Source organism: Haemaphysalis longicornis, unplaced genomic scaffold (assembly GCF_048455015.1).
Source record: "Haemaphysalis longicornis isolate Haplotype H1 unplaced genomic scaffold, Haemaphysalis longicornis Haplotype H1 scaffold_1, whole genome shotgun sequence".
Taxonomy (NCBI): domain Eukaryota; kingdom Metazoa; phylum Arthropoda; class Arachnida; order Ixodida; family Ixodidae; genus Haemaphysalis; species Haemaphysalis longicornis.
This window is the reverse complement of record NW_027526203.1, coordinates 176,008,561-176,080,649: the sequence shown is the minus strand read 5'-3', so window position 1 is coordinate 176,080,649 and position 72,089 is coordinate 176,008,561. Positions and strand designations below refer to the sequence as shown.

Here is a 72,089-nt window from a genome sequence, read left to right as displayed (position 1 = left end):
GACTGCGGGCGCCGCCGCCGCCGCCGGCGGTCGAAGGTTTGGGGTCGCTTATAAAGTGCATTCGCACTTAAAAGGGCAGCGCGGTTCCCCTGGCGTCAATTTATCGGAGTGTGAGTCAATCGCGAAGAAGCGAGCGATAGCGAGCGGCATGGGTGCTGTACTCAGTGTACTACTAGGCCGCGCCGGCGCTGTGCGCGGTCTCGACAGCAGACGCCGCGTAACCAGAAGGCGCAGCGATTAGTTTTGGCCACCGCTCCCGTGGTCCGTTTACTTCAGCTTACGGCTGTACTTTGGTCCCGAAAACAGTCTCTCCAACGGACCTCCGACTTATAAAGACGATGCTTATGCCAGAGAACACGATCTTGTTTACGCAGAAGCTGAGCGAACTGGTGATCCTTCAATAGTACGTCAAGCAGACCTCCAATTTATAAGCCGCACGTTTGAAGAAGGCAAAAGAAATTCACACGCCTGGTCAGGAACCATTGGAATAGGAGGAAAATATTTATTTGAAACTGTATTTGGTGTTCAATATCCATGATCAAAATGATTGCTTAGTGAAAACAGTAGACCTAGAAAACGAATAAGGGAAGTACGTAAATTACGTAGTTCAAATATGAAAAATAGGAGACTAAAATTATCGCTACTACCTCCTAGTAAAGAACTGTTTAATAAGAAGGAAATAGTCATGGCTCATAAAATGGAATGGAAGTGGATAGGGAACCAAGTAACGAAGCTGGTTATAGTAATACAGGAGCTATGATAGCTAATCAAATTATTTGCAACCCAACATTACAATCGCAACATTATAAATTTAAAATGAATTTCAAGTTTATACTGGATGTTATCGGTTTGAATTAGAAACTATTCGAACTATTATGAGTTGTTTGAATATCACAGACACCTCACAAAATTATTTTCTAAAAACACCCTTAGCTCCATTGAAGCCGAATTATTTACCCAACTATATGAGTCAAGCACAATGGTTAGGTTTACCAGAACGGGCATTTGCTAAATCCTGCAACTTCAAAGTTACCCCGCTTGGATACAGATTACCTTTTGCTACTAGTCAAACCAATACTGAATACGCAAACAGTCAAGTGCTTGTATAAATAGCACCCGCTGTAGGCCTGGACACTATTTCTATTACCTTTGAAATTCCGTACAAATGGGTTTCCACAGATGAAACAAAACCCCAAATAGAAGATGCTGATTTTATAAATTTAAGATTGGAAAAAATGATTAGGGGTAACAAAAGTAGCGAGGAACCGACTAATATTCCTTGTGATAATTATAGGTATTCCAAGACATTATAATAATTATACGTTAATTGTTGCACCAAAAGATGATAGTATTATTTTGAATAAGCATCTGGACATAATGGGCATGAACGTAGAGAAGGGTGAACCTATAGTAAATTACCATCATGATTTTGAATTTGCTCCTTTGAAGGCATACAAAAATGCCAAGACGTATGATACTTTATGATCTCCAGTAAACTTTCAAACTACAGATTATGGCTATATTAAAAATGCTATATTAGAATGCTGATTAGAATGCTGGTGGACGAAAAGCAGAGAGGAGAATACTGCCTTGGATAGTTACCACCTGTAACAGAAAAAAAAGTATTTTGTGCCTAATAAGCTCTTTGCGCCTGCCCTAAGCAGCGCTAGTATTAAACCAAGAGTATAAAACATAGCTATATTAGTCCTTTTTGGTAAGATGACATGCCATCACCCCGCTACAAAGGGGAAACCAATAGCAATCAATCAATCGGTGCCGTTCTTAAGTTGTAACCGAGTATAGTTCAGCAATGCCCCGAGAGATGGCACCACCGCTCGGTGCACTTCCACGCTAGCTGGGATCCGCGAACGTGCGCGCGAGAGGTGACTGCGGCAACTGCGGTGGGATGACAGGTTAAGGGAAAGATCGGTGGAAGACGTCGGGTTGTACGCACGCGCCGCATCTCAGGCATCTCAGGTGGGCGGTCTTTGTCGCAATGGCGAGTCGTATCCGCCCCCGTTCCGATCCAGACCGGATGGCGCGAATAGTTAACGTCGTCTTCTCATGCTCTGGAAGATCCTAAATAAACGGCTGTTCTTCAGCCCTACTGTCTACTATGTTCTCGTACTGGTGAACCGAACTGGGCCGCCGATGATACGGCGAACCGCGCGATTAACGCGCCGGGAGCTAGCGTGATGGGCTACGCCGGAGAGCCGCCTCGGTCGCCCCTAGAAACCCACTTTTATTCCACAACTTCAGCTGTAATACGGAAGTTTTGCTGCAGTCACTCCCGACAGCGCGTCCAATGCGGACATTTCTTGGAGCCCGTGGTGGCGCTGCCAGACTCAGTGGAGGTGCGCACCGGCGAGGGCGGCGAGGAACAGCGGTTCTGCAACGGGGTCAAGGTGCCCCTGTTGAATAGCCGCAGTGAGCAGTGGCAGGAGCTGACCACGGGCGGTAACAATGCCCTCATGTACAAGGCGCGATCCTGTGAGCACATACCCTGTCGCGTGTGCAACTGCTGTGATGTAAGCTGATGTTGGGATTTGCGGCTTCACCTCTTTTTTTACAAGTACATTACAACGACGCCCCTAAAATTCCTACCTTTAATCAACCGACCTCTTCCACCCTTTCTGTCGGTAACGTAGTGATTTTGGCAAGTTGCTGTATATTCATCTTATATTAGAGCAGGAACACTCGTGGACAGAAGAATCGAAATTGCCCAGAAGCACCCTCTGTCAGATTTTTTGTGACTTCGCCATTATTGCCACTACGGGCCTTGGACTAATTCGGGATTGCAGCTCTGGTATGTTCGGATTTTACATCTTTGCATTACTTCAAGTTACGCTTTTCAGGCAGGGAACCAATCTTGTCTGGCTGGTGGACTGGCTATTTGGTAACTTGGTAACTTCAAGCTTGCAGAGCAGACACAACCACGGGAATATTGAAAAGTAGTTTGAAAAGTAGCCTGATTAGACCATATCCATACTGGGCTTTGGTTGCTTATTCCTACATTGAGTCCTTGGCTTACTTTTATTGTGTTTACGGTTTATTGCCGGAGCAGAGGGGTGATATGGGGAGGGGAAAACGGGGGAATTTAGGAAGGAAAGGGAGGACTTAACTAGCAATCCATAAACGTGGCTGGAGACGTGGCAGAGGCTTTCGTCCTGCAGTGGGCACAACCAGGCTGATAATGATGATGATGGCTCAGTTTTAATTCACCTCGTTTCTTCTCGCAATCAATGCCTTCCTTGATTTCTGAAAGAATGGGGTTAATCTTTTGCCCCTGTTTTAGTTGGGTAACGCAGTGCTGGTGCCGGCATCACTATAGTGACACACGCCCGGGTGGCTTAGTGGTTTACGCATGGCGCTACTGAACCCAAGGACGCGGGTTCGATTCCCGCCCGCGGAGGCCGGTTTCCTGACGGACACACAACTGAAACGCCCGTGTGTCGAGCTTTCGTCGCACGTTAAAGATCTCCAGGTAGTGTAATGTATTCTTGAGCTTTCCACTGCGCTGTGACTCGTAGCCCAGGTGTAGCTTCGGCACGTGAATTTCCGGAAATTTGTATTTCTTATCTTCTGGTGGAAAGACACTTTGATGTGATAGAGTCAGTCAGGGTCACGGCTGGCGAACTTGGCTGTACGGTATACTATCACCCGCTGGGTGGTGGACGGAATTCACTGCGCAGGCGCGGCACCGGTAGAAAAGGCATGTCCTTTCTTCTCCGCCGTAGTACCATTGTGATCCTTTACACGATAGAGTTCCCCCTGCGCCATATCACAGATTCAGGCCACCCATCGAATCTTGCTGCCTCAATCGTAGCTTCGGGTGGCAGCGGTGACGTACTTCCGTGTACGCTTGATGAGCACGGATTATATCGGACGGCTAGCAGCAACGGGGAAATCGGAAAACGAGCCTAAGAACGCTATCAGGTTAAAAAATTCCCCCGCATTTCCCCGAGGGGGAGAATGTGAAAGTGCGAATGCACGGTTGTCGGCCCGCTTGGGCGCTTGCGCTCGGCCCCCGCAGCCCACCGCCTCGCGGCCTTCTCTTCCATCTTTTCCATCGGGTTTGTAGTATCACGTGTACACCACGCAGTTATCAAGCCGCTATAACGCCGCTGAGTCGCCAACGCACGCCGCTGACGACGTAGTTTGAATGCGTTAAAGATATAAGGCGCGTCACTAACACTGATATCACCGTCGCGTCCGTGGCTTGGTCGGTAGAGCGTCGCGCTGCGGCCGGAAAGTCCTCGGATCGAAACCTGGCGCCGGATGCTGTTTCTTTTTTAAATATAGAGGAGCACTGCGGACGCCGCCGCCGCCGCCGGCGGTGGATGGTTTGGGGTCGCTTATTAAGTGCATTCGCACTTAAAAGAACAGTGGCGTCTACTCAGCTCCTTCCTGACGAAGTCTCTGTGACGTCACCGAATTTTGTTTGTGCGATTGGCGGCGGCCGATGAAAACCACTACCCAGAAACAGGAGTCGGGTGGGCGTAGTGGGACCTATATCACCGTTTGATCGCATCGCTTCAATGCTAACGTGTAGTTAACACATTTATTGCTTGCTTGCTTGCTTGCTTGCAGTGTTTAACGCGCCGACGCAACGCAGGCGATGAGGCGCGCCGTGGTGGAGGGCTCCGGTTTAATTTTGACCACCTGGAGATCTTTAAAGTGCGCCGGAATCTCGTACACACGGGCGTTTATGCTCTTCGCCTTCATCAAAATACCGGCCGCAGCGGCCGGCAATCGAACCGCGTCCTTCTGTTCAGCAGCACAACGCCTTTTCCACTGAGCCACGCGGCGGGTAGTTCACACACTGATAACTATGCTTTTAGTGCTGCCCTCTACTGTGTGACACCTGTTCATATTCCGTCAGAGCAGCACAAAATATGAACGTTATCAATATTTCTTGCGTTTTTTTCCTTTAAAACCTTCTATTGTGGCTGGAATTAGCTGAGTGAGTTACGAAGCGGCAGTATTTTAAAACTTAACAAAGTTGTATTTTGTCTTCATGGACCATTTGAGATCGATAACGCGTGGAAATTGGAAAGCATTACATTTTACTTCCAGCTATCTGATTCTCTAGATATAATGGTAGGTCTGTCACGATTATTCCATCTTCTGTTGCTACAATGTATTTGTCATCTGAAGGACACACGCCCGGCGTGGGATCTACGCCTCGTCACGCTTGTTGTGGTGTCGGCAAGTGGTGATTCTAGCGGCAGCGAGCGCCTGCGCCTTCGCTCGCCGTGCGGCCCTTTTCTGTTCCCTTGCGTCTCCTCCCGATGCGTAGTTCCCTTGGCGGCCATGAACCTCAGCTGCCGCTGAAGTGGACGCTGCAGAGTTCATCGCAGTAGAAACAGCACCGACAGCAGAAACATGACCAGTGGTGCGATCTTACCCTTCTCCTTACAATCGTCGTTACACTTTTCCCATTGCACCATTTTCTTCTCTCTGTTACTATGGCTGGGAGGCGCGCCAATTGGCTTTGTTATTCCTGAATATATGTTATTAGTGTAAACGTGCTTTGCTATTTCAGTAATTAGTATGCTCAAATTACTCTATTCAGTGGTGCGATTGTGTCCCCTGCTTACTATCACCACAACCTTTCATCTGCTAGTACCATATTCTAGTTCAATCTAATCTGTGACTAATAAAAACAAGAGAACAGCATGAGCCAAGTTGGGTGGCTAGCGAATCTGTTTAGTGCACTACATGAAGGTGACACAGACTTCAGGTGAGAGATAAGAGAAAAGTTTATTTATCTTGAGCTTTGACGGAAAAGACACTCACAGCTACAGCCGTTTTCTGCTGAGCATTCGTTAATAAGTTTGCTTTGTTGCGAGGTATTTTTGCACACGCAGAACGAAAATGCATGGAACTTCACCATCCTATAGGTTAAGGAGAATCAATCAACTAAATGCGAAAGCGGACTTCATGAACTGAGGAAGCCACCCACCCATTTTTCTTTTTTTAAAATGCATAGCATTTTAGTAACTCACAATGTCACGCGGCGTTGGCGTGCCTTGTCGTAGTCCGCATGCGCGTCTTGTAGTCCGCAGGCGCGCCTTGTCGTAGTCCGCAGCCAGGAAGAAATAACAGTTTCCGGCGCCCGGTTTCGAACCCATGACGCCGCGGGCGGAACGCAAGGTGCCCGGCGCACTACCGACCGAGCCACGAAACCGACACAGATTTCGATGCACCGAAAGCTATATCCTTCACTCATTTCTCGTTTGTTTCGAAAGCGCCACAAGTTGTCCCGCGCCTCCAAAAGATGGCGACACGGGTCCCGCGATCGAGAGATACGACTTGCCGGCGCACCCCCTCGGAAATGCTGTGCATTTGATCGTGCCCCTCGCGAGGGGGATGTCTTCTTCTTTGGCGCTTTGTAAAATAATTACCGATTTGTCAACCGGATAAACGATGAAAAGTGGGCTAATTTGAGCCAGTCTACGCAGTGCAAGCAAAAACGGGAGCTTGACAAATTCACTTCAGTGTCCCTTTAAGGCCGAGGCTTGTCCGGCGTCCGGCGTCCGTGCTCACGGCACAGCAGCGCGTAAATCGGAACATCTGCGAACAAAATGTTCACAAAAGGCTAGCAAGAAGAAAATAAAAGGTTCACAAAAGATTTGAGAAAGAGGGAGAGAAAGAGACGCACACACCGTGTAAATCGAAACGTGTGTGAACAAAAGGTTAACAAGGGCAAAATAAAAGGTTCACACCCATACAAAAATATTGTATGGTCGGCTATAGAATTATGGTGGGAGGGGGGCCCAATAAGGCGTTTCACGTCTCCTCGTTTTCGACGTGTGCGGGGCCTGTGCCGCTCTCCAGCACAAGTCAGGAGCTCCTTTTGTGTGGAAGACAAACATCCCGATGTGTTCTCTAACTGTGCGGTAATCACCGAAATAATGGGCCGTTTAAAATATGACGGGGGGGAGAGAGAGAGAGAGAGAGAGAGAGAGAGAGAGAGAGAGAGAGAGAGAGAGAGAGAGAGAGAGAGAGAGAGATCAACTTTTACTGAGCCCTTTAAAACGGCTCGCGCTTCCCAAATACGTGCAGCTTCGGGAGTTTTTATTTATTTATTTTTTTTGCAGACGCGAAATATGCGTGAACACTACCTACATAAACTTCGCGTAAATGCAACCAGTATAGATATTGCGCTTCAGTGTTCATTGGATCTATCGGCGCCACCGCCCCAATTAAGGCTAATTAAAAATGGGAGTTTCTGTGCCGTCCCTGCGTACACAAAGGCAAATGTTTGCTTGGATCCATTCATATACCATACGAAAAAACATGCCGATTCATCGCCAATGCGCATAAAATGACTTGGACATGAATTTCTGGCCGCAGAATTACGCCTTACTAGGTCTTATTTTCTTTCAATTGCCCATTTGAAAACGTTCCACCAAAGCCCGAACATACCGCTGAAAAAGGGGAATAAAGCTAAATGTTACACAAGAGAAGGGAATGTGAGTGTTTGAAAAAAAAAGACAAAAAGAAGGTTCCAGTGAAACCTTGGACCGGCATTGCGACAGGCAGATAGTGTGGTAGGGTGAACGGCTGAACGGGAAGTTAATTCAAGTGCTACCGACACACTAAGGAAGACAGCGTAAATGAAATAATAAAACAAACAGTAATATGAAAAGTATGGAATATATACGGAGAACGGCGCACATAACACAAAGCAAAAGAAAGGACAGGAGCAGGAGCACGCATCCTGGACAACAAATGGGACGGTTTGAACATCGCTCGAGTCGTGCAAGGGTTGCTGCCGACACCAAGACACGCTTGGCTTTTCATAAAGTGAGATGCAAGAGTTATCACGAATGGGAACGGGTCCCTCAGTCGGTGTTGGGGGACAGGAACTTTTCAGAGAATCAAAGCTTGACGCTGGTGTTCTGGCGATGACACACCTAAATTATAGGCTCAACCACCATGGCACTCAAGGAGGTCACGAGAGCTTCTCCTGTGGGGAGGCCGAAAGCATCCTACCAGAGTTACACACATTCGAGCGTAAGCTCGGGGATGTCCTGGCGCAGTGCCAAGATGCAGTGCACCGTGGTGCTGTACAGCAGGCAACTCAACAACATCATTACGAGTGAAAAAACAGCGCTAAAAAGACAGGACAAGAAAGGACACAGGGCCACGGCGCTGTCGTCCTGTGTCCTTTCTTGTCCTGTCTTTTTAGCGCTGTTTTTTCACTCGTAATCAGGAACCAACCAGCCCAAATGAGTACCTTATTGCAGTTGAACAACATCGCATGGGTGCAGAAGTTTGAGTCCACTGGTGACGTTGTCAGGTTATGGCCATCAGGGCAGCTCGTGACGGCCAGGGACGCCGCTGGAGACGCCATGGCGGTGGTGCACATGCATGGTGTTGTGCCAGAGCGCCTGGCCCAAAGGCGTTGCACGAGGCGACGCGCCGACAGCGAGGCTGAGGGGCTGAGTCACGCCTCTCCCTTTCGTCGCTGCGGCGCGGCCGAATCCCGCATCTCGAAACGCTGCGGCGCGGCCGACTCCTGCATCTCGAAACGCTGCGGCGCGGCCGAATCCCTCAGCGGAGAACGACCCAAACAAGGGCATGTCGCTACGCCCGGAGGCGAGGTCACGGAGACGGCGGCGGCATCGCTCTCCCTTTCCCCATTGGCGGCGCAGCTGACTCACCGCTTCGCTACCATTCGTCGGAATTCAAACTTCAGGCAGCGAGAGCCCTGATTGGAGCTTTTCGAACTTCTCGGGGCCACAACGAACTTCCCGGGCTATAAAAGAAGCGCGGAGGCTCTCATCGTCGGCATTCCTGATTGATTGATTGATTGATTGTGGGGTTTAACGCGCCGACGCAACGCAGGCGATGAGGCGCGCCGTAGTGGAGGGCTCCGGATTAATTTTGACCACCTGGGGATCTTTATCGTGCGCCGAAATCTCATACACACGGGCGTTTTTGCTTTTCGCCTCCATCAGAAAAGCGGCCGCCGCGGCCGGGAATCAAACCCGCGACCTCGTGCTCAGCAGCGCAACGCCTTAGCCACTGAGCCACCGCGGCGGGTCGTCGGCATTCCTCGGCGGCTTCTCTCCGGCACCAGTCTCTTCGGAAGCACCGAGTGAAAGGGGTGCTGTCGCCTTTGTGCGAGTTATGTAACGTTTGCTTACCCTGTACATACTGTATATAAATGTTACTTCAAGTTTTCTTCGGCTCGAGAACTTCTTCGCTCGGCTCGGCGCCGCGTCGATAGCGGACGGAGCAAGGCAACATCGCTACACCGGTGACTGCGCTCGGGTGGCCAGTCGCAACAGCGGAGACAGCGTCGGGATGGCTGATTCCCAACCTCGGTGACGAGCAGGAAGGCGAGTCACAACCTTGGCGACTGCCCTGGGATCGTCTTTCCCAACAATGGTGGTCGCTTCGGGATGCAGCGCCGTCCCACCAGGTTCACCGGACTGGCCGCTGGACTCCGAGGGCCATGCATCCGTTCCGCCGACCAGGAGCGTCTCTAAGGGCACAGAACCGATGTTCTTATGCCTTCGATGGAGCACTGCAACACCTCGATGTAACGTGGCCCCGTTCTCCCCTTGATTTAGCTGCCATGATGATGCAGGGAGTCCGCGAATGCCGAGTCCTCGGCATCCATTTGAACGAACGCCTGCCCAGAGGGCCAGCCGTCGGCAGGGAAAATGCTGCGCACACCCGCGCGCACTACGTCGAACGCATGCCCACCCAAGAATTAGACGATCGTCAAAACCTCTGGTGGCAGCCAGCGGAGGCGAACGCAGTCCCTGCAAGAAGGGAGCGTTCCTTCCAGCTTCGGCGGGTGCAGGACTGGCTGCGTTGAGACAATAAGTGATGCATCGAACGTTTTGTTTTCTATGGTGTGGTAAATTCACTTGTCTATGCTAATTATTCGGCTCTGGACTGCCGCTTGGATTGCAGACACGCCGGTGCACTGCTGCTGCGTTTAAAAAGACCCCCACTCGGCGTTCTGTGTATGCTTCCGCTTTCTTGGCCGGCCACGGGTTATCAGTGCGAGCATGAGTCACGTAATTGTGCGCTCTAGTGGAGGTGCGCGCAATCGCCCTCTCGATCCGTGTTTGTCGGAGAGGGCGCGCCAAACGGAATTAAAAGAAATGAGAACAAGTTAAAGTAAAAAAAAATAAAGTACAAGTACGAATTTGTTACGAGTTGTGCGATACAAAAAATAACGTGGAAACGAACGCCGCTGAGTGCTGATTGATCTTGGCGATGCGTGTAATGTTTTACAGTCTTTGCTGAAAGGTATGTTATCGAGTTGTTCGTTTGCATTGGTGCGGATTACTTTTCGAGGTCATAAATTATCATGGTGGTTGCATACCGTAATTATTTGGCCGTTTTCTTTGGGATTTTATTTTGAAGCAATCTCAGGGTGGATTTCGCCGCTTGCGTTCTTCCGCTGCCTCTAGTGCTTCGGCGGTGTAGCTGCCTGGACGGCCATGTGCACGCTTCGCCACTGTTGAGGTTGCGGCCGCCGCTGACGATGTTGATTGTTTGCCGCGCCGATAGGCCTGGCCCACCGGAGACTTGCCTAGAAGAGCTCGATACAGCCAAGGCGCACCCCCAGGCGTCGCGTAGCAGCGCGCACTCGTTTGTCTGTGGACACCAACGGCAGTGGTAAATCACGGCCAATCCACTGGAGTGCGTATGTTGTCATGAATATGTTCAGACTTGGCATATGGTTACCTTTACATCGAATCTAATAGCGTACCAAGCAACGTCAAGCTCATTTCACATCGAACTGCGCGCACAAGATGTCGATGTTGTCTGAGTCGAAGGCCGCAACACACTCGCTATTAAGTAATGTAACGCCAAGAAGCCAATGTTGCATCGGGGATGCGCACTAGACTCACATTCCGAGGAGAACCTGGGTTTGATTCTCACTCAGTCCATAACGTTCTTTTTGACTGAATCGCATTAAGTTCATTGTATGTGCCCTGTGACCCATTTTAGGAGCCGTTTCACTGCTACACACGCTGACTCCGGACGGCGGCCTACCGGATCAATGAGTGTGACAGCTTTTGTGCTACCACGGAGGCGATAAAAGCGTCTTTCACGCATTTCGAAAGACCAGTAGACTGTCGTCAACAAGCGGCATTTGTTTTTATTAAGGACCTAAAAAGTATGTCACTCTCTTGCTCAGGTGCCGTGCGGGCATTCACCGGCAGGCGGTCCCTGCAACTCGAGGGGCTTCAGGAGTTCCGTGATCTTGTCGACAACGCTCGCCGTCTCGGCGCTTTTCGTCTCGCGGCCACGGCACAGATTTTCAATGCAACGGAGTGCCGAGAGGTACTTATCGCGCTCCTTGACAAGCTCTTCAATCTTCTCCCCTTCGTCCTGGGGCTCGGTACTATGGCGTCGCACCACGGCTAGTGGAGCTGGTGCTACCGGCCCGGGCACAGGTGGTGCGGAGCCGAGCAGTGTGCACCCTGTTGCTTGCGTCACGCGGCGGTAATCAGCTGCGGCCTGCCCATGCTCGGTAGCCTCGTCTTCCCGGGCCCCGCAGGCTGCGTCAGCGCCCCTATCGGCGAGCGTCTCGTCAAAAGACCGCTTGGACCACTTGAGCACCTTGTAGTGGTCCCGGAAGCGGCCAGCCATCAGGCCTTCGATGCGGAATTCTCTGCGCAGGCACGCCTTATCAAGAGCATGCTGCAGGAGTTTGAAATTGTGCACACAGTTGAGCTCGCGCTTGGCGCCACGCCTCACGCTCCTCAGTGGCAGGCTTTCCGGGCGCAACATGCACAGCAGCCAGCAGTAGGCCTCTCCCGAGCCTAGTTCATCGAAGCCCGTAAAAATTGACCCAAGGCGTGCGTGGATCCAGGCGATCAGCTGATCCCCTCTGACGCGGTCGCCTCCTGTGCATACGCTGAACCTGCGCAGCGATGGACGAGCCTTCCTATGACCAGCAGATTTACGAGGGTACTCGTTCGGAACTCGAAAGGCACGAGCTCCCGCGCCATTGTCTCGCAATGATGATAGTGACCGTCATGGCGATGATGATGCTTATGTACTAGACAAAGACGCCACGTACCAGGTGGCCCATTGGAAGGAGGGGTTGGCTAAAGTATACGCAGGTTACTTGCCCCACCCGACAAAGTATACACGTTGAAAGACTGTATAAACACTTCCCTATAAATGTGTGAGGTACGCCGCGAACCGATCAATCAAGTGCACATGTTATGACTATGCTATGCGTTAAAGTAGCCAGTAGCAATATCCGCAGGGACTGGCTGCCTGAACCGGCCACGCTACAGCAGCAGCTATCGATTACAGGCTTTGTCAGGAAAACCATAGGCAGAACCAGAAAGTTCCCCAGAAAGTCTAGACAGAAACCAGCCTGTCTAGACGGGCCGGAAAACCCACCAATGAGGAGACCCAGTGGCACTCTGGAATGAGGAGGTTTTAGCAAAAAGAACATATAAATTTTTCTCTCTCCGAGTGGAACTGCATGATAATTACAATATAAATTACATTTTCTCCAAGGCAGAGAACTGTCCGTGTCTCACCGCGCAATTAGAGGCTGCTTTAAGTGGGTACTACATTTGTGAAATGCCGGTGTGTATGGCAGGATACACAATGTAGGGGTGCATGTGCTTCCTTGGTAGACATGAACCGTATGGGGCACACGAATGGCCGTTGTACACGTCGCACCAGGCCACAGCACATCCTGTCACGTGACGGCAAGGTAAGACGGTGCGCTGCATTGTGCGCGTGTGCAAGTGGCCGTTTGTGGGGGGTAGAAGCATGTATGGAGCTATTCTCAAAGAGGGGTCCCTCAGTCTAAAGATCCAGGAACGATGGGGCACTCTTAGCTCTGGACGCTAAAAGAAGCCGGGCTTCCAGTGAACCGCTGGTCGTCAGGTTTTCTTAAACCTCAGAGAGAGGGAGAGGAGAAGGGAAGGTTTGGGTTTTGTGGACACCCTAGGATTATGTGAGACAGGGTGCCTGGTTGGTAAAAATACTGGTATTCTGCTGAGTATCGGTTAGGGTTCATAGAATGGAGCCTGGTTCGGTGAAGGAAAGTGTTGGTTTAAAGCAGGCGGATGGTTGTTTCGTCTTTGGGAAGTGTGTGATGTGGGGCAGGGTAATCTTGCCGAGAAACGTTATATTTGTCACTTGTCAAGTATTTACACATTACAGGAGTTCCAACATTTTATTAAGCAAATTATGAAATGCAATGAGGTGGCAGGTTTAGGGTGTGGGCCCTCGCAGTTGGGAACTGCAGTCATCTTGCGGCCTGGTTGCTCTTGCACAGTCGCACCCAGGGAAAGGCAAAGTAGACGTTCCATATCGCCCTAAGGATGCCGTCTTGCTCAGCCTTGCACACTCTATGCACGGCCAACAGCAAAATCCGCCGCATCATTTTGGCGAACACCTTCCCCCACATTGCGCGCACGTATAGACCATTGATACTGTTGTTATGCTCTTAAAGAGAAAAGGGCGTGAAAGGTTACAAATTTGGCCTTAGTGAAATGGAAAATTCCCGAATAATATCGACCGCACATTATCGACAAAAAGTCGTCGAACCGTTTCGTCGTGAACCCCTAAACGCTATTTACGTTTTCCGCGCAGTTCGGGTTCGGGTTCAGCGGGCTCAAACATTAAGGGTTGAGGTTCGCGTTCAGTTCCGGCAAAAATACCGGTTCGCTTCCACTTTTGGATTCCGTTCTGTTCCCCTTCGACACCCTACATAAAACAATTTAGCCACATTGCATATCGATAGCTATTGGGCTAAAGCCGATGTTGAGAAAAATAAAAACTCCCGAAGCTGCACGTATTTGGGAAGCGCGAGCCGTTTTAAAGGGCTCAGTAAAAGTTGATTCTCTCTCTCTCTCTCTCTCTCTCTCTCTCTCTCTCTCTCTCTCTCTCTCTCTCTCTCTCTCTCTCTCTCTCTCTCTCTCTCTCTCTCTCTCTCTCTCTCCCCCCCCCGTCATATTTTAAACGGCCCATTATTTCGGTGATTACCGCACAGTTAGAGAACACATCGGGATGTTTGTCTTCCACACAAAAGGAGCTCCTGACTTGTGCTGGAGAGCGGCACAGGCCCCGCACACGTCGAAAACGAGGAGACGTGAAACGCCTTATTGGGCCCCCCTCCCACCATAATTCTATAGCCGACCATACAATATTTTTGTATGGGTGTGAACCTTTTATTTTGCCCTTGTTAACCTTTTGTTCACACACGTTTCGATTTACACGGTGTGTGCGTCTCTTTCTCTCCCTCTTTCTCAAATCTTTTGTGAACCTTTTATTTTCTTCTTGCTAGCCTTTTGTGAACATTTTGTTCGCAGATGTTCCGATTTACGCGCTGCTGTGCCGTGAGCACGGACGCCGGACGCCGGACAAGCCTCGGCCTTAAAGGGACACTGAAGTGAATTTGTCAAGCTCCCGTATTTGCTTGCACTGCGTAGACTGGCTCAAATTAGCCCACTTTTCATCGTTTATCCGGTTGACAAATCGGTAATTATTTTACAAAGCGCCAAAGAAGAAGACATCCCCCTCGCGAGGGGCACGATCAAATGCACAGCATTTCCGAGGGGGTGCGCCGGCAAGTCGTATCTCTCGATCGCGGGACCCGTGTCGCCATCTTTTGGAGGCGCGGGACAACTTGTGGCGCTTTCGAAACAAACGAGAAATGAGTGAAGGATATAAGGCGCTTTCGGTGCATCGAAATCTGTGTCGGTTTCGTGGCTCGGTCGGTAGTGCGCCGGGCACCTTGCGTTCCGCCCGCGGCGTCATGGGTTCGAAACCGGGCGCCGGAAACTGTTATTTCTTCCTGGCTGCGGACTACGACAAGGCGCGCCTGCGGACTACGACAAGACGCGCATGCGGACTACGACAAGGCACGCCAACGCCGCGTGACATTGTGAGTTACTAAAATGCTATGCATTTAAAATTGGCTGCCTATTACGATGCTCCCTAATGCGATGTTTGGGCGCAGCAGCAGTGCGCTTAGGGGCACTTCTTCGTGGGTTCTCTCGACGGGAGCGATGATGAGCCTCTGCGTCAGCGGCTCAAATTGCATCTCAGGAAGGGACGGCGACCCGTGTCTTAGGCCAGGAACCCGCACCATCTTCACGCGTACGCCACCTTCGCGTTTTCGCCGGTGTCGCGCAGACGAGCGTCTCGTATGGTCATGAGCGTCTAGTGCCCGTACGAGACGCTCATGTGGGCGCGAGACGCCCCCTTCCCCACAGCACACTTTCGGAGGGCGCTGGCGTCACCAGCGCAAACCACCCTCCCCTCACAATTTCGCGACACTGGCCCCTTTGCTTTCTTTCACTATTCGGTCTTGCCATCGCTCACTCGGTTACGACGGCGACTCGGCTTAGCTCAGAAAGGGCCGCCAGAGAGCTGCGCATTAAAAGGACGAAGGCGGCGTGTCAAGGGGGTTATGATCATCACCATGAACTAGTGAAAGGAGAGGGAATAAAGTGCGTCCTAAACGGAGCCATGGCCTTGGGTCCTGTTCCTCAACATTCTGGTACCGTGAAACCCGGGAGGAACGGCCCAGTGGACTCCTGATGACAGCGCAGAGCGACTTCGAGACACGCGAAGCCCGAAACACGCCTTGACCTCCTTAACTTCTACGCCTTGCCCTTGAACTGCGCTAGTCATGGCTGGCTGCTCGGCGCATCGCACCACACACCTGGAACACGGAGATGTCCAGCGGCAGCACCGTGGCCAGAACACCCTCCCTGTCGACATTGAGCCTACGAAAGAAAGCGATGTCGTGGGTCAATTAAAAGAGCCAAGGGACACTCTCCGGGAAGAGGTTTCCGAGCTCGTCAAAATGACAGAAAACTTTCTTAGCTCACCAGTTTCGATAATAGGTATGCTTGAAACCCTTCGGGAATCTCTCATCCAAAAGCTGGACGAGCTAACAAATGTCGATGGACAGATCCGTGATCTGTTAGACTACGAGGAAAGTGATTATGAAGAGTCAGACAATTACTAATACATGTTTTTTTGCACGAAGTGGCTGCTGAGGGAAAAGATATCTAAAATACGATTGACACGTACAGAGGCTATCACGCAGCAAGTCACGAAGGATAATCTTTCATCGAGACCTGCAACCGCCCATCAAGTCGCACCCGTCAAACCATCGTGGAGCCCCACTACTACTTCTCCAGCTGCTGGTGATAAGCCATCCGATTACCCCGACGGATCACGAGTAACGAAGACGACACCAGCAAAAAGCACCCCATTTTCAGCTGACAACTGTAGCCTTGTAATTTGCGCAACGCCGCCGTCTCAAAGGGAATGTGTACAGCCGCAAAAGGGAGAGCATGAAGAACCTTCTATACAGCTTCTTCAGTGAGTAACCGATCACCAGAAGCCAGTTGTTGAAGCACCTCTGCTCTTAAACAGTTACTTCAGGAAAACCGGCTTGAACCGGTGCAAGAGACACAGACTTCGGCACCAGCAGAGTAAATATAGTGAGACTTCCAGAATCAGCCCTGGGATTAGAACTACTGGACCTTTCCGTAAACAACGAACTCATTCTGTCTGGCCAAAGGGAATTATGGGCTCAACTTTTAGAAGGCAAGGTCACTAAAGAAAGGTTCAGCCGCACACAGAATTCCTATCAAGACGACATGAGAGACTACCTAAACGTTTTACTGTCCGCTATGTCTTGCGTGAAGCGCAACAGATTGTTGTTATACCTTCATCGCCGATCGTAAAGAAGACCATCGTTAGGAAGCAGCATCGAACTTCAAAGTACTGTTGGAGAAGAAAACAGCTGACGATCTGCGACTGACCGACATAACGACATTCAAGACTGCGGAAAGAATCGTCATTTTATTTCTCTAGTTCTTCCGCAGTCATATTGCACGTATGTGCGTCGGCATCATACGAGAGTTTAAGCACTCCGTATGCTTTGTATTGTACATGTGTATACCGTGTTGACCGGGACCCGTCTCCGAACTTGTGCATTCGTCACGGTAGGGGGGGGATTAGTTCCGATGCCCGCCTGGCCATGCCCGCGCATTTGCTACGGTGGGGGCGACCTCCTCGCCCTTTACGCGAGCGCAGGCGCAGTCTGGTCCCAGTCAACACGGTAACTACTGAACTGACGGCTTATACGGAGTGCTAAAACTCTGCATTGTCGTGGGCGGGAGTATGTTCAGGGGGTACGATCATCAAGAGGGTACGATCAGGAGGATACGATCATTGTCGCAGGCGGGAGTATGTAAGGAGGGTACGATCATCATCATGAACTTGTGAAAGGAGAGGGGATAAAAGCGCGTCTTCAGCAGAGCCATGGCCTTGGGTCCTGTTCCTCAACATTGCTTTTTTTAACGGCTGGGTCTTTCCATTCTTTATTCTCCTCTGTACTCGCTTCCTACCCGCACCAGTTTATTTACAGCACCCTGGACAGGAGCGCTCGCATTCGACGGGACAGTACGTAGTCCGCATTTGTGGACGCCAAGTTCACACCACCGTATCTAGAAAATCACTTTCCAATCTCACGCGCAAACGCTGCTCCCTCAATCTCTACATGTTGTGCCAAGAACCTGTGATGGCATTTGTTGCACCTACTTGAAAATGAAATCATAAACAGAAGTCAAAATGGACGCCGTCCACTTTTAATAACGGGACATGTAAGTGGCTCTCATTTTTTAATCTTTTACGTCGTACCTATCAAGTGGGAACAAAGTTTTGCATTTTTTAGTAATAGCTACGATATCTAGCACGCTATTGAACAAGAGTTTGGCAGTAGGCAACTATTTAGAATGACTGAAAGGCACCGCCAAATTTTGCGTCCATGATCGTGGACTTTGCGCCTCAGTGCCTCCCTTTTTTTAAATGCTGAGGCGTTGTGCTGCTGAGCCCGAGGTCGCGGTTTTGATAACCAGCCCCGGCGGCCGCTTTTCAGATGGAGGCGAAAAGCAAAGACACCCATGTGTACGAGATTTAGGCGCACGTTAAAGATCCCCGGGTGGTTAAAATTATTCCGGAGCCCTGCACTACGGCACGCCTCACCGCCTGCTTTGCGTCGGCGCGTTAAACAACCACAATCAATCAATCCTTTTTTGAAATGCTGCTTTTTCGCTGTTTCTCAGTTCCGCCTGGAGTAAATGATGTTTACGCCGAAAAGTTTTGTTTCCAGGACTTCGAGATCATGCATCCAAACGTCACAAATTCCACTATGCAACAGCAGAAGTATTCTTGATGAAAATAGCCAATGGAGATGTTTCAGATGTTTCAGAGGACCACTGGCCACAGCAAATGGACATACCCAACGCGTAACGCTGCAGGAAATAGGGATGCTCGTCCAAGAGCCACGTCGGCTGCAGGAAGTGCGACATTTTTCTTTGTTTGAGGTCTCAGAGAGACAGATTCTACCTATTTCATTCGAAATAGACTTTTTTTTTGAAGAACTTGTGCCAAATGGACTACGTAAGTACTTTTCCTGCAATGATCATTTGCGAGTTTCAGATATGGAAGTGCGTTTTTTTTTTCTTTGCCTTTCATTCGTGTTACTGCTTTGAGCCGCAATCTTCACAAATATGGACTCTAAGAAAACATTTAAGCAATGAACATTTTTTGCACTTCTTGATTCGTTATTTCAAGTTCCTTTAATATTCCAAATATAAACGAAACGTATTTTCACCATGCCAGATTTATTTCGCGCTAAAGGTGTTATATGACAGGAACAAAAATAACGAAACGGAGTCGCGTAGCACCGGGCGTGTCGTCTTGCAATGACGATGAAAGCAGCGGGTGCCACGCAAGCAATGCCCGGGCGGCCATGGCGTACTAGTGAATTCACAGTTCACCTTCAACCGTGGTTCGCGTCATTTGACTTTGTGGTTAAGAAAAGGGGCAGCGGGAGATTGCACTGACCACGACATCGCCGGAAAGCCAGCCCTCCATTCCTTGAAACCGGAGTCCAGCACCAAGTGCAGGCACAGCTGGGCGAGGCAGCTGGTAGAACCGTTCCTCAGCGAACTTGCCAGGATCTTGTAGAGGACACCGATCATGTCGCTGCCCACCAGCGTATAAATCTGCAACCAGTTGCAAAAGAATAGAGTCTGGAAATGGATGAGAAGCCTCTGCCTCTCACGCTCCTCCAAAGGGGGCTCATTTTCCGGAGGATCGCTGGCAGACTTCCTCTGGCGCACGAAAACCCTCTTGACGCCACCCGCCTTGAAAACGGCTTGCCGACCATTGAGCAGGCGGCACATTTGCGTCAAGCACATGGTGCTCGTCATTACCGTCTCGTAGTCGGGGCAGGTGAGGTGGGTGACCAGCACATCGATGGCTCCACGAGTTGTCATCGTGGAAACCATTAAGCGGTGAAAATCCGCTTCATAGGCGTTCTACCGGGTGAGAACCTGCAATGCAGTCACGCTTTCTCTGAGGAGTCTCAGGAAATGGGCCGGCTTCCCATCCTGGAGTACCGCGAGGAAGACCGCCGATGGTTGGACCTCGCGATCGGTAAGCAGGTAGACCAGTTTGCTCCAGCGCTCTTTAGGAAGCTGCCTCGATCCACGCACCACACCATGGTCACTTCAGTGAATTCCAGGACCAGCACACTTTCCAGTCGTTCCTCGGACGTCCCCAGGCTCGCTGTTTCACCGACACTGGGGGCGTTCTCTCGACGGCCTTTCTGAGGGGACCTGGGCACCTCCGCCGGAAGCCTGCCATCCACGTTCGCCCGCACCTGGGTGCCGTTTATTATCCACAGGTGTTGATCGTCCAGACAGCCCGAAACGTTCAAGGACAAATAGAAGGACCCCGCGTAGATAGCCGCGGGTGAGGCTACACGTTCACCTGACGAGGCAAGCTCGACACAAGCATCGCTTCCACGCCCTGTGGGGGGTCGGACGCGGACCGAGTACGTGACCCACTTCATTTTCATCGCCGCCTCGTCCAAGAAGCGTTCCCAGAGCTTGTCGATCGGGGGACCCTTCACTAGGGTCGAGACACTGCCGCCGTCGCAGTAGCCGCGCTTTTCCACGAACAACTTGATGTCCGGCCCCAGGACACCGCAGATGTTTGGCGGGACCGGCGAGTCGAGGCGGCACAGCTTGACCAGAACCCCCATGAAGCCGATGTTGCCCAGCACGAATGCGCGCATCGACGGGTTTTTCCTCCCGATCTCCTGGATCGTGAGGAGAGCGGTCTCGACATTCCGGCAGACGACGCAAACTAGCTGGCCGCCCAGGCACTCTTGCTCTACGTGCAGCTTCCTGAAGTGGGATACCTGCTGCCGCATCATCTGGTAGATCGGTTCCAGCGCACTTGGGTGCGGCGGTGGCTGGTGCTGCTCGAGGCGTAACTTAGCGACCTGCCATGGCAAGCTGGGAACGTCGAGAGTGTCGATTCTGATTTCTTCCTCTTCCTTATTACTCTCGTCCAAATCGCGGTGAGCGTGCCTGATGGTGCTCTCCTTGTGCACACTGCCTGCAATCCACAGAGGTAATTGTGGCGCGCTTTTAGGCACGTTAGCGGTTCCGGCGGCATCCAGGCTTTCAGTGGCACTGCTGGTCGTGCACGGCGGAGGCTCTGAAGAGCCTTCAGGAGCATATTTGGTCCTGGCGGTGTCCGGACGTTCAGCTTCATTACAGGCAGAATACAACGTGGGTTCTGACGGTCCTTGAACCACTGCGGTCAAAGCACCCAGGCTTTGAGTGGCGTCACTGCCTGAGGACGGCGTGGGACTGCCCGAATGCGGCGGGGCGTCCGAGGAACCTTCTTCTTCCATGCCAAGTGGGGCTCTTGTTCGCAAGCGCAGCCGAAGGTACTCATGTTGAAGCGATGCGGAGGGCTGGTGCGATAAGAATCTTCTAAGCGTCAGTGCTGTGGCTTGGCTTCCCGAAACTCCACAGCTTGTCGGATGCAACGATTTACGAAGCATGACGTTAAGACGGCAAATTAAAGCACAAGGCGATGTGAACGTAATAGCCCCACACCGACACTGACCACGCAGCGAACGCGCCGAGCGTTCCACCGGGCATGAGGGTGCACGTGGATCGCGTGTTGTTGTTCCTTTGTTTGTGGCGCATACCCACTGGGGGATTGCCCAGGATCGGTAGCTTTTTCGAGGCTTCTGGGCCCGATTTAGGAAACTGAGATGTAAACACACAATAGACGGTATTCGTTGAAAAGTTTAGCGGTCAATTTCTTCGCTTGACAATGCTGGAAACGGCCACAGATATGGCCGATGCGCCACGGACACGGCGCGGCTTGGGCCACTGCGGCCGCACGCCGAAGAAAAAAAAAAACATCGGCGTGCGTCATCTGCTCCGTTCCAACCCGATTCTAAAAGGCGGCGTCAACAGAGATGTTATTAATCGCACTCACATTGAACTCGAGGCAGTACTTTGCGTTCGGAAGAGTTTGTAACGTGAAACACAGTCATGTGTTTCACAATCGTGCTTAGCATGGACAAGTACCGCCACCCCGCGGAGCCCGACGTAACGAGTGACGGCGGACTCGCACGGTTGCATGGAGAAGTGGGGTATCTGATCTGCGGGCCGTGCGCACAACATCGCCTAGCAACAGACGCTTGGCCACAGATATCGCGGCGCACACGTATGGTTGCCTGCATGCATTCCACGAATGCATGCAGGCATTCCACCACGATGCATGCATGCATTCCACCACCACCACGATCAGGCGGAATGAAGAAAAAAATCCGCTTCGGTGCGGTTACTTTTTGCACTGGATTGGATTGGATTCCTTGGCGGCCACGAAATCCCAACAGTACTGGCAGCTTCTTCGCGTTACCGGAAGCCAGAAGTGTCGGAACAGGGGTGCAGGGGGAGTGATGGCTCCCCCTAATGTACAAATAGGGGACCACGGGCTCCCCCAGTCAAGAGGCACCTGAATACTTCTGCTGAGCCCCAGACGGCTACAGCAAAGTTAGGTTTATCTGAATTAGACAAAATTGCTCAGGATCAGACGATATTCAGTCGAAATCGCTGGTCAGTAGTTAGACGATATTTTTTGCCTCATGAATAACCTCAAATATGAAAATATAGCGATTTCGACATTGCCCCTGTTCAGCAGATATACCGTGGAAAAGCTTTCGTATGAAAAGCGTTTGGAAAGCTAACCTCCCCGTTCAAATATTCGATGCTTCCGGTATCAATCAAAGGATCGATGGTATATTGGCTTTGCTTTTTGTATCCTGGTCGTACTATCGTGATGCTAGCCCGCTACACTGTGCAGTATGACCAATAACTCTTTACGCTAACCAGTTCAGATTTCTTAGGGAACCATGGTTCCTTAAGCGGCTTGCACCAATCGCATAATTGCTCACGCTTCAACAAGTTGTCATTAGACATATCGGCAGTGCGGCTGTATATTACGAAATATGAAGCTTCCGTATCATACTAGTGCAATTTTACTAATATATCGGTGTACGAGACAGCAGGAATAACCGAAACAAAATTAAAACAAATCATCCGTTGTGCATGCACGTACTCTAATAATAAATTATTATTGTTACACACATGGGTAAATCTATATGCACATGTTAACGTATACCATAACTTCTTTCTTCAACTGGCTTTTTTATTTAAATCACCTGTTTTGCCAATTTTCGTCGTTTAAGTATGCTCGCGATTAGGAGGCATGTATAACCACAACCCCCCCTTTGCTTTCCGAGGTTTTCTTGACTGATAACCCTTATTTTCTGTCTATATATATATCTATGCTTTAAGTATAAGTTTCTTTTCTAATTTTTTTTAAATTTTATTCATTTTGATGTGCACTGCGCTTTTGCATTGATAAATGAAAACGGTTTAAAATCGTGATCGTTACCGTTGCCTCGTGTAGAAAGCACAGTCGTCATGAAGTCACTAACTGACCTTTTTACTGTGCTCTCCAGCATCTGTGATGCACAGCGAATATTTGGCTGGGTTTCACTTGGTTTTACGTTGCTGGGTCAATCGTGATTATTTGTGCATACCTGTAATCGTAGCAGCACCCTACAGACGCTGCCGAAGTATTCAAATAAAATAAATTACGATGTGTTTCAAAAACAACCATAAAAACAATATAACTGATTATGATGATGATAATGCTGCTGCTGATGATGATGGTTATGTTTGCGGTAGCATAAATGTGGCTCCCCCAGGAAAGAAATAGTTCCGCACGGCATTGCATGCAGCTTGTGAGTCAGTGATTATGGTCGATAAGTGGAAGTGGATAACGGGCAGAGTGGCGGCTAGTTTTTCAGCTACCGACCCACATGCGTGCAAATGTTCATTTCTACCTGAACAGATCCGAACTCGCTTGATATGAAACGCATGAAGCGGAACTTTCTATTTTGGATGGCTTCAAAGCAAGGCTCTGTGAGATATGGGAAAAGCCAGTTGACCACCAGCTTGCAGCGAAAACGTAGCCCGCGACTCGTGCTTAGACATCGACGGAGCCGTACGTGGCGTATATACAAAATGTTCGGCCGCTTGGCATCGCGCAGACGAAAAAATGAACTTCGAAAGAAAGGTCGTTCGCGTACTGAAAGGGATCGCTTATTATGGGTTCACTCTGCTGGTTTGCAAAGAGTGCACCATGGCCGAAGCCACAAGCAAGGAATTTGGGCCCTTTGGACAAGCCAAAATTCGTCGCATCACGCCCCAATTCGCACGGTTTCCCAATATCGCGGTGAATTCTACCTGCGGAGCAGCGTTTTTGTCGTCGCCGCACGTTTCGCCGAAAGCTCGGCCATGACGGGGAGAAAATATTGGACGGCTATAGGAGGGAGGTCGCGAGTTGAAAGGCCCGTACGGCTCTTCGGGCGATGCTTATACAGCCGGAAACAGCGAACGTTCGCGGTTCTCGCTGTCACTGTCGGAGACCACCTCTTGGAGGGGAAAACATTCGACGGACGCGGCCGTATTTCCCCGTCTCTTCAGTGCTTTCTTCGATGTGCGCGTTATGCCACTCTCACGCTAATTTGAAGTCTCCGTTTATATGTGCTTCATTTTCTGAAGCCATTTTCGTCAGTACTGCACGTTAGGTGTAATGGTACTTTTGCGACTTTTCTTTTTTTCCGCGTGCCTTTCCCGCCTACATTGTTATCAAGCCGAACGGTCGCACCTTAAAGAGACAGCGACACTGCAGTTATGTGTTCCTATGCTAAGAACCCAGTCCGTTTCCTTGAGCCAGCTCACAAATTATGGTGCAAACAAACGCTGCTTTTTCTGGAAAGCAAGTTTCATGGCAAGTGCGGATTATCGATATGTATTTTTTGCTATAACCCACGCTTCGTTTTTAGAACTCTTCTAGAGCTTGAACAGATATAACAGGGACAATTACAACCCAGGTCATTGGCTGTTACAATCGCTATTTTTAGCACAATTTCTCATGACGGAAACGAAACTAATTGAGAACAAGGACAACTCCCGTTAATTCCCCTGTAAAAACGAATTCTGCTCGAGCACTGAACCCAAGGCAAATTTCCGTCGTTCGTTGTTACAGTCCTTGCCGAGGTTGATTGGCGGCCGTTGCCATCAGTATGCATCCCCTGCGCTGTGTGTCGCTGCAGAGCTATGAACATCGACAAATGTGGTGATCTGTTGAGACGAACAACGTTAACAGTATTTTCTGTGCAGGTGCATGACTAGCGAAGCTGTTTAGCACCCCACACAGTCGTGACACAGAATTTTGGGAAAAGGTGCGAACTCATTTATGGTGAATAAACTATTGTAAAAATAAAACATCGGCATAATGATAGAGTCTGTTTAGCGGCAAATTTCTCTTTAACTTTTGTCATGAAGATTTCTATAAGACAAGAGTTACAGCCTTTTCTTCCGAGTTGATTAGGCCGCATGCCGTATTTTTCTCGCCCGCAATGAAAGTGCACGGAAATCTAGCCACGTAAATTAATCTTCGCTTTAAACCAGTGAGCACACTCTTCCCCCTAGCATTCACCGCGGGCATTCTGGTGAATGCTAGGGCTGAGCGACGGCAAAGTCAGAAGTCTCACGACTTAGTTCGCAGCCACGGCTGAGAACTTAATGTAACTGTCGCACGCAAAAAGGTGGCTCCCTATCTGCCTGCTCACTGCTAATGGCGTCCAAAGGCGGTAGTCGTCGGCAGCTGCTGCAAAATAGCTCCTCCTTCACTCTCCGCCGTCACCACTAATGGTCTTCTCTTCCTCTCCTCTGCCAATTGTAGTAAATTATTGGAGGCTTTTCAATGCAATTCAATTTTCCCGCCTACGGTGCGCCATCTGTTTGGACAGAGAGCATTTTGATATTTTTTTTCCTGCTCTGGCTGGTACAACACCAGCGGGAACTCTGTTGTTTTTGTTCCTTCTGCAATCCCGCACGTGCGGGAGTGTTTCTGCGGTATTTAAATGCGTTGTTTTTTTATTTGCTATTTCAGAAACCAATCCAGGGTGTATTCTTGAATAAAATGACGCAGGGACTAACTCAGCTTTGAATTGTACCTGAGGGTAATGGGCGCTAATAATAGGGACGTGTATGACTTTAGCCAGGAGATTTAGCTGGTTCGAACGGTTCTGCTTATATAAACGTCTTTCGGACGAAATCTTTCAACTTTGGCCCGGAAGGCTGAGCCCAGGCACATACGTACATACATACATACATACATACATACATACATACATACATACATACATACATACATACATACATACATACATACATACATACATACATACATACATACATACATACATACATACACACACACACATACATACATACATACATACATACATACATACATACATACATACATGCATGCATGCATACATACATACATACATACATACATACATACATACATGCATGCATGCCTACATACATACATACGTGCATACATACATACATACATACATACATACATACATACATGCATGCATGCATGCATACATACATACATACATACATACATACATACATACATACATACATACATACATACATACATACATACATGCAATCATACATGCATGCATACATACATACATACGTGCATACATACATACATACATACATACATACATACATGCATACATACACACACACATACATGCATGCATACATACATACATGCATACATACATACATACATACATACATACATACATACATACATACATACATACATACATACATACATACATACATACACACATACATACATACATACATACATACATACATACGTACATACATACATGCATACATACATACTGAGGGCGAAGTCAGGGAAAGCCATCCCAAAAAGGGGCGTCTCAGAGGCAGTCAAAACACCGCATTTATTATAAGCGGCAACCCAGAACTCCAACCCCGAAAAGGATTATGTGTATGCTTATGATACTGCGTCCCCCTCAATAACATGAACTACGTCAGCGACAGGGGAGACACGGTAGATGGGCGGGAGGAAGTTGCGGTGGCCTTTTGTGACTGTTTCAAAGAACTTTTCTTGTTTAGACCGACGTCCGAATGCATGTATTCCCAAGTACTCTCTCTCTAACCCACTGTAGCTGCTGAGGACAAAAAAGACCAAATTAACTCGCCTTAAACTGCATGGAAGGTACATCACGAAATCAAAAATACTCCCTAAAAAATGTCCCCGCATTTCCCCGAGGGGAAGAATGTGAAAGTGCGAATGCAGGAGTTGAATTTGCGCGGTTCGGTAATGTTCGCGAAAGAGAGATCACACACACACACACAACTACAAAGAAAGAAAGATGCATTTATTCACAGACACCTATTTGTGTTGTCGTTGTACTTGATTGCTAGAGCGGATCTCAGCTTTGAAATTTCGTGTCAGTACTCCTTTAAGCGGGTGCATTAGCCCTTCTCACGCCCGATTCCTGGCCAATCCCCCACGTGGGTATGTGCCATGCACAGACACCTATTTGTGTTGTCGTTGTACTTGATTGCTAGAGCGGATCTCAGCATTGAAATTTCGTGTCAGTACTCCTTTAAGCGGGTGCATTAGCCCTTCTCACGCCCGATTCCTGGCCAATCCCCCACGTGGGTATGTGCCATGTCAGCGGCCAGGCAGCGCGCGCCCATCTCCCCCCCTTGCCAAGGAAGATGAGGAGATTCCTGGCCAATCCCCCACGTGGGTATGTGCCATCTCCCCCCGTTGCCAAGGAAGACGAGGAGCGCGCGCACCCGCAGCTGTTGCTATGTGGACGGACGGCGGTCAACGGAATTCAGGGTCGCTTATAAAGTGCATTCGCACTTAAAACAAGTCTACGGGACCGGACGGGATCATCGCCGTATGCCATCAGGCAGAGACCGGACCTCCCTATTAGCGGCCATTTAAAAAGACCTGTGAGGGGTTTCCCTCTCTCCATTCGGAAACGCCACCTCGTTCCTATCATCCGAAAAACAAAATCCAATTCTTTACCGGCAGCAACAGACTTCCGGACAATCATACTCCTGTCGACCTGCGATAACATTCTTGCTAGCATCCTAACCCGACGCCTCCAGATGCCCTCCGAAGTGTGGCAAGCGGAGATCATGCCTACGGCTTTTAAGGTCACTCAGTAAGCAATAACTGACATCGAATGCCTGTAAAGCCGTAGGGATGGGTGTGATGTTTATTGCGGTGTTCTGTCTACACCTCGAAAAGCTTTTGATAAGAGGCGTCCTTCTTACTTTTGTCCATTTTATCTTCGTTACAAGGCGTCCATTTCCAGCGAGATCTGACTTGCTGAAAGCAAATAGCGTGGATGCGATGCAGCACAACTAAGGCGGGGTGGCAGTTTCGGGGCAGGTCATTGGTCAGAGGTACCGCAAGTGCGACTAGGTCACAATTTAAATGCACGTGAAATGGGCATTTTTCAAACAAATGCAAGTCAGAATTTAGCCACAGGTCGACCACACGTTTCTTTTCACACACTATTGGAACTGTGAAATAGAGGAGGAAGGAGGAACAGTACAGGAAAGGCAGGGAGGTTACCCAGGATACTGCCCGGTTGGCTTTCCTACTCAGGGGGAGGGGATATGAGAAATGAAAGGGAAAGAGAGGACAGCGGTTTATAATAAAAGATAAAATGAGAGGAAGAAAATTAGGAAAAAGACAAGTCGTGACCAGGTAACTACAAACGCGGTACAAATGACGTACACAAAACCAGAAAAAGCACTAACCTTAGTTTGCCAATTTTATCAGTTTAGTGGGACAGAGAAAACAATGATGAAATGGCTGGAAGAATATTACGCCGGCATCACAAGTGTAATGTTGGAGGGAGCACTATCCCACCGGTAGAGGTTGGGTTTTGAGGGGCCTCGGCTTTGAGGTGTGAAGAACTCGACGTTTCCGCGTATGCGGGTGACATCGTAATCATCTGCACATCACAATCCCTCGTGAGCGAGGTTGCGGAGCAGGAGTGTTGCTTTTGCCGTTTCTCCGGAAAGAAACTAAATCTCGCTCAGTCGTAGGACTGTTATTTGGGGGAGTGAGACTCTTAGGGGCACACTCCCGCAAACGACAACCACCACCACCACAACCAAGACTTACGACTGCTACTTGGGTGTAAACATGGAAACCCTAGAGGAAACCACCGCAGCCAGCTGACAACTTCGCTAGCTGCTGCGGTTGCCAACTTGAACCCCTGGCGAGCGCGTCACATCGTGTTGGTCGCCTGAGCGCACGTATGCAACGTTTTGGTGTATCCTGCACCCCTATATTTGGCGCCAGTCCCCTCTATCGACGCAATATCACTGAGCAAGGTACTGCGGCAGTGAGAGGTCTTCGTCTGGCGTTCCTCACATGAGCCCATAAGGACCGCAAACTTCTTAACTTCTTATTCGGTCTAGATTCTGGCGGCATAAGCCTTGCACAAGTACAAATTAACCTTACAGTGGCTAACCCGCCAAGGTCATCAGTATCGGCGGCGGGGGAGTGTGTTGAGGAACGACAATGATGATGGCAATAAAGAGGCCGCTGCACAGGAACGGGGCCACAGGCCCAGCTCGCGCCTCCCGCTTGAGCAGTTCTGCGTGACCAGCCCAACGAACGGGCGACCGGCTGTCGGGCTCCTGTCTTGCGTCGCGATCCGCGGCAGTCTTCGCATCAAAATCGAGAAGGTGGCCGAATTTCTTAACTTCTACAGTCCTCGCCCGTAATTCAGTATCTTCTCGATGCAGCTTGACACGCTCACAATTAGCTTCCCGCTTCCTTCGCCGGCGCCTCGCTTTTTCCTTGGGACAGAGCACTTCCTTAGATCTGGCCATCTTATCGGTAGATCGGACACTGATGCCACCGAGCGGACTCCGCCTCTCACCTAGCAGAACATCTGCACATCAGAGTATACGTCATCACTAGGCCCAGCCAAACCCTGACGAGCGCCTGCCTACCCTAACAACTGCGCCGTGACGCGCACTCCCCCCCTGGTCGTCGGCTCCTTATCTCCTCGCCCCTTCACCTCACACTTCTGGGCGAAAACCTTTTTGTCCTCTCCACTTTGATGCGCCCAGTTTTGATCGGCGCCCAGCACTGCTGGAAGTCGAGCTTAAATAACTCCGCTGTTGAAAAATGCTGAAGTATATTGCTATTCTGTTTCCATTGTCAATTTTTCAAAATTTCGTGGAGGGAGCGGTACGATCGTACGAACATTTACGTCTCTAAGGCATTTGGGGCTTCGAATGTTGTGCGCGGTGGACATTCGGCTCGAATGAGCTCGAAGCGTGTTGCAATTAAATGCCGATAGAAAAGCCAGTTTTAGCAACATAACATTCGTATTTGAGTGGAGAGACATTCGGCTCGAAGGTCTTCCAGACGCCAGTGTAGCAGGGGTATAAATTCTGCCCTCACTCATGCAACCTCATTCATATGACCTTGGAGTGGAGCATAACCAAGCCACCGTCTTTATCTACTACCTTTCCCTACCCTATCAGCGCCGCCTTGCACGCCCTACAACTCCAGGGCTGCGACAGCACGGTCGTCCCATGGTCTGATGAAATTAGGGACCACTCTCACATCACCAGGCTCAAAATAAAGTTTTAAACCAAAGCTTAACTAATCTCGTTGAGCGGTTTCGCCATGGGTTTCGCCGTCACGGAGGATTTGACCTTCATTTGAACGCAGCTGCGCTTTACCGCATCACGTGACTCCCCGGGCCGAACTCCGCCGACAACCGCGTTCTCTAGCCTCCGTCGCCGCTGCTGCTGCCGGCTTGGCGTATGCGGCCTCCGCACCTGAGTCGCCGCATGCAGGCGAGCTTGGGCATGCATGAAAGCGGGGCGGAGCCCTCTTGAGTGTTTCGCGGAGGCTCGACGCTTTGACCTGTCGTCTGGAAGTGGCTTCTGAATACCCCTCCGATATCACCCGAAGAGCTGCTTCACTGCAGAGGGTCCGGTATCCCAAGCGCGCGCATCTAGCATCGGAGAATGAGGAAGAGCGAGCCGCTCGGCTCCGAAAACCCAAGAAGCGTGACCACAACCACATAGAAAGCCAGGCTTTGGATAAATGGTATAATAATTACAGCTAAATCAAAGGCTAACCAAATAAAATCAAGATTGTACAGGCTACGCCAAGCTTTCCCTTTTGCATGTCCACGGTTAGCTGAGTAAAGCCACAGCCATCTCTTTTTCAACTACAACAATATGCTACTTTTGTGGTCTGTATAAGTCTCTTCACGGTTCACTTCAAACATTTCCGCTCTCTATCCCTCTCTTTCACGAATTCCGACTTGAAACATTCTTTTCGCAAACTGAGCTAAACATTCTTTCTATTCATCTGTGGCAATTGAAATAGCAACAAAGAACCTGATAAACGTATGCGTGTATATACAGGCATGTATGTACGCATTTGTTTGTGTGTGCTGGCGAGTGCTTGCTCGTGCGTGTGCGTGTCTGTGCGTGCGTTTGGGTTCAAAATCTTTTTGTTGAGGGGTCAGGAAGACAGAAGCGACAACTTGGTGGACAGCATAACTTCCTTCCAGTCACCGGCCCGCTGATGCGTCCCTGCAGATAAATAATAAAAGCATGAAGGTATCACAACGTGAAATTGAAAAACGCCGACTTGGCTGCACTCACGCAGCAAGCATATATTTAGGATGCTAAATGCCAATTGCGGCGAACGAGCGAGAACGACTAGAGCATACCAGGATGAATAAACACGCTACGAATATCAAGTTTCACAAGCGCGAAGACGGGCGATGCCTAGCTGGTTGAGCGCGATGAAAGCCATTATCCTGTTTGACGTCCGGAACGGACGCTTTTCTCCCGCATTCCCTCTACTGCCTTCACATTGATGTGTCTTGCTCACTGCCGCCGCAAGTTCGGGTGGCGCTGCTAGCAACCGTTGCTAGATTTCCTCTCTGGGCGACCCCTTTCCCAGCGCCGCCCTGATGACGTCACTCGAGCTATCCGATGTTATGCTAAAAAGCCCCCTATAATAAGGTAAGAACAAAGAGAAATCTCTCGATACTAGGCAGATGCTTCTCGAAAAGTTCTTGGACACTGGGTCTCCCCGTCCACACAAAGTTCAGTGCTGAAGTACCTATTTTTACACTTAGAAGCGAATTCGACGGCATTGGTCAATTGTAGTTAGATCCTCCTGCTGCCTTAGCAAGTGTCAAGTCCTTACATCCCGCCGGAACTGAATTACAACGGTGGCTTTGTTTTCTTACTACGTCCCCCTCCCTCTTCTTATCAGAACACTCGAATGAAGGCGCGCAAGACAAAACTTCCTCTTCCAAGAAATCGTTTTTGCCCTTTTTTTGCCATCAATACGCAGACCTACCACATTGAATTCGATCCTGCGAAGAAAAACCCCTACAAACTCTTACAAAGCATCCAATTTTATTTCAAATTACGAACGAGGAGCACTGGGAGGTAGCGATGCTCCGCCCATACCCTCTGCCCTAGGCCTCACTAGCCCGGGTGGCCGAAGACGTCGCGAACTTTATTAATCCTGCCGTAGCCGGAAACACATTTAAATCTACCTGAAAATGGTCCCAACCGTGGCAACAATAAAGTTTTTTCTAATCTGATCTGTTCCTCTTTTAAGCATACTTACTCGTACGAACGATCTGGTTTCAACAAGCGAACAGGATCTGCTTTAAGGGATACCGTTCCAACCAGCATGCGCAGCGCTTTACAATTAAGGCACATTGTCAATCGTGCAATTTTCGTGACATGGCAAGGAAGCACTTTTTAGATGTCACAAAACTGATAAAACCGGTGTAACGTGGTATAGTTCAAAAATACCGCTCAAAGGTGACATCCGTCGTCATCGTGGGGCGTCAAAATGTACTCTTCTTCGCGTTTGTCCAGTTTTTGGGCTGTTTTTCGCCGTCACATGTGCGATCTAGGTATTCCTACCACAGTTTACAAACATTTTGCCAGCGTTAGGGCCTACGCCAGTTTTCGTCAAAGTTGGCACCGTACCGACGAAAGGATATCTCAATGAATGTTGAGGTACGACCCATGAGAACACGGCAGTGGGTTCCCGTTAGGTTTAAATTGGTGTTTTGCGAGTGTAGTTGGGCTGTGCATTAGGCGTGGAACAAAGGTCATAATGTTTGCGTGGCTACGTCAGTACACTGAGAACTCAGAGGAAACCAAGGAAGCCACGGAAAGTCAATAAAAACCAGCCAAGCAGTCATATTTCGTGCGATCAGTTAATGTAGCGAAAGAAGTCTAGAAAGGAATGAGCCACTGAAGTAATGAGCATTGCGTTTGAAACGCAAATCATACCTCCCACACAATGGGTTCCGCCAGTCGCTGAGCTTGAGCTGAACGGGCTGAAACGAATAAGAACATTTATTATGTAAAGCCCATGCAATCACTCAATTATGACACGCAGCTACCTAGGCCCAGTGAATTGTTGTTTAAAACAAATCCTGAAGCGGAATGTCGAACAAGTCTTCTCAGTTTAGTTTTCGCACTTCATAACATGCACCAAGCGTGAGAAAAGCCTTCAAGAGCTCCTGCCGAACGCTAGCACCACCACACTCGGTACATACAACAGCCCAAGAGCAAGCCTGGTGACTAATACAAGCAAACACATATCGACACCCACCCCACGGCACCTAATCCAGCCCGCACAAGCCCCACACCCAAACTGCACCCTCTGTGCAGCCCCAGCCACCCTATCCCGCATAATGTGAGAGGGCCCTCAAAATTTATATCCTGGAATCACCACGGCTGAGCAGAAGAGAGAAGCACTGGCATCTCACGACAGGGAGGTACAGACCTCCCTGATCGCAAGGGCCGCCTGGTTAGTCGTTGGATTATCATCAAAGGCCACCAACTTGTCACACGGAAGGCAAGCTTCGCCTAATAAAGTTTATTATTTCACTCTCTTTTTCTTGAGAGCGGTCTGAAACCACTAAAAAGTGGCAGTCTTAGAAGAACACCTGAGTACTCCTGTTGAAAGGGATCAGGGAAAAGAGCGCATAAATAAATCAGAAAATACCCAATATCATGCAGGCCTATTAATAATGCCAAAGACAACAGAAGGCCAACTTATTGACTTTTGCACAGGCTGTCGTATGTTCTGCGGCTACTTCATCCCTACTACTCACGCGTCCACGAATTCGAACTTCTCTGCAAAAATGTGGCGGTGCCGAACAGCTCCCCACTAACGGCCCCGTAAGAGGCTCCTGCTTTCCTTCCATCGAGGGAACGATCATCGGCCCCGCTTCTATTCCTACAACAGTTCTTGCCATTTTATTGAAAGCCTTCTTGGCGACATGGATCCGCTTGTGGCGCTCTTACGAGGCTGCTCCTATTTCAGCTCTACAGGACATCTCGCTAACTTCGGCATCTCATGGAAGCACTTTCCAGCCGAAAGTTTCATGTTTCGCAGGTTTGGATGGCCATCCCTTCACGGAGTGTGCTTTCCGCTTTCCCGTGCATTTACTTTCCAGTCAAGCATTACGCCGCATTTGTTACTCTTCAGAATCCAATCCTATGACGCCTTACGATGCTGTGCTTGATGTCGAAGGCAAGTCCCTCCTGAGCTGAGCTCTACCGAGCTTACCCGCGTTTAAGTAAGCCCGCCTGAGCGAACCTCAATGACACCTGTATGATTTACGTTGAGCTAAGGTTGAACAAAAAAACTGATGAAAAGGAATTACATTAGACATGTCGCGGAAGCTTGGGAGGGCTTTCGCGAAGATATGGGGGCCGATTTCATCGACATGGAGCTCAGAGTGAAGAACCCCAAGAATGGGAGATCCTTTATTATGAAAAACAAAATTACAAATAAAGCAAAACTGCTTAGAGAAGGCATTTCTGTATGCTGATCTCAGCAATTTCGTCTTAGGAGAAAAATTATCCCACCTTCCCGTGAGGGGAACCCTGTGGAGATGCGACGCATCTTGGGGGTTCACTTGGTGTTTCCGTTGGGTTGATTCTCTAATTGCGTGGAACGTGTGAGGAACGCGTATGATGTATTCTTTCTTTACCAAGCGGCGTAACGTTAACGATGATGGCCTTGTGGTCGCTGAAGTGTACGGGTAGTGGATGGTGAAGTAACGGGACCACCGTGCAATTTGCAGCGATCACTGTTATCACAGTGATCGGTGCTTGTTACGGTTGCGCTGGCGATAGCAGAATTGTTAGGCTCCATTCAACGCATCGATGGAAATCGGAACGCCGGTGCTGGAACAACCACGGCTATGACGCAACGTGGCGCGGCTGTGAGGCAACACAATCCAACACAATCCACTTTAATTCAATCCATTCCAAATCAAATCCAATCCAATCCAAACCAAGCCAAGCCAAGCCAAGCCAAGCCAACCCAATCGAATCGAACCCAATGCCCCTCGCGAGAGAGTGTTCGCTATCGGAGAGGAGAGGGGGTGAGCGGCGGAGAGCGCAGCTCGCGCGGCGAGGAGAATGGGGGAGGGGTTTGGACGGACAACAACAACGCCGTATGGAGGGACAAGGCGAATGAATGAGATGTAGTAGCATCTAAAAGGTTCCATTAAGCACTTTCATGGTCTCAAGCGAAATTACGCAGGCAGCCGACTGGGCCAAACAAACGGCGTGCTGCGACGAAGTTCCCGTGCCGCTGCGAACACGACCCTTAGGAATACCCTATTGATGGGGGCAGTGGCCTGTGCGCTTCGTAGAACTCCGGTTCTAGGAAGCGCACGGCCAAGCCTATGCACGTAAACGAAGAACTGGCGGCACATTATAGCAAAATTTTAACAAGCCACGACTACCAAGAGTTCTGCACCGTATGCCTCGAATGCAACCATGACCCATTTTGTAGAAAAGTCCAGCCTTCGGCGCTGCAAAACTATACAAAGCCGAAATGACATGCATGGGAATCTGCGGCGGCTTGCACTTCTTATGTGCCCAGCATTGTGAAATTTTTCTCGCTGACGGCTTACTACAGGAGGCAAATCTTGATGTAATGGGCCTTATAAAGAGGGATGCGTTACAACAGTTACGGATCTTTCCAAAATCACACGCCTCGCGTTAAACCCAAGATATTGCAGGAGGGTTTTCTGTTCCCAAAGCCTAGCGAAACTAACTCCCCCTTTTACCCCAACATTTCATGCAATCTCCGAAATCGCCCATCTAAGCTACATTTTTACCTTTATGGAGACTTTCTAGCAATATAACAGACCAAATGTGTTTTTCATCGCAGGCATTAGAGCGACACTTGAGAATTGAGGCAAGAGGCAAAAAACTACAGATAAACTAATCTTTGAAACTGTGAATAAAATCCCGTAAACGTAGCCGCAAAAAGGTATCATTGCTTAGCTGTACCTGGAATGGTGTTACCGGCGGAAAGCGACGTCCTTCGTTTTTCTCCCTCAACAGTACAGCAAAGTACAAGTGTTACGACTTTTTTTTTTTTCAACACTGTACAACTCATAAAAACGGACCATTTCTATTTGCTTGAAATGAGGTACAACAGAAATGAAATAAAAAGTGCACAGAAATCCTTCGGTACTCTTAAAGATCTCTACATGGAACATTTATACTGTAAAATTCTCAGAAATGTTCCATACTTACGATAATACAAGAAGCCCGCTGGATGCATAGATGTTCCTGGATGCACCATCGCGTTCACCGACTGCGGGCTAGCATCTGCGTTATCAGCACAAACATGGCCTAGCTGTCATGCCTCATACTTCTTTGATTACATGTTAAGGAGGAATATATCACTCAAGATTGGCTATGCCCCAGGGTAATTTATGCAGTCGTGCTAATTGTTTCGGCTGTGAAGGAAACAATTCGAACACACCATTCAAAAACCCAATGACAAAGAAAATTTACGTGATCTTTCCAGCTTTTTTCTCCAAAAAAAAACAGTCACTGAGGTATTTTGTCAGATCGGGCACCGGACAACTAGAATCGTAATACGAGCTCGAGCGCCTATGCCTGTATTCGCTGAACAGCTGTGGACTCGCATATTTCTCCAAAATAAAATTCGGAGTGCCATAAACTAGGGCTGTTTTAGATTACGTCGGTATAATTTCTGGATATAAACAGCCGCAACACAACCCGTAACTAAGTAGTATTTGAAAATTTTCGTGCTGTACACCTTCTAGGAGGACAGTGTTTCGCACATAACATCGGCCTTACGGAAGAACAACCTGGAATGCAGCAGTTCTCACAGTCTTTACCATTGCCTCGTGCAACTTGAACTTCGTATAATCGTGTAAACACACACACACACACACACACACACACACACACACACACACACAGACACAGACACACACACACACACACACACACACACACACACACACACACACACACACACACACACACACACACACACACACACACACACACACACACACACACACACACACACACACACACACGCGCGCGCGCGCGCACGCACGCACACTCACACACTCACACGCATGCGCACACATGTGTGCGTGTGCGTGCGTGCGAGTTCATGCCGAAGATGGGCTATCTTCTGTGATTCGAAGCCTGCACTTCAGTCGTTCCAGTCAGCCCTGTGCCGAGGACCTCTCGAAGAGCTACTGACAGAAATAAGACTGGTGTACGACCGTGCTGCCCAGGCAGGTCATGATGTGAACCTGCAGTGGCTTCCCAGCCACTGCGGCATTGTCGGCAACGAAAGTGCGGACTCTGCCGCCAGGCTGGCGCATCAAACACCGACCACTGTCCTCATTCCATTGTCCAGGACGGACGAAGCCAGGGCCCTCCGCATACTTGGACGGGAAAAAACAATCTCTCAATGGTCAACAGAAGCATTCACATGTGCACATATTGGTGCCCTTGACCCGCACCTGCAACGTCCCCAACCACTAAGCCTCCACGGTCTGGCGCAACTCTTCTTTGCCGTCTCTGGCGCTGGGTGGCATTCGCAAATGCCCAATCATACTTAATAGGAATGGGACCAAGTTAGGAGTGCGAAACGTGCGACACGCTCGAGACGATACGTGACGTTTTGTGCGAGTTCCCACGGTACTCACCTGAAAGAAAGAAGCTGTCGTCAGCACTAAGAAACCTGGACTCTCGGCGCCCATTTTCGCAGGAGCAGAGTCTGGGCCACTGGCCGTCTCTGTCATCCGCTTAGAAGGCGATTAAGAAACTCTTACGCTTTCTACGGGGGACGAACTTAAACTCCAGACTATAGACTGAAAGCCTTCATGCATAATCACTTAACTAGAACGTTTAGTGCTTCATCGCTGGACATACCTGTCCGCTCCAATTTTTCTCCATTCATTCCTTTCTCTTTTTTGCGTATGTTCCCTTTCCGACATGCAGGATAGCAAACTAGGATCTAGCCAGGTTAACCTTCCTGCCTTCCTTCTACATCCTTCCTTCCTTCCACGCAGGACATACCGGGCTACTACAAGTACATATTCTTGTAATTGGTTGCGTTGCTGGCGCGTGCGCCCCTAGGCCTTCTGTGAATTTATGAACTGTCCTGGCATTCCTCACGCAGCTGGTCATTGGTATTTTCAGAAATGGATGTGTCACCTGTGGTGTAGGTGGCGCCGCTAACCCTAATAACTTGCTAACCTATTAACCTAGGCGCCTGTATCTGTTATCTATATATGACTGTTGTAGTTCGGTCTAAGCGACAATAAAAGCAGCGGGCATTGGTCCATGGTGGTTATTGTGCGGTGATCACTATGTCGTGACTGACTACATGGTGTCAGAAGGGGGGGGGGGTATCCGTTGTCATCTGTTGAGTATGGCTTGAGTGAGGGCGGCGTATTCCGCACTCGCGGCTGCGGGCTGGGCTAGCTTTTCGCGGCAATGGCGTAAAGTGATCTAAGCCGCCTACTTCAACGAGCGCGCTTCTCGGCTAGCAAGATGGACAAATACGGCAGGTCAATGCCGGCTGTGGCTACGGTGAACCTCCGGCCCCCACCTCCCGTCGACTTCTGCAACTCTGGAGAGTGGCGGCATTGGCTTCTTCAGTTCGAAGACTACAGCTCTGCATCAGGACTGCACGTCGCCGCTGCGGAGGTACGCGTTAGAACCCTGCTGTACAGACGAAAGCGTTATGATAGTAAACACGGGAGCGCGTGTCGCTCAGTGCATGCAGAGCGGTCTAGCGATGGAATGGGGAACTGTCGACAATTGGAGGATCCACTCCCTGATGACGGTTGATTGCGCTGTTGTCTGCTGCTGTAGCTACGTTGGATATCTGGAAACGATTCCAGAGAATACATCTGCCGATGAGGGGCTTTTTATCAAGTGCGAAATGGAGCAAATGCATTAAAGCGTTTCTTTTCGCTGCCCGATTGAGTGATAAAAGATGCTATCCTCCGTGACGTAACTAATGGAGCAGGCAGCCGTGTGCTAAAGCGCTTTCAGGGAGTGCACCCGCCAACCGCACAAACTGCGCGAGCACGCCAGCCTCTCACTAGAGCGCTCGACTGAGCGGCACGCACTTAATTGTTTACTGTCATAAAGCTAGCTTACGAGTATACTGTATGGGACCAAGAGCTCGGGAAATCCTTTCCTCGCTTCGTGTTCCAGAAGGCCAGGTGAAGGATTTTTTTTTATTTGATTTTTTATATCTTGGCAAAAACCAAGGGGAGGCTGAGACTAAAGGTGAAAGGGGCCTGACAGAGGCCTCAGTCACCCGATTTACAGCGTACATAACAACACGTCTGTTCACAAATTTAAGCATGATCACCAGGTGGTCACCAGGCGGTCACCAGCAAGTTCGACTCTTCTTTCGTCCACCCAACGAACCAGCTGTACGAGAGCGCGAGATTTCACCGGCGAACACAGTAGCCTGGGGTGTCCGCCGAAGCGTTTTACACTACTCTTTGGTGCATGGTTCGGCGATGCAACTATACGTCACGGGAGATAGAAAAGCGCCTCGGGCGTGATTGGTTCTTTGTCGGGCTTTAGGATAGCAAGCTGTCAGATAAGCATTGTAGAAACTCGAAACTATCGCTGGAGGAAGCACTATTACAGGTGAGGCAAAACGAGGATGCCGAAAAAGAACGCATTGCACGTGAGGCAGAAATTGGTGCCCCGTCTACGCCGGTATCTTTTGACGGGGCGAAACTATGGTCGGGGAAGAGGAACCGCCAACCTCGAGCGGCGTCTTCGGCAACCACATGTGGTTCTGCTGCACTGACATCAGGAGGGACATGCCACTTCTGTGGGAGGCCAGCGCATGCACGTACCGACTGCCCCGTGATACGTGCTCCGTGCAACAAGTACCACAAGTTCAAGTTCCAGTTCAAGTTCAAGTTTTTATTTACATCATGCAGATGTGGGGTGGCTCGAGCGAAAAGGAAAGGAGTTTCACTTGAATAAGCCCGAGCCCCCCTTGTACAAGGCATCAATGCAACAAGGGCAGATAAAACAGTTCTTCACACCACAGGTTACAGAATCGAAACAATTCTACTTAATGTTCGTATAACAGTTAGGTGTGACACCACAAAATACACACGATATTTCTATCAATTCATTAATAAAGAAACACAACAAAATTAGCAATATAACACACAGTCTAGGTACACTGTACATGTGTAAAAATAATATGAAACAAAGTAAACCATAACACGTTTAAATAGCTGACATTCCGGGCTATGAAAATAATGTTAAGAAAGAAAAATTTGACGAAGATTACGTGAAGCATACCGTTCTAAAATTATATTCTGGCGCATTAACCTGTTCAGTAGGTGAGGAACAGCGTAAAAAGCATTTGGTGGCCATATTCAGTGCGACAAAATGTAATGTGCCAGTACTCTTGGTTCCTTATACTATACATGGGAATGTTTACTTTTAATTGCAATAACTGTGTGAAAGAAGATTGATTATTATGAATGGAGGTTTTGTACCGAAGTGCAAGGAAATAGTCATACAGTTTATGAATAGGCAACAAATTAAAACGTATGAACGGTGGTTCCGTATGTGCGAAATATTCTGCATTTGCTATATGACGAATTGCTTTCTTTTGCAGCAGGTGTAATTTGTTAGTATTGGGGTGGGTAGTGGAACCCCTAACCAAACAGCAGTAATTAACATGAGACCTAATGAGTGCATTGTAAATTATCATTTTTTTTCGCGCAGGAACGAAATGGCGACATTTAGCAAGAATGCCTACACACTTTGAAACTGAGGTTATAAGATAATTAACGTGCGTGTCGCAAGACATATTTTTGTGGAAGAAAACGCCTAATGTTTTTATCGTGTCAACGATTTTAATATTCGAGTCGCCAATGTTAATTGATGGTGGCTTTGGTTTTACGTGAATTGATAAGGAGCGAATTTGCTTCACTCCATGTTTCCAATGACTGAAGTGCTTTGTTGATGACAGTCTGTAGCAGTCGTACGTCCTTGCCTTGAAAAAATAAACTTGTATCATCTGCGTATATGATGTATTTGAGATTTTTATCAATTGTAACAATATCATTAATATAGAAAAGAAATAATAATGGACCTAATATGCTGCCTTGGGGCACGCCTGTTGTAATTTGCAACGGTGTTCCATTCGTCCGTTGCTTCGGTTGAGCTATATGAAATAGGCTCGCTGAGCCAGACGAAGGCGAATTTTGTCGACGTTGAGGTCAACGGAACACCCGTAGGGTTCAAGGTGGACAGCGGTGCGGAAGTGTCCGTGATACCAAGCATGTTCTCCGGCATTCCTTCACGTCTCGAAGCGCCTGAAGGTGAGCTGATGGGCCCAGGGGGGCAGCCACTTGTTGTTTTGGGGATCTTCAGGGCAACATTGAAGTGGAAAAACCGCTATACTGTAGAGAAGCCTTACGTGGTACGCTCACAGCACGTACCCCTTCTCGGGTTTCCAGCTATTCAGGAGCTTGGTGTCGTCCAATTTGCGGGCGGTGTCGTCAAATCAGCTGACAAAAAACAAGGGACGCATCTACGCGTCAACACCTTTGCGCCACAAATATTAAATGGTCTAGGTGAACTCAGAGAGGCGTACGAGATCCGCTTGCAGCCGGGAGCCATTCCATACTTCGTGAACGTTCCTAGGCGCATTCCAATCCCTCTTCTCGACGTCGTGAAGGCTGAGCTGGATACATTGTCTACAAGGCAAGTTATACGGAAAGTTACTAAGCCCACACCGTGGTGTGCAGGCCTGGTGGTTGTTGAAAAGGCTTCCGGAGACTACCGACTGTACTTTGATCTGACAAGACTGAACAAAGTGATTCTTAGCGAACGGCATGTCCTACCTACGGTCACGCAAGTACTAGGTCTTCTCGGTGGCGCCAAGGTATTTCCGAAGCTCGAAGCGACATCCAGTTTTCACCAAGTGCGGCTGGCTGAAAGTAGCCAGGAGTTGACAACATTTATCACGTTGTTTGGGCGGTAGTGTTTTTGCCGACTCCCACTTGGTATAACCTCGGTGCCAGAGTAGTTCCAACGCCAGATGTGTTACATCCTCGAAGGGAAGAAAGATGTGGTCAACATTATTGACGATGTGCTGGTGTTCGTCCGGAACCGGGACGAATACGACAAAAGGTTTGTGGAGGTACTTGGTCGCATGAAGGCAGCGGGTCTGACCTTTGACAAAGCAAAGTGCCAGTGGGGGGGGGGGGGGGGGCAGCGTACGCTTTCTCAGAGTTGTAGATTCAGCGGAAGATATCTCACCGGATCTGGCCAAGGTAGGGTGCTAGCTGAAAATGATGCCACCGGTGGATGTCGGAGCTGTTCGCAGGTTCCTTGGCAGGGTGAATCATGTCGCCAGTTCTTGCCGCATTTGTTGAATGGCGTGGCTCCTATCAGGGAGCTGTTGTGCAAGAACGCTGCTTGGATCTGGGGGCCACCTCAGGAAGCTGTTTTCCAAAAAGTAAAAGAGATGCTCGCGTGCGAAGTCTGCATGGCTTGCTATAACCCGGCGCGACCAACGGTTGTTTCGGCGGATTCCAGCTCTATTCGGCTAGGGGCAGTTCCACTCCAGGATCAACCCAACGGAGAACGACGAGCGGTAGCTTTGGCGTCGCGTTCGCTTACTGCGACCGAGCAACGCTACAGCAAGACTTAAAAGGAGGCCTTGGCCATAACATGGGTGGTGAAAAGGTTCGACGAGTTTCTCAGGGATCTTCAGTTTCTCATGGAAACAGATCATCAACCACTTACGGCTTTCCAAGGGGAAATGGAGGTCTACCTCTTGCCACCAAGGATACAGTGCCTACGACTTAAGCTGATGCGGTATAATTTCAAGATCTTGTATGTACCCGGCAGATTGTTGGGGACAGCTGACACGTCCAGGGATCCAGTACGTGGTCTCGCAAGAGTGGGGATTGACTCCGTGGAATGCTAAGCACAGTCAGCGCTAGCTCGTCAATTAGCTTCGAAGTGATGAAGCATCATCAAGCGTCGGATGGCCTGTGTTCCACTCTAGTCAGGTTCTGCGAGTACGGCTGGCCTGCTAAAGCAAGGCTACCTTCGCACCTGGCACCCCACTGGAAATTTCGTGTTGAGCTTTCAGTCGCTGAGTCGGTTCTCTTCAGACGTAGCCAGGTGGTGGTCCCAGCTGCGCTTCAGGGGGAAGTCTTGCAGCTTATGCACGAGGGGCACCTCGGTGTTGCTCGTTCCAAGGCAAGGGCTAGGGAGTCTATATGGTGTCCAGGAATCAGCCGCAAAATTAAAGACCTGGTGGAAAACTTTCAACAGTGCGCGATGGTGAGGCAGCAAAGGGCTGAGCCTATAATTCAATCCCCTACCCCACAGCTTCCTTGGCAGCAAGTGGGTGCCGGCTTATTTCTTTTTGAAGGCCAAGTTTTCGTGTGCGTGGTTGACTATTATACCCGCTACCTTGAGGTATTGCCCTTGCGTGGAACGTCAAGTAGCGCAGTTATCTCCGCCATGATGAGCATCATGGGTCGTTTCGGGGTGCCCAAGGTGGCACGAAATGTTAACAGGCCACAATTTTCGTACCGTGATTATGCGGAGTTTGCTGAAAGCTACGGCTTTACCCATCGCCCAAGCAGCCCGGGTTTCCCGCAGTCGAACGGTGAGGTGGAATGTGTTGTGCATACGGTGAAGGAGCTGTGGCGAAAGAACGCAGACCGTCACATGGCCCTGCTGGTGTATCGTGACACTCCCCGATCCACAGGCTTCCGCCCAGCGCCGCTGTTCATGGGCCTGCAGTTGCGGATTCGTTTGCCGAAATCAAGGAACTTGCTGCAACCAGCCTGGCCTGACACGGCGACTTTCGCCGAGCGGGATTCTGCTTCACGGTGGAGACAGACAAAAGACTACAACCGCCGCCATGGTTTTCGGCAGTTACGGGAGTTGCGGCCTGGTCAGGACGTCTGGGTCACCGACACGCAGTGTGCTGGACGGCTGCTGAGCCCGGGGCAGCGGCCTCGCTTCTACGTGGTTGCGACACCGAACGGGGTGGTGCAGCGGAACTGCCGCCATATCGTTCCTTTCGGGAGCAGGGCTCCCCTTTGCGGACTCTCACCCGGAGAGCAAACCAGCCACCGTATAGGCTCCAATGGTTCGCAGGAGACTTCTGTTCGAGAGGAGGATGAGGAAACGACTTTTATAGTCAAATGGAGTGCGTTAAGAGCCCGATGGGGTGGCTCCGTCTTCACTGGTTCCATATGCTTCTAGGGTAGCGTAGCCTGGCCCCTGTGGATCAGTCGGAGCTGGTCTTCCAGGGCGGGGCTGGATAGCAAGATCTCCCATCGCTCATCAACGGTAAAAATAGTAGTGGGATTACTGATGGGTATAGATTTAGACGAGCCTGGCGTGGACCGTTCACCGAGTGCGAAAACTGCGAGTGCAAAGACTCCACGTGTTCCTTGTCTGCGGCGTACACGCTCAGGCAGTCGCGTGGTCGCGCCGGAGATACTGAACTTGTAAACCTGCAAAAGGTGTTTTTCCCAGAAGGGGAGATGTGGTGTAGGTGGCGCCACTAACCCTACTAACTCGCTAACCTATTAACCTAGGCGCCTGTGTCTGTTATCTATATATGACTGTTGTAGTTCTGACGAAGCGACAATAAAAGCAGTGGACATTTGGCCACGGTGTTTATTGTGCGGTGATCACTATGGCGTGACTCACTACATCATCTGCGGCCTCCCTTCTGTGTGCGTTGTTCTTGTCAGTTTTCTTACTTTGCATTTCGTGTGTTGAGACGTTCGCTGTACCGTTCGTTTGTTGCTGTAATCTGTACGTGAAGTGTCGGTTTTAGGTGCACAGTACTTCATGGGCTCGCCTTGCCGTCGTAGCTCGCTAACGGTCGAAGCGACTGCCGGAATCAGGCGGCGGAGCGAGATAACGGACCCAATTAGATACTGCTGTACCGTCGTCAGGAAGTCACTCTGAGGCTTCGAAAACCACGTGGGTGAAATAGTCATAACCATTCGGACCTCGTGAACCACTCGCGCTCGTCATACATCTCCCATTGTTTAGCGCAAAGACAACTGTAGGTACTTTTAATGCAAAATCTGTGTATATAACCGCCAGCCCCACGTTCATTTAGTAAGGAATGCTCGTTGGGTTGGTTTTTATGATAGTAAGCGAAAAAGATGTCCGCGAAAAAAAATGGCGTGTTCGAAATGACGAACAAAGGCTCCAGCCATGCGAGAAAAAAATGGTGCGTTGAAATGCCGCAGAGAGGCTCCAGCCCCGCAAGAAAAAAATGTCACGTTCGAAATGCCGCGGAAAGGCTGCAGCCTTGCAAGAAAACAATTACGCGTTCGAAATGACGCAAAACAGCTCCAGCATAAAAAATTAAAGCAACAACATAACAAACAGAACAGAATACGCGCTGGTGAAGTTTACTGATGGGGGAGCCCGAGCACTCCGAAGGCGGTCGGAACGAGAAATGTATATATAGATATGTATAATTTCCAGCCACGACTATCGAGTGCCAGCTGAGTCCAAGGTTTTTTCCGAAAAAAGAAAGAAGAAAGGCAGAGAGAGAGAGAGAGAGAGAGAGAGAGAGAGAGAGAGAGAAAGAGAGAAAGAAAGGGGTCGTATAACCACAGCAATACTTGTTAAGAGCTGCCTTGTTATTACGACCGCTTATTTTCTCTCTCACTCTCTCTCTTCTTTCTTTTTTTTGTTGTTGTTGTATTATGGGCATATCTCGACTGCATGCATACTGTCCGTTTCCGAAACATCTTCCGCTCCTTCTCACAGTTTTCCGCAAAGCTATATAAGAAATGTGTTCCAAATGTTTGTGACAGCAAAACAATGTAACTGTACTGTGATGAAGGCAAGTGCCGTTGCCACTACGTGAGTAAACCTTCTTTGTTGTTGGTCTTGCTGTGCATCCGTCTCTTTCCTTAAATTATATATATATATATATATAGTCTGGAAAAATAAAACTCACACCGAGCGCGACAAAGTAAGGTAACTAAAGACAGGGAGTTCCTATCTTCAGAGTGCAGAATAAGATGGTTCAACGAAAAAATTGTTTTTATAAGATAATCTCCCTTTCCCCCGTGGCAACAGCGTTGAAAGAGGGGTCGAGACAAGATATGCCCATGCATGCAGTTGACATCGGCAAAAAAATCAGTCACGTGGGACGAACATGAGAAAACAAGAACTGAAAAAAAGAAGAAACACAACAAAAAAATGAAAAAAATGAAAAGGTAATTACCCTTCACCCATTGGCAATAGGGGGAAAAGAGAGGGGTGAAAACAAGATGTCCCCTTGCACGCATTTGGAATATGGATAAAAAAAGATAACAAAGAACTCAGTCACCTGGTACGAACATGAGAAAGAAGTACGAAGAAAAAGAAATTAACAAGATTATTGGTATTTTCAGTGTCTCGTGGCAACTGGGGGCAAGAAAGGAGTCCAAACAAGACATGCCCGTGCACGAAAAGACGCACATCTGGCCATACACATCCGTTCTAAGAATCAGAGTCAGGTGATTGAAACATGAGAGTACTATAGTTGGCTTCTGTTTGTGGGATTCAAGGGTCGTCCACAAAAGCAGTCAGACAGGCAGTTTCTACAGGAATTGAGTGTGCATTAGTATACAAAGAGCAGAAAAATCGAGGAAAAAAAGGAAAGGAGAAAAAAAGAAAGACATTGTCAAACAGGTCATGAAAAGAACGATAACAGAAGGCAGTAGCGCGCGCATGACGCGCTCTTGGAGGTACACGTCTGGTCGGCACACGGTACCAGTTGAGGGAACGCCGAGGCGGTCAGCAACGAATATTAGAAAACAGCAATAAAAAAGGAAGGGTAGAGGAAAGCAAACACACTCACTCCCGTGCACAAATAGATTACAAGGACAGAGTATCAAATCTAACAATGGTACCGAAGCCTTCTACCAAGAACATAATGTCCAGACTTGCTCGTCAAATTTGGTTTTAGTGAAGCCACTGTGCTAAAATATGCGGTGCTAGCACGAAACTATAACCGTCTACTGGGGGTCACCAACTCATGAGAGAATATTATCGAGGCAAAAAAATGAACAGGCATGACACTATCCTGAGGAATGCAGAATTCCAGCATATGAACAAGAAGGAGAGAGGAGGAGGAGAAGGCGAAAGCCGAACTTTTGATCGGAGGAAAGACACACCGATTCCCATAACTTTCATTGATGCCAAATGACGCTGACTTAAACTTATAGATGAAGTAGGTCTCACGAACCTCGCGATTGTGATGCGTATGAAAATTAGATTCAAGAATTGTGGCCTTCAGATGTTCAACAGAATGACCAGGATTGTGAACATTCTATGATAGAGGCAAAGGGCAGGTTTTTGCATGAGAGCAGTGATTGTTAAACCTCAAACGAAAGCGTGTTTCAGTCTGGCCGATGTATTGTTTGCCGCAGAGGGTGCATTCCAACAGGTATACGACGTTGGCGGAATTACAGTTAAAGTTCCCTTTTACATTAACATAATAGTTTGAAGCTGTGCTGGCGGCGCGCTGTGTGGTGGTCATTTGTGGGCATACCTTACACCGTGGTTTGTTACAGGGCATGGAACCAGTAGTCCGTGGTCGGCTGATCCTGGATTTGGTGTGAACGTCGCACAAATTTTGCTGCGTCTACAAACAACACGTGGTGGTTCCGGAAATATTCTTTTTCGGCGTTCACTTTGAACAAGGATATTGTGATGTTTCCTATAGTACGGATGCAACTTTCGGAGAAGAGGCCGAATGGGTCATAACGATGTTTGTTTGTGGATTGGTTTGGTAGCTTTTTTACGGAGAATTTCGGTGCGTTTCAACTGATTCGCTCGCGTGATCCCGTCGTAGATCGCCTGCTCTGAGTATTTTTGGTTCAAGAACACGGTTTTAAGTTCTCTGCAGTTACAATCGAAATCCGCTTAGCTTTTGCAGATTCGCCTAAAACGGTGAGATTGGCTATAATGTATTGCGGTCTTCAGTGCCTGACATGGCTGCTGTGGAAGTGCAAATACTGGCGCCTGTCCGTAGGTTTCCCATAGAGATTAGTATGAAGCCTGCCCTGAGAAACTGTGATTGCAACATCCAGAAAGTTTATGCTGTGCGTAGAGTAGGAATGGGACAGGGAGATAGTAGGATGCGCGAGGTTAAAAGCCTCAATAAATGTACGAACTTCCATTTCACCATGCTGCCATATCATGAATGTATCATCTATATACCTTTTGTAGTACCGTGGCTTCAAATTTTTGGTGGCGAGGAAGTTTGACTCTAGACATCCTATAAACATATTCGCGTAGTTGGGACCTATTTGGGTTCCCATTGACGTTCCGCTGACTTGCACATAATTGACACCATCAAACTCAAAATTGTTAAGCTCAAGGATAAGGCGAAGGAAAGTTTCAAGGGTGAGAGAATCGGTGGGTTTGCCACCCGCAGACTTCTCATAAGCACATTATACAGCGGTTATTCCATCCGCATGCGGAATGTTAGTGTATAGCGACACCACATCCAGGGACCAAGCAAACAGTTGTTAGGAATTTCAATCTTCATGATATCCGTGAGAAAATCATTTAAATCCTTAATGAAGGATGGAAAGCTGCAGGAATGTCGCGAATAAGAGAGTCGACATATCGGGAGGGGTTCTCGGTGACAGTAACAATTCCAGAAACAATGGGGCGACCTGAGTACTTTTTTTTATGAATCTTAGGGAGAAGGTAGAATCTACCTGCTACTGGGCTTAAGAGGATACGAGAACGAGGAATCGTTTCGGTTATTTCCTGATTTTGAAAAAGCTCAGTGAGTTTATCTTTGACAATTAGCTTATAATTTAATGGGATCACTAGGGAGTACTTTGTAGACTGTCGATTCTGACAGTTGTCTACGAGCCTCGTTGACATAGCTTTGTCGAGGACCACGATGGCGCCTCCTTTATCAGCCGGTTTTGATTACTATTTCGGGCAAAACGTGCCAGTTCCTCCAGGGCTTTCTTTTCCTTGTTTGTGATGTTACAGGGGAAAGATGTTTGCTTTTGGTATGCTGCTCGTACATCGCGATGAACGGCTTTAATGTACATGTTGAGGCATGTATCGCGCTGCGTGGGAGGTGTCCAGTGCTTATGGCTAAGTAATGCAGTTCGGACTTCGTCGGTTGGAGGACGGTCATGGAAGTACTCTCGCAGTCTCATATTCCTGGGGGAGTTATCGAAGTCCTTAAAAAGTTGAAATTCGTCGAAACCGCCAGTTGCCGGGCAAAAGTTTAGACCTTTTGACGGGGCGCTCATCTGATCTGGTGACAGGGTAATACTAGAGAGGTTCATCATATTTCCAGTGAGATTTATGTTAGCGTTGATAATCTGGGAGAGTTGACAGAAGGGCGATAAAAATTTGGGTATGCGTTGGCAGACTGATTACTACCGGCGCTAATGTGAGCTGGTGAATGGTCCATGTTTTACGCGTTAATCGCGTTTAAGGGGTGATTTTCATGTGCATTTCCAGATAATGGACAGCCTTTAGTAGTGGGGCTAACTTTATTCTTACCGGTGTAGTCATTGCTACGAATATTATCTCCGGAAAATTTGCAGACTTTTTTCACATATGGCGGATGCATTTTTGGATTCGTAGCTGCGTAGAAGGCCCGATTTTCGTTCGCTTATTCTGTACTCTGAAGAAAGGAAGTCCTCTATCTAAAACGTCAGTAAACTTAAAGGTTGATAGTCTGTCTTAATTCACCGAGCCCCTCATTTCCCATTTCTGATTCGCTATATATATATATATATATATATATATATATATATATATATATATATATATATATATATATATATATATAATCCAGGGAGTAGTAGAACTTTAAAGATGGTAGAGAACACAAGAGAAGAAAAACTTCGAATAAGGTAAAAGCACGATTGTGGCCTACGTTTCCGCAAAGAGAACTTGCTTTGAGGAAAGCAACTTGAGGAAAGCAAGTTCTCTTTGCTGAAACGTAGGCCACAATCGTGCTTTTACCTTGTTTGAAGTTTTTCTTCTCTTATATATATATATATATATATATATATATATACATTGCGCCTTGTACTCGTGTGGAAGACATTATAGCTCGAATAAAGCGAATAACATGGGCGTGGGGGTTAATTAACGTCATGCCAATGAGAGGCACGATGTGGACAATCCGTTAACGGAGTGGCTGCCAATAGACCGTAAACGCCATAGGCGTGGGCCAAGGACTCGATGGAGGTGGGAACTACGAAAATTGGGGGGAACGGGATGGCTCAGCTAGCACTCGATAGACATTGCTCTAAGACGCTCAGTCTGTTTGTTTCTGACCACGAGAGTTTAAATCTGGTCCTCAGAGGGCGCTTCAAGTGCACAACTAGTGTCAGCAACATTGGCTAGAGCGAGCTTCCCCTTCTGTTTCCTTTACCGCATAAGTGAAGCTCTGCAACAGTCATCCCTCTTTAATTAAAAAGCAATTATTAGCATGCCTTCAACAACCACCAAAATATTTTGCACTTACGAAACTTGTACTGTGCTAGAGGCCTGGGTGTTCCCGGTCTCGGTATCAAGAGCTTCCCGGCCCCCAAGTCAGGATCTGCAATATCAGAAAACACACCGAAACACTCTTACAGCTCTTATTTTAATAAAGTGGTGGCGTCATTACACGAACTAAGATTGAGATTACACCAACTAAGATTCAGATATTGTAGATTACGTGTTTTAGTATGACGGTGCCTCTGCTCCTCCGACTAACCAAACCATTCCACGCGAAAGGGAAGGGCATACTTCGGCGCATACGCATTTCTTTATCAGACTGAACTCCGCGACCCAGACTCCCCGCCCCTCACGCACGCCAGCACGCCCGCATGGAAGCATACACCTACGCGCGTCAATATTCTCTGAACAGGTACGCAGGAGGCTCAGGGGAGTTTTCAGCACGATTATCATGCCACAGAGTCCTTTCATGCGGAACGAGAAATGATCCGGTTTAACCAATACCAGCCTCGAAAACCTTGAGCAACCACAGAGATTATTTTCACGTCGCAAATTCTCTTTGTGCGAATGGCGGCCGCCGACTTAAACCACCGCCAAGGAACACGACTGGGCGACTCTAGTGGGGCCTCCTGTTCTGTTTGATAGTATGACTTGGATTCTAACGTGCAGTTAACACGAGGATAAGTATGTGTTAAGGGCTGGTGCATAATACGTCACCCCTTCTCGTTACGCGTCGCCAAACCGCAAAAATTTGGAAAGTTCGTAAAAATTTGTTAAATGTATTTCTTTAAAATACGTTTTTCACCCCTGGTATAGACTTAAGGGGTTACCAAAGGGTAGTTATTTAAACTTTGGATTTAAATTTTAAGACTGGATTTGGTCGTCCTGGCCCATTTACGGCCCATCAGCCCAATATTTACAGCAAAGCTGTTTAGAAAATCGTAATTTTTCCTGTCCGTAGTTGAAAATACCAACAAAATACCAAGCGCGTTCACATGAGCACGTGCGTGCTTCGCGGCGACCGCCCGGCATTGAAAAAAAAAACAGAATATTCAGAGTGCTAGTGCCCCGCGACGACTGCCCGGCGTCCCAGAAGCATGTTTGTCAAGCCAAGCATACCCACTTAACCCTTTACAGCCCAGCCCACACAAACGTGTGGGTCAACGAATTCGTTTACTTAGTGGCGCCTGTTCCGGTTTCGGTTTCACAGCCCTGGGTAGCCGCTGCGAACACTTCCGAGCATGGAGGAAAGAATACTCTTCCTCCATGCTTCCGAGACTTTATTGGTTTCGGTAGTTCATTCATTTTGCCACCAGGGGGCGAGAAATCGCACATTGAAAATGGTGCCCCAGCAGGCACGATTACGCTAGCCGCCTTCAAGATGAAAACTGATATTTCTTCTTGCTATTCTCATATTTTCTGAATAACAAGCGTAAGACACGACTTGCAGGACTTGGAAAAACACGATCGGCTAAAAAATACACCCGTTCCCTTCGTGTGCGTTCCGTCATCACGCTTGAAACATGAACCCACACATACGTGTTGGCTGGGCTTTCGTCGTTACGAAAATTTTGCTGGGCGGTATAGGCTGGCGGGCTCGTGCACTGCAGCGCTAGCGATAAATAATTTTTCTTGCTTTCTTGGTGTCTCAATTATTCGTGGTTTTGTGCTGGCTCGTTGGTAATGTTTTCTGGCGCCTTAACCTTGAAATAGTTCCGTAATTACTTGTGATAATAAGATTAATTATAATTATTAATTACATTAATTAAAACATCATTGTTATTTATTTTCACAAAATCCTATTTATAATGCAAGTACTCCTGAAAACAATATGAAACTTAAAAATAATAATACGTAAAAATGCAGTTTTTCTGTGCCTGATGCCGTTTTTAAGGTATTCTTACTATGCGCGGATCATACGAATAGAAGCCCAGCCCACACATATGTGTGGGTTTGTTTTCTGTATGAAATACTCTGAGCTTTCCATTTTAACTTGTCGAAGCATCATTAGTAAGGGGTAAATACACAAAATTTAATTACTTGTGGCCATTTTTTCTAAAATATTTTTGTTGGGCCGGAAAGGGTTATGGAGATTCACGAAAATTGGCAAAAAAAACCTCCAGCTTTCGGTGTGATCTGGACAACACTTACTGTGAACAGAGAGACATGTTATAGCGTACGCCCCTCCAAGGTGATGTCCAATGATATATCGCTTCCATAAAAATGAAGCAACCTCGCACATATCGCAAGAATAATGCAGTAAAGGTCATTGCGGCAGCAAAGAAAAGGCAAATCGGCTGCCATCGTGGTCTTAAGCCGTAGTGATGGACGTGAAGGTTGCGTACAGCTTCGCTGCCTTGAAGTCTTACGCGTTAGTCTGCGCTTCCTTCATTTTTATTAAATTTTGAAAAAAGCGACGCGAAAAAAAATGCCCGTATATCGGCTTTCTTAATGCAAAGGTCGACAGAAGACTATTATTCTGCCACCCGGACCACGTAACGACTTCACCTCCCTCCTGAACGCCTCACACACTCTCCTACCTGTGCACTCCACTCATGATGAAGGCTATTAAGGTTTCCTCAATTCAATCCAATTGTCCTATGTTCGTACTGCTAGCCTGCCATCTGTGGGGAATTTTCGTTTCTGTTGTTTTTGAAGCGCTCTAACCGACACTTCGTTTCAGTGTTTGCATTTGTCTGTTTCCTATTCAAAACATTTACCCATGTTACCTTTGTCATTTGCTATCGTAAGAACCAATCCGATGTTGCTTTATATTTATATATATATGCGATAGAGAAGTCAAACTGAAAAACATTTAAAAACAACATTTATTCTAACGTTTGGATCGGGGACCGGTCTTTTTCAAAGATGCAAATAGGGCAGATCAGTTGGGTTAAATACATTTCAGTTGTGGGCGGAGCAAGCAGATGTATCAAGCAAAACGTACGCTGTACGCGACACAGATGTATGCGAGGCCCAAGAACGCAAGGGGGGGGGGGAGGGGGACGTTGGAGTAGTGCCGGGGAAAAGAGGGGTAAGGAGGGCGTAATCAAAGCAGGTGAGGCTACAGGATAAGAGGAAGGCACTGCATGGCACTGAAGTCACGACAGGAAAGCAACAAAGTGAAGTACTAAGGAGGGGCTCGTATCCCCCTCTTCCTTCCTTTTTCCTTTCTTTTTTTCTCTTTTTTTCTGTGTGTGTGTGTGTGTGTGTGTGTGTGTGTGTGTGTGTGTGTGTGTGTGTGTGTGTGTGTGTGTGTGTGTGTGTGTGTGTGTGTGTGTGTGGGTTAACGCTTGCAATAGGCGTCCGTAATTAACTCTGGTCTCCCCCACCCTTTTCTCCTAACCAGTCGATTTCAGTTAAGAAACTAGCAGGAAACGAGCCCCTCCTTAATTCCTCACTTTCTTGCTTTCCCGTGGTGACTTCAGTGCCATGCAGCGCCTTCCTCTTATCCTGTAGGCTCGCCTGCCTTGATTACGCCCCCCTTTCCCCTCTGTTCCCCAGCACTACTCCAATGTCCCCCCCCCCCCTTTGCGTTCTTGGTCCTCGCATACGTGTGCGTCACATAGAGCCTACGTTTTGCTTGATACATCTGCTTGCTCCGCCCACAACTGAAACCCAACTGATCTGCACTATTTGTACACTTGAAAAAGGCCGGTCCCCGGTCGAAACATTACAATAAATGTTATGTTTTTCAGTTTGTCTTCTCTATCGTACAGCTAACCTCATAGTCAGGAACCTTTTCTGTTCACTATATATATATATATATATATATATATATATATATATATATAGTATAAGTAAAGGGTCGGATACACAGCAAGAACAATTACAAACAAGGTTTACTGACGTAGCGGCAACGGGACTTGCCTTCATCAGAGTAAAGTTACATGATTACAGGGTAAAGTTACAAAATCATGTAACTTTACTCTGATGAAGGCAAGTCCCGTTGCCGCTACGTAAGTAAACCTTGTTTGTTATTGTTCTTGCTGTGTATACGAACCTTTACTTATACTTTTTTGCGCGCTTTGTGAGTGTTATCTTTCTCTAGATTTATATATATATATATATATATATATATATATATATATATATATATATATATATATATATATATATATATATATATATATATATATATATATATATATATATATATGTAAGGAAATGAGGGGCTCGTTGGGGAAATACAGAAAGATAAGTCGGCAGTCTACAACGCCAAAGGAGGCATAGGGGTGTGGTTAGGCTCTTTTTTTTTAGTACGGTTAATGAAGTTAATATTTTTTTTAAATATACGGAAGAAAGAAAGAAAGAAAAACACGCGCCCAGAGTGGGGACCGAACCCACGCCTTTCGATTAGATCTCGAATGCCTTACCAATTCGGCTATCTGGGCGACTGGGTTCTCCTTCACTTTCTGGGCTATTTATATTTACTTGAAGTGTATCTGACGCTTGAGGGTGGTAGCCAGCGCCACTCAGACTACACGGGGAGAAGGGGACCTTCTTTTCAACCCCCGGGGCGTGACTAGAACGTCTACAGCCTGTCATGAGCAGGTAACTGGCGGGAAGCCCTCTTATGCTACCTAGGCATCAAGGCTGCCAGAATCGAGACCCTCGCTAGGCTTTCGCAGAATAATATAGTAAGGAAATGAGGGGCTCGTTGGGGAAATACAGAAAGATAAGTCGGCAGTGTACAACGCCAAAGGAGGCATAGGGGTGTGGTTAGGCTCTTTTTTTTTTAGTACGGTTCATGAAGTTACTATTTTTTTTTAATATACGGAAGAAAGAAAGAAATAAAAACACGCGCCCAGAGTGGGGACCGAACCCACGCCTTTCGATTAGATCTCGAATGCCTTACCAATTCGGCTATCTGGCCGACTGTGTTCTCCTTCACTTTCTGGTCTATTTATATTTACTTGAAGTGTATCTGACGCTTGAGGATGGTAGCCAGCGCCACTCAGACTACACGGGGAGAAGGGGACCTTCTTTTCAATCCCCGGGGCGTGACTAGAACGTCTGCAGCCTGTCATGAGCAGGTAACTGCCGGGAAGCCCTCTTATGCTACCTAGGCATCAAGGCTGCCAGAATCGAGACCCTCGCTAGGCTTTCGCAGTATAATATAGTAAGGAAATGAGGGGCTCGTTGGGGAAATACAGAAAGATAAGTCGGCAGTCTACAACGCCAAAGGAGGCATAGGGGTGTGGTTAGGCTCTTTTTTTTTAGTACGGTTAATGAAGTTAATATATTTTTTAAATATACGGAAGAAAAAAAGAAAGAAAAACACGCGCCCACAGTGGGGACCGAACCCACGCCTTTCGATTAGATCTCGAATGCCTTACCAATTCGGCTGTCTGGGTGACTGGGTTCTCCTTCACTTTCTAGGGTATTTATATTTCCTAGAAGTGATCTGACGCTTGAGGGTTGTACCCTGCGCCACTGTGACTAGACAGGGAGAAGGGGACCTTCTTTTCAACCCCCCCCCCCCCCCCCCGGCGTGACTCGAACGTCTATAGCCTGTCATGAGCGGCTAACTGGCGGGAAAATCTCTTATGCTACCTTGGCATCAAGGCTGCCAGATCCGAGACCCTCGCTAGGTTTCCCAGAATAATATAGTTAGGAAATGAGGGGCTCGTTGAGGAAATACAGCAAGATAGGTCGGCAGTCTACAACGCCAAAGGGGGCATAGGGGAGTTGTTAGGCACTTTTTTTGAGTCCGGTTAGAGAAAGTCACATTTTTTAAATATACGGAAGAAAGAAAGAAAAACCTATCTTGCTATATATATATATATATATATATATATATATATATATATATATATATATATATATATTATATTTATATACATATACAGAATGATTATACTCTACGTCTCTACGTTATGTGCGTGTATTTTGCCTCACATATTCCTGAGGCTTCCTTAGCGCCAAATAGCTGTATGACCCATCGACCCATCTCCGCAGCTTTGTATTTTGGAACGGTCTTGCCTATTTCGTGTTACTTCGTGTTAAGCCATCCCGTTAGCTGAATATTCTTTGAGCTATTGAGTCTACCGACCGACCGACAGGAAGACAGACAGACAAACCAACATTTTGGCCTTTATATAACCCCAGAACGACCCGAGACATTGAAATGATGTGGAATTGTTGAAGTCAAAAAATCTTACTGGTTTTGCTAAAGCATGTTTCCGGTACAATCTTCTATAATAGGTCTGTAGAAGTAATCCAAATGTGGAGCACTTACAGTAATTGAATACTGATGGAGGCATAGTTGTTCCATGCTTTGGCGTCGTGTTCACCGACTGCGAGATGGCATCTGCAATAGCACCGAATAGGTAGTCACTGTTAATGGAGATATTTGGAGCGAGAGCTTGGGCATGATAGGCTATGTCGTTAACCTTACTGCAGGTTCTTGCTCTAGTAGTCGTTTCTGAATATTTCGACTGCTGCGTACACAGATCCTACATTCTTAAATATTAGGCGCATTCTGAGCCTGAATGGAGTCATGTTTTTTTGAAATGTCCACAGGGGTGTATATACTTATTCTATGTTCTGGCTTCAATTTTCTTTGTCCTTTCTTTTTAAGTTCACAATTTCGTCGATTTTATTGTTAAATTACTTCTTCTTAACATCATTTTATTCCTCATTTCCCTTTGTTGCTTTTAGTTTTTGTGTGCGTCTTTGAGTTCTTGCGTCTTTCAAGCTCTCAGAGAGGAAAGTCATTCTTTTACTTGTAAGCCATCGAATAGAACAGGACCCATTCCACAATAAATGCTGTAGTAATTTGTCATTAACCTATTTCATTATTGTTTTCTATTCTCGTATTTTTGTTGATATCCGCAACAAGAAAGACATCAACAATGCATTGACCAGGATCCATACTTGTTTTCGCCTAATGGTTATCCAGAGAAGAAGATTAATTTTTATTAAAGATCACGTGAACCCCGTGGTTTTGAGGGGACTTTTTTTACAAAATCGCGCCGCCAGCCCGTGTTACGTTTGCCTCCAACATTCATAAGCTGGTTAAAATGCGTTGATGTGCAGCAACGCCGGTTTACCTGTTAACTGTAAATATGGGACCTCAGCTTAAAATAAAGTAAACAAATTGCAGTAGGACCCCGATTTAACAGCATAACCGCTACTAAACCCAAAGAGCAGCAAGCAAATCAATGCAGTTCTACATTATCCGTTATTGCAACTGGTCCTGTGAAAATCATTTAGCGAATACTTTTGCCGATTGACCAGTGGTATACGCTGCTAAATTATGGTGAAATCGTCATTCACACCTTCTGAAATAAAACTCCGGTGCATTCTGCTGCGCAGCGCACCCTCAGTACATTCGTACTAGCTCCCACCGCCCCCCCTTACTGTTCAAATAACACTGTTACACCAATAAAATGCTAAAACCGGATGATGTATTTGTGTCTTCGCTTTTACGGTATTTCAAGCTGAATACATTTAGAAGTTTGGTTTTCGTTACTTTTCGGGTTTTACTTGAAAACAGTTTCTGGAATCGCTATCCAAATGTCACATGATCAATGAATCAGGTTATCATGTTTCGAAAAAGCTTCGAACCAAATTCGCATTCGAATCTCTGTTCTAGGCGCCGGATTTACAACTGTTCTAAAGGCTTGTCGTAGTAGATAAATTAATTAAGACCACCTAGGGTACGTCCGTTAACACACCAAATTTTTGTACGAATGAGCGTTTTCTTTTTTTATGCATTCGCGCTGAATCACGTAAAGAAGACGATATGTGAACCCTTTCATGCAGTAACACTGCTTACCTGCGCAAGGCGAAATAAATTAATACGGGCTTAGCTCATGGGACATCAAAAGTCGAATCTCTGACCGGATACCAATCACAGTCTTCTTACCTTCTGTCGGCACCATTGCTTCCGTCAAACGCCCCTCGTCGCCTTCCCGTGCGGGTTACGTCTCGCTTGAATCTGGCTTTTATTGAGGAGTCGCACCGACTTCCTTCGCGTTGCGCACGCCACACTCGTTCGGCTAACGGGCCTTCTCCTTTGATTGCACAGCCTTGTAGGGCTTGGACAGCGCGAAAGTACATGCACTGCTGTTGTTCTTAGGAACGGTTTCTCTTGTTCGCACGTGTCCTTCCGGTGGCTAGATTTCCGTTGCACGAGTTGAGACCGGCACCGCGTGGCGTATCGCTCGCTACACCTGAGTATGTCCGCCCGACTGGGGCAGGATGCGCGGATCATGAGTCTCCTTCACCGGTCATGGCAAAGTCACGTATAGGACATTGTCTTATAAGAGCCTTCTTAAAAGTAGAACAGCGATTTCACTCACTATCTTATAGTATTTTAATGATACAGGTATTAGATGGGCGGTAGCCAGTAAATTTTACATCCCCTATATCAGTGCATTAGAGACCTCTTTTTTTCGTTCTTTTTTGCTCGTCTACATATCTCGATGAATGTCTGCTTAATCCTAGTGATAAATGAAACTCACAATATGGGGACAGGACATGAATACACAAAAGCCCAAGGGGCCGCCATCTTTTCACGTCCGTCGAAGCTCTTTTTCGCCCTTCGAAACGCACCAGCCATCCTAGTTTATAAAAGCGCCAGCCAAGCTACATGAATTTTCACTGAACCTTCTCCTTTAATATATCTATACTTTAAAAAGGCGGTTTTATTGCGCGCGCGGGCGTGTGTGCGTGGTTGCGTCTGTGTATGTGTGCTTGCTTACGTGGGTGCATGTGCGAGTGGGTGTGTGTGCGTGGGTTACGTGCGCGGGCACGCGCCTGAGTGTGTGGGGCATTTCTGGACTTAGCGTAATGCGCATCTTTTGTTAGCGACAATAGTCTTTCGCGGGCCACTTAAACGCAGAAAGTTTGGTCTGTCTGTCTGTCTGTCTGTCTGTCTGTCTGTCTGTCTGTCTGTCTGTCTGTCTGTCTGTCTGTCTGTCTGTCTGTCTGTCTGTGACTCGATTCAGCCACTCGGCCAAAGTGAAACAGAAACTGCGCACTAGTCTTCCATACCAAGAGAGCGCCAAATCTAGACGCCTAAGTGTGGTGTTACCGTTCATACTTGTCAACATTGCTGAACAAGACCAAGATATTACGAAAATATAAGCAGAAAATCAATATATCAGCGATATTTGCAGTGTTACTTTATTTAAAAAATCACGGATTCTTGGTTTTTGCGATAGCAAATACTGTCTGTGACTCGATTCACCCCCCGGCCAAAGTGAAACAGAAGCAGCGCTATAGCCCCGCAGTCAAATCTAAACGTCTAATATTGTTCCTTTCGTTGCAAATTTCGATGAAAGACGATAATCGACTGGTGCCCCTGGCAAGTAAAGGCCTCCTTTCTCTTTCCCGCTCACCTCTGATGCTGTTCCTCTCCCGTCTCGTTCCTCTTAAGGTAAGTACTCTACATGTTTACTCAAGTTAATTTAAATTTACCGAGGTAAATACTCTACATGTTTACTCAAGTTAATTTAAATTTACCGCGTTTCCCTGCTCCATGCCGGGTGCCGCAATGCCAGTGGAGACGCGCGTGGCTCAAGGCACCCTACTACATATATAGATAGACCCGCGTTGCCCTGCTTCACGCGCGTTCCAAGCGGAACGTAGAGCCTATGTAGTGGAACCTTTCGTTGCTGTTGCCGTTTGATTGTTTAAATTCCGCCAGGTAGCGCGGGCAACGGTACGCGGTGGTTTTCAGCAGTTGATGTAGTATTTCATTTACTATCGCAAAAACAAAGCATCCATCAAATTTTTAATAAAGGAACACTGCAAATACCACTCATGTATTGATTGTCTCGTTTATATTTCGGTAATGTTTTGTTCTCGTTCAACATTGTTGACAAGTATCAATATTAACACCGTAATTAGACGTTTAAATTCGCACGAGGTGACGGGTTCAATTCCCGACCGCGGCGGCCGCTTTTGTGATGGAGGCGAAAAGCAAAAACGCCCGTGTGTACAGCCGGTAAAACGCTTGTCTATAACAGCGATTTCAACTTCAACCAGCTACATCCGAAAACTGCCGATACATACTCGTTCCAAACATGTCGGAGGCAAAAGCGAAGGGGTAAGACTTCATAAATCCCGCAGTAGGTTTATTCAAATCCCACTCCGGCGGGGCAGGATAAGGCTGAGAGTACGAACGCTGTGTTATAGACAAGCCTTTTACCGGCTGTACGAGATTTCGGGGCACGTTAAAGATCCCCAGGTGGTCAAAATTAATTCGTGGCCCTCCACTGCCGCGCGCCTTATCGCCTGTGTTGCGTCGGTGCGTTAAACCGTACAATCAATCAGGGTATAGAAGTCTATTGCGCAGTTCCTATTTCACTTTGGCCGGTTGGCTGAATCGAGTAACAGACAAAAATACACACAGACATACAGACAGACCCAAATTTCTGCGTCTAAGTAGGCCAAGAAAGACCATCCTCATTAACGCTGATGCACCCAACCATGCTCATGAGCGTCGCGCTGTTGCGCTCGCTTGTCTGTGTCATCGACGGCGTGTGGGAAGCTCGCCTGCACCGCAGCTTCACCGTAGTTTGGTCTCGCTGCGCTCGGCGGGACTCGTGTCGTCACCTACTGGAAGCGCGATACAACTCCTGCAAACACGGATTTGGAAACGCGTCGCGGGGTGGCTCGCTCTATCTCTTGTTGCGACGAGCGCTACAGTTTGGATAGTACAAAGAGAAGAACTATGGCCAATTAAAGACGCCAGTGTTTCTTGGACTACCTAAACGCAGACATTTTGGCCTCTCTGTATGTCTGTCTCTCCGTCTGTCTGTGACTCGAGTCAGCCACCCGGTCAAAGTTGTTGTTTGCGGTTATTAGAAGAGGAAAGAAAGGCGGGGGGGAGGAATAGACAGTTAGCGGGTTTCTAACAGTCGTAGAGTCAGACAGTCAGAGAGGACACCTTAACTGGGTTTGTGGGTTAGGTGAGGATGGAGCGGAAAAAGTTGAGGAAGGGGGTCGCTGGTGGGGTCTTAGGATCGATGCGGGATGTTAAGGTGGGGTGGAAAGTATTAGTGGGAGGGTGGGTGGGGTTGAGCTAGAGGAGTTCCGACAGACCGGAACTCCGACAGACCGGAACACCCCGGCCCCTTGTTTACAGCAACGAAAAAAATATACCGTACTTACACGATTCTAACGCGCAACTTTCTTATGAAAACAGGCGTTCGAAAATACCTGCGCGCTAAAATCGTACTCAAAAATCAAAAACCTCAAAACATAAATCGCGAACTCTGAACGAAACGAAGCGGCTCAATTAATGATGGAGGCTTCGTTTAAATGCAAAGTAATCATGTTGGCGGAAACGCAAGGGAACCGGGCAACGTCCCGTGGATCAGGCGGACCCATTTTAAGTCCAAAGCTTCGCGATAGGGCTTTAACGGCCCACTGCCTATGCCGATATAGGTTTAATAAAATGTTTTGTGCAATTTTAGGCGTCTGTTAACCCCATTATTTCGTGTGCGTGGTAGAATCGGCGCCAAGTTGGTTTTTTACGGTTGCTGAATTTTACTGCGCGTTACAATCGGAGGCGCATTATAATCGCTCAAATAAGGAACTTCTTGTAATCGAGCTATTATATTTTTGCTTTATTATCTGAGAGCGCAGTCCATTTTTTTACGATGGGCTTTTAGCACTGTGTAGAATCGGAAAAAAAATAGTTCGGTTACGGTACGGGTTCAGAGAAATCCATTTCGTTACGGTTCAGCTCCGGTTCGACTAAACCATGCATCGAACCGGTTCGTGAACCGGTTAAGAGCTGAATTATTAGGGAAGTGGGAAAACGTTTTGTATTTTAAATTTACCGCAAGGCTCAAATACAATTTTGTTCATTCAGAGTGCTGCATTTTTTATTAAGCGTCGTGCAATATCAAAGTCAACATTGAAAAATTCGGCTAGATTTTAAGGAAAACGTAGCCGGATCTCTGCACTCCCGGGAATTCTCCACATATGGTGAAGTGATCGCACTTTCCCGCACGAACACGCCAGACCTCAAAATTTCCCTCGATACTATGTACAATGCAACTCTAACTCATTGCACCCTTACCCGACGCCTCAAATCACCCTCCACATCCCTACCAAACCAACCAACAGATCATCATCTATCGTCGCCTTAAGGGAGGTAGCTTCTACAATCACGTAATCCTACCCCCATATCGTACCCACTATCCACCCCCGGCCATGTTAAAACTGCGACAACGCACTCACCATCTCAGATTTCTTCTGCTATCCCCCCGTTGTGCGTTTTACAAACCTATTTCTGCAGTCACCCTTCGCTGTTTCTTGTTGCGTATGTTGCTCTTGTTGCTCTCTTTCTTGTTGCGTACGGTGCGCTTGACTTGTATAAAGGCGATGCTCGAACTCATAAAAAACTAATGATTTATATTGTCAGCGCAAGTGTGCACCTCTTCCTTCCTAGGTCCCGTCCAAAGAGCTATTGTTTTGATTCTTACAGTTATGCATCAACCAGCCAAAACATCACCACTTTGGAGGTGCTGCAAAGTGGACATGTGTAAGGTTTGAACTGTTCAGCGGTTCACAGTGCAGAAATCTCGCATCCTCAAGACACCTGCATAGTTCCAGCGAGGGAAGGGCAAAGTCGATGCTGCAAGCCTCCTGGAGGCTGCCGAGAGGATGCCTTTTTTTTCCCAGCCTTGCACTCTGCTTTCTCGGCCAGCAGCAACATACTATATACCGAAATTGGGGCGGTGTCGTTTCACCATGCTGTGACCACGAATAGAGTGTTTAGGGCATTTGAATATTCCATGCCAGATTATTAGTGTGCGAGAGATTTCGAATTCGATGGTGCGTGTAGGAGAGAAGCCCGGAATGACACTGACCACCCGTTATAAACAAGGGGATGCTCCCACCGTTGTGTCATAAACCAGAAACCGTTATTTCTTTTTTCGGTTCAGTCCCGGTTCAGGTTCAGCGCGGGTTTTTGTTCAGTTCCGGGAAAAATTCCGCTTTGGATCCGGTTTTCGGTTTGGTTCTGTTCCGGTTCGACACCATGGACTTTTCAGACATCATATCAATAGCTTCGCTTCGACTTCGTCTAAACCACATGCTACCGCTGCGGTATCTATGGCATGGAAGGGTTTTAGAAGTGCCACGTGCAAGTGAATGTAGAGGTGTGCCTGTACGCCTTGCAAAACCCTCTATATACACTTGGGCAGTGAGTACATCGCGCACGGGCCTCTCACTATATCTGGGTACGCATCCGTAATACAGAGAGTATAGCTTACTTGTGCCGTAGCATTGCTTCCATTGTAATAGTTTCTGTAATTTAACCCTTCGTTGCACGTGGATGAGAATACTTTTGATTTCATTTCGAATTAATATTGTTGGTATAAACGGTTTCGAAAAGCGAGTATAACCGGCTGAAGCTACGAGGGCTCGAGGCGCAGCGATATTGAGGGCTAAGGATTCATCGAGCCAACCTAAAATTCCTCTCACAGCGCCGAAACATCTTACATGGGTGCATTTGTTTTCATTTCCCCTACCTGAAGATTAGTCGCTGCTGCACACCCGTGACCTCAAGGGTACGCGTGCAAATCACCTCAACAGATATTCCAGCCACGTTGGTACGCGCTATTCTCGGAAAAAACATTAAACGTACACCAGGGTGGTTCATGAGTGGCTAACCTGCCTGTGCGGCGGCGGCCGCTTCACTTGCCACTGCTGCAGCGTGGTACTGCTTGGAATCGTCAGGACCGTAGCTTGCCGTGCTCGCTGAAAGCGGCCCTTTCTTCGTCAGCCGGCTGGCTCACGTCCGTTGGGGCCCTGTGAGAATGACAGGGACTCGACCGCAGAGGCCACGAAAGAGTGTCGGGGACGGCTGGGCGGGCGCGACGATGGTGGCCGAGGGCGCGGCCGCCATGTTCAAGGGTTTCACCGGAAAGAGGAGCAGCTAACTGCAGCGAGTGACCTGTGATCTGGCGTGCGCTTTCGTCCAGGATGCCCGCATGTTGTTGTGTGCCACGCTGTGGGAACAAGGGTGCTCAAGGGGGAATGTAAACCACTGTAGAAGTCAAATTATTATTCGTTGTGTCATCGCAGGCACCGCAACGACCGTGATGTGGAAGTTGCATGCCTGTCTGCATGGGTAATTTCTCTAATGGGGTAATTGCTAATAATTTGAGTTGTTGGTTAATTTGCTTAAAAATAGGGTGTGAAACTCTGGTTTAACCCTGCGGCGCAGAAGCACTTCAGCTGCGCTGCGTCAAGTCATTCGATAGCAGAGCGAAATGTTTCCTCAAGATATTCAAAACTTGAAAACGTTGGGAAAAAACTGGCCATAAGCACGCGGTTAAAGCGCTGTCGGCAGCAGAGGGGGAGCTGTTGCAACAGCTCCCCCTGCAACAGCGGAGCTGTTGTACGTCGAGGCTTGTACGTCGTACGTGTACGTGTTGTACGTCGAGCTGTACGCAAGGATTGCACCAGGTTCCCAGTCCAGCCGGCGACATTGCAGAAACCGGTTCACAAACCGACCGACTGAGGCCGCAGTAGTACCGCAGGGGAGAGAGAGGTGAGGAAGCCTCCCGCCACTGACGTTTAGCTTCCGATTCCTTTGCGTGGGTTTTGCATGGCGACGGTGCTGCCGTCCTCGGGAGAGCGCCCGTTGACGTTCGAGCCAACCCAAGAGAACCACAGCAGCGCTGTTTAAGCAGATTTTACATTGGGTGGAACTAAGTTTAGATTTTTTTAGATTTTATTTTTCTCCAGTAGGGAGAAAAAATCAAAGCTTAAAATGGAGGTTCTGCTATGTGCATGTGTGCGCGCGTGTGTGCCTGCGTGCGCGTGTGTGCGTGTGGTGTCCATGCATGCGTTTAGCAGCTGAGCACATAGCAGTCGTCCTGAAGAGCCCAATAAATAATCAATGTGCCGATGGCAGCTAGTTTTACCGGGAGTATGCTATTTGCCTTCCTGTTTGTGCTTCTTAATCTTTCTCCTGTTCCACTCTGTACAAGGGATGACTGAAGATCTCTTCCCCTGCTTTTATTTATGTGCCAAATGTTATCTTCTAAAAACAAAAAAGAGTTTTTATATTTGCAGACAAATTTTCAGGTTGCAAGCTTGTATACAGAAATTTTAGGCCCGACAGCTAGCAATACTAGTCTGTGGAACTTGTGACTACCTAAAGTGTTGATAAAATGTATGTGCTCCTACTAGTCGAATAAGATAAATCGGCGGAAAATTCCTCCATCTGCCGCGCACTGATTGACCCTTCAGTCAAGTGGAGTAGATCAGAGGCTCTTATTTGCCGAATAGTATGTTTTAGGTTATTGTCGCAGTAAGCAACGACTATTGAGGACTGGTGCTACCTAAAAACAGAAGCTTTAAGGCGTTCGATAATTGCATGCCCTCTCGAGCCTGTTGACGTTACTGCTACATTTAGTGTGTGGCAAGATATTCTGTGTTGCATCAATCTTGCCTAGCCACTGTCCATATTCTTGGGCATCCACAATTTTTTGCTGCTTCTGCACTGCAGCCTGGATCTTGACTTCGGGAAGCAGGTCAGCATATGGACTTGCTTCTGTTGGCTATTCACTGAGTGACCTGTCTACTTGATGACCAGATGAACTAATTTCAGTGATAAACCACTGTTGTTAGGTTCTTCTAACACCGCGTATGTTTAAAGGGATCGTGTAAAAGAAAGACAAACTTCCAGACACAACCGGTTTTCACTTTGGAATGAACATCGCATTTTAGGCAAAGTGCGTTTGCTTAATCTCATATACGTTTCCTCTTTTAATAAAGAAAAATATAAGAAAGTGTTGGTGATAGGCTGTAGCTTTGCCACACTCGCCTTGGCGATGGTTGAGCAATGGAAGTAGATGTTACCGCCATTTGAACAGGAATTCGGCTTGCCAAGCTAACTAATTGTAATTGAAATCCGAAATATTTCCTACCTTCTGTGATGAGGCTACAGTAAGATACACTTGCGTAACCAGCACCCAGAAACTGAGTGCGTGGCATTGTCTGTAAGTATCCCTTCTCACGCGTTCATAATTTTTAGCTGCACAGTAGCTTGCAACTTGCAGTTAATCTCTTCTGCTATTGGGTGATAGCATACGGTGACTTTGCCCACCTGTCTTCTAAGAAGCATTGCATGCTTCATTGAGGTAAAGTTTTCAGATTTTAAAAAATCAGTCTGTTGAGCAAGTTTCATTGTTACACGGGTCGTAGCCCTACTTGGAACTTTGTCCACTTGTTTTGCCCCGTCCAAACACAATTTCCACATTTTTAAATTTCGGTACGTGTGTGACCAACCTGCTTGCATATGATATGGAGATTTGAATGCCTGCCAGTTTTTTGTTGTTCCCGAATGAGGTTATAAATCAGGGTGTCAAAAGTCCATCGAATTAAAGTAAATTTTTCAATGGTGAGTATCAACACTGTTAGAAAAAAAACAGTTGTATGTTGTTTTCATCGTCCACAAGTAAGATGGTGGTAATCTATTTTCATCATTGAAAACTGTTTTGAAAATCTACCCCCACTAGCTAAAGTAACGCTCTTTACATTCGAGTACGTTTTCATTGTGTTTATTCTCAATGGGGTAAGCATGTATGTTAGCACTTCAGCATTTTATGCTGAGTGCAACATTAGTTAGTGTGACCAGTAACACTTCCCTTTAACACTAATAATTTTTCTCTTGTGTAGCAAGGCAAATTTGTTTTTGCTGATATAGCTTGTGTAAAAGATGGCAGTTTGAATGTTGCCGTTGCAGAGTCTTCTCTTCAGAACCAATCCAAAGGACTTGGTCTTATTTACTTCAGTGGCTGTAAGCAGACTAATGCTTGTCGATTGATTGTAGGGTTTCAACGCGCCGACGAAACGCAGGCGGTGAGGCGCGCTGGAGTGGAGGGCTCCGGATTAATTTTGGCTTCCTGGGGATTTTTAATGCGCACCGAAATCTCGTACACACGGGTGTTTTTGCTTTTTGCCTCCATCAGAAAAGCGACCGCCACGGTCGGGAATAGAACCCGCGTCCTCGTACTCAGCCGCACAAATCCTTAGCCACTGAGCCACCGCGGCGGGTAGCCTACTGCTTGTCACCACAGTGTCTAAAGTAAGTGGTTGAACCTGATTGCTGATCCTCTGGTCTATTTACTTTCCTCTCTCTCTCTCTCTCTCTCTCTCTCTCTCTCTCTCTCTCTCTCTCTCTCTCTCTCTCTCTCTCTCTCTCTCTCTCTCTCTCCAAGCTTGCGTTTTTGGGAACCCAAACAGCTGGTAAATGTCTGCCAATCCCTCGTCCTCTGCATGGCTGTCATTTACGAGTGGAAAATAGACCTTTGTCAGTTACTTATTTCCACCCCTTTCATTTTTTTCTTCAAGTTTTTGGAAGTGCAAACTGGTGGATTGATTCTCCTGCTTATTTGCTGTGCATGCAAGTTCCAGAATTCTTCCCTCCATGCCTGTTGTAGTTCCCTGCTGTGCTTACAAATGTATATTTTGTCTATTCCTGTTTCCACTGAAAAATCCTCTACTGTCTGCGTTAAGACTGAGTAATCAAGTAGCCGATGTATAAAGCATGTTCGCTGTCTAATGAAACGTTGGTTTATTGCAGTGCATTCTACCGACAGGTCATATACGCCACAGCAAGGTCTGTTGTTATAACTGCTCTCCAACGTTCCACCGTCACTGAAGTTTATATTTTCAGTCTTCCGTGATCTTTATTCATGCCTCATTTTCTCTTTTGTTTTGCAGTTTCATTTTATTATTGCCTACAAGTTACTTTCTGGGTAAGTCAAGGCAGTATGTGAGCTAATGCTTTTACTCCAGATTTTTAATAAATGGACTCCACCATTTTGGCAGGGGATTTTAATGCAGTGTTGCAATATCTATATTCTACATCTCCTGCATTTTGTTTACTACAAGGTTTGTGTTTTTACATTACATTCTTCCAATATATATTTTTTGCATGTGTACATATTATGAAACGTTTCTACATTTTAAGTGCCCTTTTGGGACGTCTGCTTTACTACTCCAACCTGGGATTTTATCTGTGGAAATGGGCAACATCAATTGAATTCGGGTAGATAAGTAATCCATGTTTTCAGACATTTCCTCTTCTTTATACATTATTTATCAATCTGCATTTATCGCCCAACCACATTGCGTCATGAACTCGATGGCTGTCCATGTGGTGGAAATGTATACTTCTTGGCATAAATGTTGCCGATCTCTCTGAAAATGTACAAATCGTATCTTGTGTTGGGACTATATCTGACTCTTGGTTGTTGCTAACAGCCACTCACATACTTGTCAAACCCATATACAAATATGTGTCGGCGTACAAAATGAACGACTAAAAGTTACCGTACTCTGTTGTATGGGAATTTTGTAGATTAAATTTATTTTTAACTCTTCGAAAATTTGTTCAGGGTTTCTTTTCTTTTTTCCTTTTCTTTCTTTGTGGAGATGTGCTTTTAAAATTGACTCGAATGAAAGAAAACAGTCACAAAACAAAGAACTGCAGTTGAGCAACAGCACGGGCGCCTTTGTACCAACACACCATACCGCTTGGTTGCATTGCTTAACTATTAAAGGACACTGAAATGATTCGTAAACATTGTAGGATTACGAGTTCAAATTGTAGTCTGTAGTCCCGAGGCCATGTTTCGACCACACTAGTTGCATTTACGCGACTTTATGTGTTAGAAAAACAATTTGAAAGTGCTGCACTCCTCTCTTCTGCATCCTCCTTGCCGATCTCCTATGACTTTTCACATAAAGCTTACTCGAAATGGCTTGGCTTGTCTGCACTACGGCGTCGCTCGCCGGCTTTTCAACAGAGTCAATCAGCCGGTCGCCGGCGGGTAGTCGCAATACGTTTGCTGGGTTGAAACCAAGCTACGACACGATATATAGCTGGGAGAATGTGCCTTAGTTTGTCCGTTTGTAGGCTTTATGAAGCTTAGTAAAGTCTACGAAGCCAAAGTAGCTCCACGAAAGCGCGCATGCGACGCTTTACATACTAGAACGCTAGTAGAAAACTTAAGGCCAATTAAAGGCGGGAGAAGAATCAGCGTAGTTAGTATCGGTATAAAGGAATTAAAATCAAATGATACTTTTGTTCTAAAACGTAAAAGCCAGGTGCTGGAAGCACTTCTTGCGCTGAACTAGCACAGCGGTCTGCAGCACAACCACACATTTGCGCTGCTGTCATTTCTACCCAAGGAATGCAGTAGCTAAAGATAAGATTTGTGAAATGATGGGAGACGCTTACTGCACAAGCGTTATTGAAAAATAGTAATTTAAGCTTCTGGGAAGGCTTAAACTAAAAAATAAAGGGCTTACGATATATACTTTATATTTCCCTCCCCGACAGCGCTGCAGTTATGGCCGAGTGGTCTGAAGTCCTGGGTGCGTTGTTTCGCAATTCACAAGTTCGAATCCCCAATAGCAGAAGTTTTCTTTTCATTTGGAGTTTTTTTTTTGTAATTGGGTCCTGGGTGCGTTGTTTCGCAATTCACAAGTTCGAATCCCCAATAGCAGAAGTTTTCTTTTCATTTGGAGTTTTTTTTTGTAATTGGGTACTGGACACAATACGCGCTGGATACACGCTGGATACGATGGCAATGGCTATAGCTGCCTCTTCTGCCTCTGTTGGGCTGCTTGTGTTGATGGAGGCCGAAGCTATATTCTGCAGGTCTGGGTCGATGACGGAAATTGCCATCGCTGGCCTATGCGGATACTCGGCTGTGTTCGTGAACCTCGAATCTGGGTGACTGCCGAATCTGGACTGAATATATTTGGCCCCCGCCGATCTTCTCCCTGTATGGTGCTCGGGGTGCATGTTCCGAGGTATTGGCGCCACGTTGTGTAGCAGGGGCGGCAGGCGATTATCGTCTTTCGGCGACATTTGCGGTGAAGCGAGCAGACATTTGCGGTGAAGCGAGCAGCCTTGGATAACGAAATCCCTTTTACATGAAATTAAGGTAAAGAACCAATTATACGCGGCATTTGTACGCACAAAGGACTCAGATAAATGGCGTGTTTTCAAACAATGCCGAAACAAAGTAAATGCTAAACTAAGAGCAGCAAAACGTAACTACTTTTCTACCTATTTTGACTGCGTATCAAACAATACTGACAAGTTATGGAAAAGGGTTAACTACCTTATTCCACCGATCGCTGAGACACCTGTTCAAAGTATGACAGTAAATAATCACATTGTCAAAGGCAAAGAGCTTTCAGATCTACTAAATACATATTTTGTCTCAGTAGGCGACCAGGGTGGCTGTCATGTCAACAATTACCCGTTTCTGCATAGAACAGCAAATTTTACAAGTAGTACGGTATTTTTTCCCACCAATGAGGCTGAGATTATAAATGCCTTTGGCGGAATTAAAAATTCCAAATCAAAAGATTCTAACGATATGCAGATGGACCCAGTTAAGAATGTTATTGACTTTCTAGCTCCGATTCTGTAAATATTGTACAATTTAGCTCTGGAAACTGGCTGTTTTCCTTCTGAAATGCAAATAGCAAAAGTTATAGCAATACATAAAGGCGGTGATATAAATAACACTAGTAACTTTAGACCAATATCTATTTTGCCCATACTGTCCAAAGGCTTCGAAAAAATAATACATTCTCGTTTGAGCGAGTTTTTGGCGAAGCATTCACTTCTTTCCTCTGATCAATACGGTTTTCAAAAAGGCAAATCTACCGAATTAACACTGCTAACAAAAAAAAAGTACATTATAGATGCATTTGAACGAAAGGTTGTCGTACTGGGGTTGTATATTGATTTCTCTAAAGCATTCGATTGCGTGAATCATTAAATACTACTATACAAATTAGACCAATATGGCGTACGTGGAAAGGCAAACGAACTTCTTGAGTCCTATTTAAAATATCGATGCCAGTATGTAAGCCACCAAGGTGTACAATCTGACAAGAAACGAGTAGCCACTGGTGTACCTCAGGGGAGCACTCTTGGCCCTCTATTCCGCTCATACAATATTGCCAATAGAATATTTTTACCAATTTCGTCTCTCCTGTACGTATCGGACATGTATTCGTACGCGAAATAAGCAATTCACAAATTTATGTAATCTTGTCGAACGCCATTATGAATACAACTCGAGAACAATACTCATGGATTCAACGTTTTTGTCGCACATCCTACGGATTGCAGTTATTATCTTACAATATTGCACTGCTTCTAAATAACCTTTCGTCATTGGATATTGATATTTCCACGCTGTCGACTCGCTCGCTACTTACGCATTTTGTTTGTATTTACTTATCTCAGAATAGGTAATGCACTGTATTTTCTTGTTGGAGTTTTGTTGTACTTTTTCCTTGTTATTTGTCTTCCTATGCCTCTTCAATTTATATTCAACGAAACGTGTGAAGTGATGATACATTATGTGCGTTAAATGCCCATGATTTACTACCTAACATATATGCTGACCTAATTTTTTGATCTGTGGTAAACATACTTTTCTCCTTTATTATATTTTGTAATTATACATATGTATGTGTATATGCATGTATAGATGTGGATATGTATATGTATGCGTGTTTGTATTGCATTGCCCATAGTTTCTTCGAAAATCTCTTATTTACCATTTGTTTTACTTCATATTCATCAAACTTCCACTTTTTGCGTTCCTATTCCAAGTTGGAAAATACTTGCTTCTGGAAAATTGTGTGTACTCGTGACGCTATGTGATAACTATTGTATAATACGAAACTGTACCGGAGAAAATAAAATGGGGGTCTTGGCCTGCGGCAAGCTGCAAATGTGCAGGTTTTTCCCTATTCCTCCCTCTCTTTCTCAAGAGAAAAATAAAGATTTGATTTGATTTGATTTGATTTGATTTGATT

At 47.3% G+C, this 72,089-nt stretch overlaps 1 protein-coding gene across 1 annotated transcript; it reads right to left on the bottom strand.

Moving 5' to 3' along the window:
* Positions 1 to 30,359: 30,359 nt before the first annotated feature.
* On the bottom strand, positions 30,360 to 56,558 carry LOC144167394 (uncharacterized). The gene is made up of 5 exons (XM_077696670.1): positions 56,491 to 56,558; positions 50,275 to 50,349; positions 35,967 to 36,041; positions 32,688 to 32,734; positions 30,360 to 30,950 (listed from the first exon to the last, which is right to left on the bottom strand). Exons 1-5 carry the CDS (start codon positions 56,513 to 56,515, stop codon positions 30,858 to 30,860), a joined length of 315 nt encoding a protein of 104 aa, XP_077552796.1. The 5' UTR covers positions 56,516 to 56,558; the 3' UTR covers positions 30,360 to 30,857.
* Positions 56,559 to 72,089: the final 15,531 nt, after the last annotated feature.

Bases quoted from the DNA above. Each gene is read 5' to 3' on its own strand.
- LOC144167394 (XM_077696670.1), bottom strand. From the start codon at position 56,515: ATGCCTCCATCAGTATTCAATTACT. The intron at 50,350-56,490 runs GTAAGTGCTCCA...CTGATATTGCAG, and splicing joins TCCATCAGTATTCAATTACT to ATCCTGACTTGGGGGCCGGG. The intron at 36,042-50,274 runs GTAAGTGCAAAA...CTGATAACGCAG, and splicing joins TCTAGCACAGTACAAGTTTC to ATGCTAGCCCGCAGTCGGTG.